Below are 72089 nucleotides of genomic sequence, written 5' to 3' on the forward strand. Positions count from 1 at the left end.
AGTAGCTTCACTGGAATCAATGGAGTCAATATGGGAGAAGAATCAGGCCCTGGATCCCACTCTGAAACTCAGCAGCCCAAGTCCCCAAAGATACTTAGGCACCTAAACCACAGACTGAAGTACTCAGGTTTAGATGCCTAAGCCCAAGTTTTGGATCTACTGCAAAATACACAACTCCGACCGAATCCTGTAGGCACCTAAACTCACTTGGTGGCTAAGTTTTCAAAGTAAAAGTTCCGTAGGCACCAATGTTTTTGCCTCTGAGCATGCATTCTGCTGCCTCCCTCTAGGCTTCTGGTTGCCTAAGCCCCAGAGCAATTCACAAACCAGGGAAGACAGGGGTTTGGCTGCCTAAATTGCATGCAGAGCCCAATCTGGTAGACATGCTCAGAAGGTACCTACTAGATCGGGTCCATTCAATATCTGGCTGGAGGAGGAGAAAAGAGGTGCTCATCTTATAACTTTGAGCCCAATAGTTATAGAATTTGCCTAGGATGTGGGATACCCAAGTTCAACACCCTCCTTTCTGCCAGAGAGGAAGAAGAGATTTGAACAGGGGTCTTCCACCTCCAAAAAGGGTGCTCTGATCACTGAACCATGGGATATTCCAATGTGGGGTGCCCTCAATCTCTCCAGCTGGAGCTGTTGCACTTTGGAAAAATAATGAAAGAGTGATTGGAACAGGGGAGTGGATGCTGGGTCTCCCACCTCCACGTGGGTGCCCTAACAACTGGACTACAGAGTCATTTTCACTCACCCTCTGGCCCAAGGACTGTTTAAGTATTTATCCACAATGGAACAGACACTGGGCCAGATCTCCCATATCCAGACAAATGTTCTGATTTCTGATCTCTGGGCTAAACGTGGTAGGTTGGGCACCAAAAACACCAGTACCACCTCCTCATCTTGTGGCCGTTTTTTGTGGAGCAAGGGAGTAGCCTAACTCAATCCCTCAAGAAGCAGCTTAGGCACCTAAGCCATCTGACTCCAGGTGACTGGTTCCCATTCATAGATCTCTAAGCAGGCACTTCCCTGCAGACCAGATTTAGACACCTATCTCTGTCAGAGGGGTGGGGCTTAGCACCATTGGCTAGTTTAGGCATTTCCCTGTATAGTGTGCTGGCTTTTGTGGATTGCATTCTTAGGTGCCTAGCTCTACGTATTCATTTTATAGGGAGCCCAGGTGCCTAACTCAGGCTTTGTGAATCACAGTGGCTTTCCTCTGATTTTCTAGGTGCCTAAAAGTTAGGCGCCATGACACTCAGCACTGCAATACCTAAGTCCCTTTGTGGATCCCACCCAGCTACCACAATGACAAACAAGTACATTACAAATACTTAAAAAGATGGATTTGTACCCAAGTTCCCACTGGGTTACCTGAACAGAGTATATTTATGCCTGGCACCGTGCAATGATCTGTGTGGTTAATCAAGTGACTTGAAGGATTGAAATATTTAATCACTGAAGGGAGGGCACGAAGTATATCTGAGGTATCACCTTCTACCAGCAGTTCCATACAGCACCATGAAAGACAGCCATGAAGGAGGGCATATCCCATCCCATTGTGTAGTGCAGTGGCAGTTACTATAATAGGAGGGAAATAGAGGGGTTATAAAAAAAAAGGGGAGGATAGTTTTCCATCACAACCAAGGACGAAGTGAGCAAGAGTTTAGGTATTCAAATTTCTGTGAGAGAAAATTAGTAGACTTCTTCAATCTCTTCCTACTAGATTCCTGGCTTTATTGCAATAGACCAGTGCAAAGCTAAGCCACTCTGTATATGAACATAAACAAAGGCAAAGCAAGAACTTACATCATATTTTGGAGCAAATAAAGCCTGGGGGGGGGGGGGGAAATACCTCTAGCTTAAAGTATATGCTGATGTAAGAGAGAACAATGTTTCAGGGTCCCTTTGTAATAAACTCCCACGCTGTAGCCTTAAACCTTAATGGTCTGTGAAAGTTATTATTGGATGTTTTTAGCATTAAATTTCATTCTGACAGGACTTTATGATGTGTATTACAGAAGAATACTGTTAACCTAATCATTTTAATACCGAATCTTTGTAATATAATAGCTTCAAACATTTTGAGCAAGGCACAACTTGAATTTTCATAAACATAGATGGAAGAAACTTTTTAGTAATGTTACTTTCCTGTTTCTCCCCCAACCCCATCAGTTAGAATGGCTAAAATCCGGGTCATCACCAAGCTGCAAGCGAAAAGCTATTTGGGTTCTTAGGGCCTGATCCTGAAAACCTTTACTCCCTTGAGGAGCCTTTATACACTAGGAGTCCCATGGGCTGCAATGGGACTACTCATGTGAGTAAACAGGGGGCGAGGGGGATGGTTTGCAAAGTCAGGCCCTTAGATTGTAAATTCTAAGTTATTTTTATCTCCTCTTTGACTTTTACATCCAATATTTTAATATAAAATTTTATAAGAAATCCCCAAGAAAGAACAAAGTGAAGAATAACTTGAGCTCATTTATTAAGACTATGAGTACGGGTTGGCAGTTTCTGCCCTTTTATTCACAGGTGTGAAGGGCCCACAGTCAATGGAACCAGTGTAGTTCTGCTGCTAAGTGGGAAAATGGACAGGAATTGGTGCAAACTGTCAGGGAAAAAAAGGTGCAACATAGTATAGCGGCTTCCTCTTACTTTGACTGCATCTGTCCCTATCACTTTGAGAAGTCATTTATCTTGTTCTCCATATGATAGCCAGAGTGCATATCACAGCTCACACAGCCGCACTTATAATAGACCAGGTTGGACAACCCTTACGCACCCTAGTGGATGTTTAGTCACAGGAGTAATCCCATTGAAGTCAATGTAAGACCCCAATTCTGCAACAAAAAAACCATGGGCAGACTCTTGTGACTGTATGGAGGCCCTGTGACTTCAAAGGGGCTCTGTGCAGGTGCAAAGGTCCACCCACATGGCTCTCTTTGCAGCATCAGGACCCAAGTGCTCACCACCATGAGTAAAAGTTGCACAATCTAGCCTGTTCTAAGTGTTGTGTGAGCTGTGATAGGCACCCGCACTGTCACATGCAGAACAAGATAAACAATTCATCAAAGTGATAGGAACAGACCATCAGAGTAAGAGCAAGGCACTGTAGTATAACACTGAACATTAAGTCACTGATGCAATAATTACCCAGACGATTAATGTATTTAGAGGTGGATTTATTTCCAAACATTTGCTTATTTTTCTCTCTTTTAAATAAACTCTGCTGAGCTAAAAATCATATCTAAAACACATTACCTTACTCCTGCTACTAATAAGATTTAATTATTAAAACTGAAATTGAAATTTAAAGATCAACTTTTTTCACTGTTTCTGCTGCTTGGTTACTTTTTCCATTTCCCCCAGTTTAGAAGGTGAAAGTGGCCTGATTATGACCAGTATTGCTTTCTGTTTATAGAAAGTAATGCTGCTGTGTTGGGTTTCCAACGCTGTGCATGAATGTTTAAATCCATTGAAATTATATAAGAAAAGAAAAAAAATTATAATAGGTTTTGTAAACACACACAGGCACAGACAACATATACTTAAAAAACCTGAATTTGAGGCTTAAAATATTCAAGAGGGATCCTTTATGTCTGAAACAGGAGCTGGTTCTTTCAAACTGTCCCGGGGTATAGCAGTGACCTTGACAATCAGATAACCCATAGTCTACAAGAGCTGAAGTATGTCATCAAGACTGTATTTTACTGTCTGATGTTCCTTGTCTCAGTTGCTCCACCCCAGCTCATTGTTCACTCACATAAAACATACTAGACTATACAGTCAGAACCAAAGCCAATAAGAACAGGGGTGGGTTCATGTTAGAATCCTGGATAAACAAGAAAATGCATCAAAGGCTGGATTTTTGCTGAGTGATAATAATCTGGTGTGTACAATACATTAGAAGTAATGGAAACTTTCTATTAAAAACATGTATCTTTGTATTGGGCCTTATTGTGAAACCATGAGAGACAGTAAAGTGCTGAGATATCACAGTGACTAACATGATATAATTACATGGGACCAGATCTTCTCCCACTGCAGAAAACATGCAGGAAAGGATATTGGAGGCACAAAACTGCATGAAAGGCCCTTCACAGAGTTTTCCCCAAATCTTTCCATTGGGAGAGGGGAAGATCTGCCACCACTACAACCTGCATAATGGATAATAATTCCATTGACATATCCCACCCAAGTTCCACACATTCCCAGGATCTGCCCAGACCCCAGTGTATCTTCAGCAAAGCATAGCCTTTGTGAAAGGGCCACGTGTCTTCATATCAGCTCCCCTGAGCCGCACTCAGTCCTCATGGATTTGCTCCTGAAAAATCAGCCAGTTTACCACATTACAGTTTCCAGAAGAATCCCCCAGCTTTGCCAGATGGCCACCATTTCCAGAATATCATAGAGCCCCAAACAGATGGGGTGAAATCCTGACCCCTTTGAAGTCATTGACTTCAATAGGGTCAGGATTTTACCCATGGTATTTGTGCAGAACACCTTCCACGGTCTTGAGGGATGAGAGTCTGATGTTTTGAAGACCATGCTCCTTCCCATTTCCTTAGCTACTGGCCAAATTCTGGTGGCATTTGCCCCTCCTCCACATGTCTGTGTACAGCTGAGAAGATGAGGTAGCCCATCATAAGCTGAAGAAACAAGTGTATTCTACTCAACATAAATACTGTTCCTTTCCTAACAGATAAAATCAAATAAGCATTTCATATTTAGAACAAAAATATATTTTCACTGGTTTTTAATGCATGATGAGTCCTTCCAACTTGTATTTTTAAAGCTCTTTTATTTAGGTCAAGGTAAATGCTTGTCTGACTTGCATGTGTAAATATCACTCCGACTTAGGAGCCCAAGTTGATCTACATGTAGGCCCTAATTCAACAAGATGCTTAAGAACATGTGTAGTCTAACTTTAAACATATGAGTAGTCCCATTCTTAATCATCTAGAATCCAGACCCATTTCTTCCAGTGAAAATCACTGTGTTATGTTTTTGAGTCACATGTTAGAGTTGCTGAAAAAACAGAAAAAATATTCTCAATATTTCTTGTGAAAAACTTTTCCTGTTTTTCCATTGACATTTTATTTCCACTCAAATCCCCCCACTAGTTCTAGTGTATATGCAAGGCTTAAACTTGACAAAGCTTGGTTGAACTGCAATTTGGATGTAGCTCTCCCCACCCCCACCCCCACCCCCCCAAAAGTTAGACCTCTAAAGAAGTTCTGAGGAGGAACAGAAGTCTTCTCCAAAATCTGCAGCAGACAACCCTGAGTAAATGAGAAGCAAAAACTTGGTTTCATCCTCCAGTTATCCATCAGATATTTTTCTGTAAGTCTCCTGGTCTTTTCAAGACATGGAAGTGAAGCCACAGCACCCCGCATGCAAGGGATCCAGACTTGTGCATTGGCATGGACTTTATATGTATTTCTGGTTTGAAATAAATATTATGGGTTTATCTTGGTTTGTTTTCAGATTTTTAAACTCGTGGGTTTGGCAATGGTACCATTTTCCAGCTGAGAATCTGTGTCAGTTGCTCCCGTCTAACTCCACTAGGTCCATCCATGGCTAGCCTCTAAGCAGGCTGATGCACTCATGATTGAAAAATTCAGACCAGTCCAGCTTGGTTTCCCCTCTGAATCTGTTGTCTAGTATTAAAAACACACCCGCCAAATGAAATATCTGCATTATGAATGTATTTAAACAAGCTGACTGAGCCCTACAATTTTGTGAAAAACAGAAATCCCATCATGGGGGCAGCGAAAGACGCAAGCATTTATTTAAGATCTCTGTAAGCCCTAAGCTGGGAATCAAAGAATGTAAATGGACAGGAGAAGTTAGGAATCCCATTTGTGGAGCATCCCTATTTCTGAATTTACTTGCTTTTGTAAAGTCAGGAGTTCAATGTGGATATAATGGGAGCTACTTTTTATTTTATCTGATCAGAATTCCATCTGTGAGCTCCATGCACATATATTTTGTGCTTTGGAACCAAAGTATTCTTTGATGCAGCTGTTAATCAACATTGACAGTCTAACTTTATTTCAACTTGTAGAAATACTCTCACTTGCTGTGTCTATCATTAGTCCCAGTGAAAAATAGGAACCATGCTGTAGGCAGACTCTCCTTTTTTCAACAAGATATTTCCACAGTTTAAGGTTGTAAATCTGAGCAATTTAGTACACAATGTGAATGCACATAAAAATTACTCAACAAAAGAAATTTAATTAAGTTAAATAGGAAGCTATTATCATAGCTTGCATTCTCTTCTCTAGCAACTAGAACTCATGGGCATTTGATCAAGTAAGAACTCCCGATACAGGGAAAACAACCCATCTGCTAACCCAGTGCTGGAAAACTGCAGGTATCCCCCAAACAAAGCAAAAGTAAACAATTTAATCCTGAAGATGGAGCTAAAATAATAGACAGTATCTCTAGGATGTGATACTTTGAACTTACTTTTAATTAAATATGTAGACACAGAACCAAGGAAGAAGCCACCAGTTAACAAAAGGAAAGTTTAAATATTTCTAAAGTCTGCCTGGAGACTATACCTCATCTTCCAAGGTTTTCTAGCCTTCAATTCCATTACTGATCTACAGAAACCTATGGACCAGATTCTCCACTGCTTTGCACATTGTATAGTTGTTTACACCTGTGTCAACTGGATATAAAATGATACCAAATCAAAATGTTAGTGTTTTAGATCTACTTTACACTCACTTGGCATACACATAAAGGTGCCCCCACAGAGAAGGTGCAAAGCCATTGAGAATCACCCCAATATAAGTTTTTGTTTGACATTAGTCATAGGTGTCGTAAGTTATAGATCCAATTCTGCTCCTTTTAATGATGATGGTAAAACTACCATTAACTTAATGCATTTCTGCTTTACCAATAGCAAAATTTTCATTGACTTTATGGAGAGCCGTAAAATGACTATTTAGAAAGAAGAAAGCGGGGGGGAGGGGGGGGTTGACAGGTGCTTCAGAGGTCAGGTGAAAATGGTATGATTTTCCAGTGTCCTTGGATATGAGTATTTAGCCACAACCCTTTAAATAAAACACCCTGAGAAATATTATCTTCTATTATTTACAATATCCAACCTCACTGCTTGTAATGGGGCTGCATTGGTGTAAAGCCACAAATGAATTCTGTATTTACCAGCTTTTCTTTCTTTCTTTCTTTTTCTTTCTTTCTTTCTTTCTTTCTTTCTTTCTTTCTTTCTTTCTTTCTTTCTTTCTTTCTATGGTTTTATATGGTAAAGTTGTAATAGAATGTTACATGATATATGAACAGAATATTACAGGTTAAGAGAAGATTAATTCTTGCTCCTGTTTTGGTCATCTGTCATATTCTTTCAAATTAGTATGTTTAAATGGCAGTGTTCAAGAGGTTACTCAAACCAATCAAGTAGGTTTCAAATAATGGAACACCAACCCTACTGAAGTCAATAGAAAGGATCATTAAATGTGGCAGGTAAAATGCAAGATGAAACTCAGTGAGACTGAGAGGGAATCTGAAGAGCAAATAGTCAAAGATATAAAAACAAACAAGAAATTCTTTAAATACATAGGGTTCAGGAAGCCTGCCAGAGAATTAGTGGGTCCACCAGACTACCAAGGGCAGATGGTGTGATTAAAGAATGTAAGGACATTGCAGAGAAGTCAAGGGCCTGATTTTCAGAAGTACTGAGCCCTCTCAGCTGCCACTGACTGGACTGGAGTTGTAGGTGCTGAGCACCTCTGAAAATCTGGCCCTAAATCAATTCCTTGCATCACTCTTCACCACAAAGAATGCTGAGGAGATACCTACAGCAGATCTGCCATTTTCAGGTAATAAAGATGAGATATTGTCAGAGACTCAGGTGTCAGAAGATCAGGTACTGAAATAACAGGCAACAAATCCCAAACCCAGATGCTATACACCCAAAGGTTCTCTCAAAGAAGTAGACAATGGGTGGTTGAGCTGCTAACTAAAATATGCCATGTCTCATTTGCTTTTAGTCCCAGAAAGTGCAGAGATAAAAGTCTTTAAAGTCATGCCATTGTTATGTACAGAAAAGTGTTTTTGGTCACCTGTTGATGTCTGTATAGCTAACTCCATCTGAATCTTGGACATCTGCACAGGGGCAGATCCATCATTAAAGTCAAAGGGAGATATGTCAATTTACTCCAGCTGCGGATCTGGCACATGATTACTAATGCAATTGGCTTTACAAGCAAAAGGATACAATAAATAATCCCAGTAAACTATTTTTAAAATCTCTAAGATGTTCCTAAAACAGCTTTTCTGTAACATATGTGACATATACTCAATATATGATGATATGCTGTGGGATAAAGAATTTACCGGCACACAATTGGGATGACCTACATCATTCACTCCTGGCTTTGAAATTATGAGTCACACAGCCAACCTAACTTAATTCCAATAACACCTTGATTCCCTACCACTCCATCATGTATTCTGCATACAGATAGGGCTCAATTCTGTTCAGAGTGAAGTCAATGGCAAAACTCTTACTGACTTTGATGGGAGTAGAATCAGACCCTAAACATGAAAAATGAAGCATCTCCCTTCAATTTCTTTGTTATAAAAGCAATTAAAGAGCATAGGCTAAAAATAATCAATATCTAGTTCAACAAAAAATTCAAATTTGCCTTTACTATATGGTTTTTAAATCATCCTGTAACTTTACACAGAAAAAAATTGTACATTTCTGAGGTGGAAAATGTGTTATCTCTAAATTGTGCCATGTAACTGTGTTTAAATGTATTAGCATGGCTAATACGTGTGTTTTTACATAGCTCACAAATCGATGGCATCTACATTTGCCATTGCCATGTACGTGTTATCAAAATAGACTGGTAAGAAAGGATTTTCAGTAACCCACACATTGCAAAGCACAAGCTAGAATTGTAGTCTATATTTTAAAACAAATTTCAATGAAATAAAAGGTTTTCTACTTTTCTATTGCTCACAGATTTTTAGGAAATATCTCACAAAAAGTCATATCTTAACTATAAACTTTAAAGAGGGTTGTTTATATATTATTAATTGTTAATTATCATTAATTATTATTATAGTAGGCCCAGAGGCCACCATTCTAATTGTGTTAGACACTGTGCAAACACTACACAGTGAAAGAAAGTCCCTCCTTCTCCTGATGTGTCTCCCTTGGCTGTTGCTTTTCCCATCTCCATTGGTGTTTCTCATGGTTCTGTTCTTGGCCTCCCTGCTCTTCTGCAGCTATCCCGTGTCTAGTATGCCGATGATTCCAGATCTACCTGACATCTTTATATCTGCTCAGTTTCACATCTGCCACTGTCTCTCTGGCTTTCTTTCCTGGATGTCATTACCACCACTCAGTTTTGGCATCGCAAAAGCACAAGACCATCCCCAAGCACTCCCTTCTCCACCATGACAGAAAATGCACTGTCTACCACATCTCCTGAGCTCACAACTTTGGTATCACACTTGTCTTCTTTCTCTACTTACCTCCAGTTTTCGGGCTTTTGGTAAAGTCTATCAATTGTTCTTCTGCAACATTGTCAAAATGTTTCCCTTCCTCTTGATTCCTACTATCAAAGCCCTTCTCCACAATCTGGTGATAAAAACCTAGAGTATTTTAATTACCTACTCTCTGACCTACTCTCACTCCCTTGAGTTGTTTTAAATGCTGTTACTAAAAATTACCTTCCTTTTTTGCTGACCTTACTATGTAATTTCCCTACTAAAATCCCTTTCCTAAATTTGCAATTTCTTCAAACTACTCATCCTTCCTCTAAAGGCCCTATACAGCTCTGCTAAAGCCTCAGCTCTCATTTTCCTCAGTACTGGCTCTGAAACCCTACTATGTAAACCCAGATCCTTTACATGCTGATTTTTTACTCCTACAAGCACTCCACTCTTTCCCCATGCTATTCACTGTACATGGACTAACATCCCTGACCCAGTGCACCTTGTGACTTCTGTCTCTTCCTTCAGAACCTTCCTCAAGATTCACTTCTGTTGTGACACCTACAAGAAGTCATCCAACTAATAATGGTTTGACTGTGCAATAGTTCAAGGTAGCTAATTTTATTTTAAAGACTCTTTGGAGCCATTAGGAACCATTACGTTATTATACAACATCTAACCTACGTAGTTGCATAATGCTAGCCCGTGTAAAATAACCCAGGTAACCACATAATCCTAATCTATGTAATCCACATGATCTTGACATAGAAATCATAGTAATGTAGGACTGGAAGGGACCTTGATAGGTCATCTAGTCCACTCCCCTGCACTGAGGCCGGACTAGGTATGCATGGTACAAATATTTAATAATGGGTTCTTCAGTCGCAGAGAAAAGTATAACATGATCCAATGACTGGAAGGTGAAGCAAGACAAATTCAGACTGGAAATACAGTATAAATTTTTAACCGTGAGTAATTAATTGTAATTAACAATTCAAACAATTTACCAAAGATCGTGGCGCATTCTCCATCACTGACAACTTTGGAATCAATATTGGGTGTTCTTCTGAAATATATGATCTAGGAATTATTTTGAGGAAGCTCTGTGGCCTTTGTTACACAGGAGGTCAAACAGACTAGATGATCACTGTGGTCCCTTCGGGCCTTGAAACTATGAAACTAGATATGCATATTCATGAAGTGGGAAAAAAACAAGCATTCATCCTATTATCTAGACTATCCCTGACAGGTGTTTGTGTAACCTGTTCTTAATAACCTCAGTGATGGAGATTCCACAACCTTCTGAGGTAACTTGTGCCAGTGCTTAACTACCCTTACAGTTAGTTTTTGCTAATGTCTAACTTAAATCTCCCTTGCTATAATTTAAGACCATTACTTCTACTCCTGTCCTCTGTGGTTAAGCAGGACAATTTATCCCCCTCCTCTTTATACAAACTTTTAATGTACTTGAAGCCTGTTACCATGTACCCTTCAGTCTTTTCTTCTCCAGACTAAACAAATCCAATTTTTTCAATCTTTCCTCATAGGTTATGTTTTGTAGAGCTTTAATCATTTTTGTTGCTCTCCTCTGGACTTTCTCCAATTTGTGCACATCTTTCCTGAAGCGTGGTGCCCAGAACTGGACGCAGAATTTCAGCTGAGGCATCATCACTGTTGAGTAGAATGGAAGAATGACTTCTTCTCTCTTGCTTACAACACTCCTGATAATATATCCCAGAATGATGTTCGCTTTTATTTTTTTTTTGCAACAGTATAATATTGTTTGACTCTGATTTAGTTTGTGATCCACTATGACCTCCAGATCTTTTTCTGCAGTACTCCTTCCTAGGCAGTCATTTCCCATTTTGTATTTGTGCAATTGGTTATTCTTTCCTAAGTTAAGCACTTTGCATTTGTCCTTACTGAATTTCATCCTATTTATTCAGACCATTTCTCTGGTTTGTCAAGATGCAACTATGTAATCTTAGTCCATGTAATCACATGATCCTTGCCCATATACTTGCATGATTTTGTTTGTATTACCCGTTTCTTCCCTCTGTCCTTCCTCCTTTTTCTATGTCTTATTTCATATAGGTTCTGATCCTGTAAACTGAGCTGCATGAGCTGATGCAGAGCCCCATTGACTTCAAAGGTCTTCTTGCATGGATTAGTTTCCAGGACTGGGGCCACTGATTGTATGATCTTCAGGGCAGGGACTGTCTCTTACTATGTGTCTGTACAGCACATAACACAATGGGACCCCAACACTGAGAGGGGTCTTTATGTGCTACTATAAAGTAATAGAATATAATTAGAAATAGCACTGAGTTTAAAAAAGGAAAATAGTGGAAAAGTATAATAGAACAAGACTAAGCTCTCAAGTTAATTTAAAGAAAATACTTATGTTGGTTAAATACTGTAATTCTGAAAAATGTAAAAATATATTGTCCGGTTTTCTAAAATGATATATTGTCTGTGATGTAACCCTCTTATTCCTGAGTCTGACATCAGTGTATAGGTCTGTTATTTCACAGTTAATTTCTATGATATTTACATAGATTTAGTTAACTCTTCATTTGTGAGTTGAATTTCTCACCTCTAACAATGCAACTTTCAATAAATGTATATGTTTTTCATGTGTAAAAGCATTGACACTGCTACATCAATTGTGCTGCAAAAAGCAAACCGGCTAGTTATATAAAACTTTGTTCAGCGTTAACAAAGTTTCCAAAATAAATAAAACCTGCAAACAGTAAATCATGTGGCTAAGAAGATGCTGTATACTTTTCACGTTTAATGTGTCCGCCTCTTAGAAAGATTACGACATACGGTGGTGATAAGAGAAACCATGTGGGCTTGTTAACTTAGGCACAGGCAGGAATGTGAGGAATGTGCAGCGCTTCCATTTAATGATCAGAAGACAGAAGCCTCAATTAAAGCGATAGCATACTATATTTCCCCAGCCTTGGCTTCAATGCAGAACTCACCAAATATATATATCTTTGCTAGTGGGCTTTGGGGTTTTTTTTTGGGGGGGGGGGGTAACATATTTTGAACAGTATCATGGGATAGTAGAGACTGATGATTACTACCATTTTTTATTTTCTTTTAAAAGGTCTTGTTAAAAACTAAAGGAAGAAAGTAAAAGGTTACTTAATTTATACCAAAATATTCAGCGACACTACACAAACATGCAGAATCTATTAAATATGCAGTTACAAACTGTCACTTTTTATTTGTCATTACAATATCTAAGGCTACAGATTTTCATACAATAACAATAGCAATTATTTGCATTATCCTGTCCTATTGGATGCACCCTCTTCCATGAGAATACAATGTAACCAATGGCCCACATGTAAGGGGAAAAGTGTTTTTGAGGCAAGGCATAATCCAGTATTTATTACTTGGTTCAGAGTAACAGCTGTGGCAAAAAGAAAAGGAGGACTTGTTGTACCTTAGAGACTAACAAATTTATTTGAGCATGAGCTGTAGCTCACGAAAGCTTATGCTCAAATAAATGTGTTAGTCTCTAAGGTGCCACAAGTCCTCCTTTTCTTTTTATTTATTACTTGAGACCTCCAGAATATGTAAGCGTGTGCAACCACTTTGACCACGTTGTGTAACAGGAACACAGTTCAGAGAACTGCTAGCCTCCCGAGTTTTTATATTCTGCAGTTATCCCATTGCCCAGGAGGAGGGAATGATCTTTATATCATTAGAAACTGGCTTGAAGAGACACCCCCCACCCCCCAAAAAACCCACCCCTTTTCGATTCTGCAGGATAGTTAAATAAGTGAGCCTCTAACTGTAGGAAAAAAAGCACCAGACGAAGAAGGCGAATATTTCGCAAATTAAACATCCAAATCTCTTCAAAATCCTTAGATAAGTGATAGAAATGCTCATCGCTAGGAACACAATGCGATTCAACATCAAGGGCAAGACACAGCAAGCCCTTAGAAAACATGCATGTGTGTGCTGGAGAAAGAGAGGCGAGATCAGGGGTGCGTATCCTGCTACACCACGCAGTCTGGAGGTTAGATGTCTAAGACAAAAATCTCTTGCCTTCATGAGCTTTTTAAGGTACCTTTGTCTTAAAAAAAAAGGGGGGGGGCTTTGAGAGACGAAGTCGGATCTTGGAAAATATAATCATCTAAACAGCAACAATAGCCCAGTGTCTGGGCAATCCTAGAACACAGAAATCTCTCGCACTATATGGTTTATTGGTTACTGATCTGATCTAAAAAGTGCCCAGCGCCCCTTCCCCAAAGCCTGCTTCCTGTTAATCATTATATAGATATAAGTGGGGGTGGGGGGTGGAAAGTAGAACTAATTTGAGGTTGTGACTCAACCCAGGAAAGTGACTGGCTGCGGAGCAAGCGCCAGCACATTGCTGCTGCGTGAGACTGCTTGTGCTCATTCAGTTCGGGCGAGTGGCCCACAGAGGAGTTTGAGGGCGTGTGGGATCCCTGTTTGCTGCTGCCCCTGGCTGTGAGAAGCGTTGTGGGACAGAGCGCACGTGGGACTTTTACTGCACGAGGAGAACGTCGCCTCCAAAGGCAAACGTGTGATTATAGAAATGGCCCGTTCGACCCGTTAGTGCTGCTCTAGCCCGGGCCTGGTGGACCTGGGTCACTATGGGGACTCCCACTTTGCACCTCTACCCCCAATCCCGGTCCTTCCTGGGATGGAGCGTATCTATTTGTACCAGGCCCTTGCTAAAGCCTTTCCTGCCCAAGACCTCGTGTGACTTTGATCCAAAAGAAACAGGCAGCTTTGCTTTTAAACACGCTAACGACCTTCCCACACCACCTCTCCACGCACTCTCGCTCTGTCTTGTAGGCAGTGGGATGCCCCTCAGCTCGAGAGGGCTGATTGCTTTGGGCATTGGTGGAAACTGCCCGCAGAATATAAGCCTAGGGACAACACGCGCTGCGGAAGGCAAAATGCGAGACAGAATTAGGGGTGGTTGGGACTCGCAGCATGTGTTAGGCAAACTTCAGAAATCTGCGATGTGCAAAGGGAGACTGAGCGTGAAGGAAGAAGCTTTTTTTTTCTCTTTTTTTTCCCCTCCCTTTCAATGAGAGATTGAAAAAGTTTAACAATGGAAAACATTGACTGAGGAGGGGAAAAGAAACCTTTAAAGTTGCCGATCAGGTATCTGGCTCAAGGTGAGATTCCACCTACACATGTGGGAAGTGGTTTGTTTAATTTATGGCATTCTTACAAACAAAAGAAGGCTGGTTCCCTCCGTCTGGGATCGAGTGAAAAGTGCACACTCAGAAGAGACAGCAGTGAACAAGATTAGTCATGTACATGTGGGTAACTTAACCCAAATGGATGTTTTAATAGAGGTATAAAACTATCCCCTACCTGAACAATTCTAAGTCCTGCCTGCATTTGAATAATAAAGGGACAGGCACGAATATGCAATCTGTTCTGGAAATGTTGCAACGCTTTTCTTTCTCTCTGAAGGGAATTAAACTGTATTCTGAATGCTTCTTTGCAACAGCGCTAAATCTGCTGCCGATCACCCATGATAGAACAAATTGAGCTTTTAAACATCGGACTTGAAGCTCTACAATGAGCTGAGAATTCTCTCTGCTCGGCGTTAGGATGCGATTTTTAAAGTGTGCACAAGTCAATATTTTAATTCCTCATGACTCTGCTTTGATGTTTGAGAATTATGTCTGCAAAAGAGCAGTAGTCACTGGCTATCAGTGACAGCAGTAGTGGTGTGAACCTCTGCATGTAAAGTGTCATAAAATTTCCCCCCCCCCTCAGTCAATCCAAGTTTTTCACGGTTTTCTGTAGCTCTTGCACTTTTGAGCAGTCCCCTTTGTCTTGTCAGAGAGAAATCAACCAAGTTCCTAGTTCAGATCTGCCTGATCCGCCTGGTAACAGATCTATTCCCCTATTGGCTTATGCTAATTCCAGTTTCCTCTTGTATTTCAGCCCATTTTAGGGGGCGGGGGTTCCCTCCAGGAATTAGAGCCAATTTTGTTTTAAGTGGGCGATTTCGTTCATGCAATAATTTGCCACACGCAGCAGAAGCCAGTCTGTGCAGCAGTCTCAGCTGGAGGGTGGTGGTGGAAGGGGGGCTCCGGAAAAGCTGTAGCTGATACCACTCCGCCTCATAAATCAAGGGCTCTTGCCACACCGACGCGGATTTTTATGAATGAAAAAACAACTTTGCTCGCATCGTGCAAGAAAAAAAAAAAAGGAGGAAAAAAAAAAAAAAAGCAAATGCATCAGGAGAGCAAGGATTCCATAAAGCAAATATAGTGTGGGGGAGGGGGAAGGAGAATAAGTGCAGCTGATCACTGATGAAGATTTATTAGCAAAAGCGACCAAGAAACAAACAGACAAATACTAATGTGACCATGATCTGGGAGGGGGTGGGGAAGAGAAGATGCCCAGTCGCTCCCCAAAATGTAATGCCTTAGAAAATGGCACTAATGCTTGAAAGGAACAAATCAGGCATTAGAAAGAAAAAAAAAAAACCTTTGAGGTGGAGGAGGGATTTAAGTATTTGTGAAACAAAATGTAACCCTAAACTTGGCCATGGTGGCTGGACTACTAGTTTATTTAATTTAAAGGGGTGAGTGTATTGCTTGTTTGTTTAATAAAAATGGAAACATATTTGCTACTTTTCAAAAAAGAAATCTAATTTATATAAGTGGACATTTCTTCCCACATTAAAAAAAAATCCCATAAATTTTTCTGGGCAGGACCTTATACATTCACATAGGTAGACAGCGCCTAGTACAATAGGGGCTAAGATCCTGATTGGGGCCTTTATGTGTCATCATAATATAGACAAGACAAAGAAAAGACATGTCAGATGTGAAGATCACCTATCATATATATACTATACATAAATAAAACTATAGCCATGTGTCTTGTGATCTGTAGCAATATGTCCAATATATCTTATCTGTGTGTGGGAGAGGGACAAGGATGTGGCTACACAGCATTATACCATGCCCCATGCATATTTGTGGCACCCATGCAATCTAACCCAATTGGCAATGCTTTGCTAAGTACTGCAGAAGAGCTAGGTATTACTATTATTTATTATGCATTATTTATTAAGATGTGTCCACACTAGGCAGGTGGAGAACCATTTCGGCAAACAGGAGACAAAAGTGGACCCCCATGTCTACAATCCCCCCAAAACAGTCAAGAGACACAATGAAATCCTGGCTCCACTGAAGTCAATGAGAGTTTTGCCATTGACTTGGATGGGGCTAGGATTTCACTCATAGCATTCACCCATATGCAAGAAGCAGCCAAATCCCTTCAGTCCCGAATGCCTGCTCAGCTTTCTTTTCTGAAAATGTTTCAAGTTAAAGGGAAGAACTTTAACAAGTGTTTAATTAAAAAAAACTGAAAAGGTTTCTTGGGTATAAAATAGGCTAACTTTGTTGGGAAAGGTTTCAGAGTAACAGCCGTGTTAGTCTGTATTCGCAAAAAGAAAAGGAGTACTTGTGGCACCTTAGAGACTAACCAATTTATTTGAGCATAAGCTTTCGTGAGCTACAGCTCAAGTGAGCTGTAGCTCACGAAAGCTTATGCTCAAATAAACTGGTTAGTCTCTAAGGTGCCACAAGTACTCCTTTTCTTTTTGTTGGGAAACTAAAGTCACCCGTGCTGGGAGGACATTAGAAAATACTACAGCAGTGGAAAGGCTGCCGCTAACTTAAATGGGCTTTGGCTCAGGCCCTTGGTAACCCCAGTGACTATCACCACCTTCCTCCAGGTATTAACTGTGCTGGAGGAAACTGTGCTGGTCACCATTTTGCTGCACTGCTGGGATTTTTCTGGGTGGTTGTAGTGTAGTGGGGGCGGGGTGTTGATATCTGATCTATTGCCTGTTTAGGGTTAACTGTTTTCTTAGTGCAGCTTGGATGAGCTATCACCATGTTCCTCCCCACCCCGTTTGCAGAGTAAAAGCTTAAAGTTGAAAAAAAAAAACAAATATTGTAGGGGGAACTTAATTCTGTTCAAATTCAGGGATGTAGCAAAAATCTATGCTGAAAATGGGGGTGGGGAGGAGTACAAGGAATGGAAAGGGGAAAGGACATGGTCCTGTACATGCTCCAGCACGCCAAGTTGGAAGCATATTTTTAAATAATACTAGTTTCATTTAGAGCTGGGCAATAATAATAATTAATATGGTCCTGCTGCCCTCCCCCACTAAAATAATAATAAATAAGTTTCCCTGTATTTATATCCATGCCTGACTGTGTGTCGCCTAGTCCCATTCATCATTTAGCTCCCACTGCAGAACTCCCTCCATTTTAAAAATTATGCATCATACACTGAAGAGACAATTTGGGTTTCCCCCACCTCTCTGCTTCCCTTGAAGAAAGCAAGCCCTTGTCTCATTTGCATTAAACCCCTGCTTCTGTATAAGGGGAAGGACTTAAAGCTTATGGGATGGCTTTAGGGCTCTGCCCCTTGCTTTTGGCTTCTCTCTCACTCTCTTTCTCATTCTCTCTTGTGCTTTGATCTCTGCTTAACAACAGTAACGTCACAGGGACTATACAGGAGAGTTTTGTTGGAAGTTAGAAAGTTTTGCAGCCTCCAGAGGGCTGTAGCGGCAGTAGCAGCAAGCAGCATCCAAGGGACTCCTGGAAGGGGAAGAGAGAGAGAGAGAGAGAGAGAGAGAGAGCGAGCGAGCGAGAGAGAGACTGACTCAGTCCTTTAGAAAACTGACTTTAGAAGAAGGAGACAGACATGGAACATCAGCTGCTGTGTTGTGAAGTGGAAACCATCAGAAGAGCCTATCTAGATGCCAACCTACTAAATGACAGGGTTCTGCAGACAATGCTGAAGGCAGAGGAGACCTGCTCGCCCTCTGTGTCCTACTTCAAGTGCGTGCAGAAGGAAATCTTGCCATATATGAGGAAAATAGTTGCCACTTGGATGCTGGAGGTTTGTATGTTTCAGAGATTTCTTTGCAAGCTTCTGCATTAATGAATAAACCCTGAATAAACCCTGAATGACTCCCCCATTCCAACCCCAGCTCCCCCCCCCCCCCAAAAAAAACACCCCCTCCTTCAGCATAGGACATATTGCTACAGATATATATTGACAGTCAGGAGTGTGATGCCTTTTATCCCCTTATCTTTTATTTACTTCTTAACAATGAGGTGTCTTCGATAGAGGGAAAGCAAATCCCACACCCCCATCTCTAAAGAAAATAAATTCTGGGGGTCTCCCTTGAACCTTTTAGAATGAACTCAGTGCCAGAGAAAACAAAGTTTGAAAGCCCCACTTGGAAAAAGCCCCCTTAAGAGTCCTTCTCTGGGATCCCAGATGAGCACAGCAACTTCCCAGGCACCCCGACGCCCCACTCTTGTCTTAGGGCTGCAGTTAAACCTCGCCAGTTATTTTATTGGGATTTTATTTTAAATTAATATCCATGTACACGTATGCAAGTGCTGCCCGTGCCAGTATTATGCGCCATCTTTGTTCTTTTATTGCAAAGCAAAAGTGTTTATTAATAATTAGAAAATTAGCAAGACCCCAGGAGCAAGCCAAAGGGGGCCGAGGGTGCTCCAGAAACGGGGGTCCCTGCTGGGGCTGTGGACAGGAGGATCGGCTGTTGGGCTCTGTCATTTCTTGGGGAAATGCAGGGTGAAAGTTTCTTTGTTCAGAGCAGAGAGCGAGCTGTGGTCACCCCTCAAAGACATGCTTGTGCTGCAGAAACTTTCGGCAAGGTCGCATGGCAAAATCTAGTTCAAATGCCCCACTCCCCTGGCAGGACATGTGTCAGGGCATTCCCAGCTGGAGCTAGGGAGCCGGGGCTACATTTTCATGGCTTTTCCGAAGCCCTGGGCGCCTGCGATCTATTTTTAATTAATTTTTGAAAGCGCAGCACGTTGCCCTTGCTCTTCGAAATGTCGCACGTTGCTTTTCTGAAGAGGGTCAGGGGGACCTTGTGAGTTTGATTTCGGGGTATCTCCCTGGACGCCCCCAGGTGCCCCATCAGTCCGGGGATCGGTAAAGGACCCCCGCCGGGTCGTTTTCAGCCCTTTTTGGAGCTTCGGCTGATTTTTTAAATATTTTTAAATATTTTTTGAAAAGATGACGTCTGGGGAAATGGGGCTGGTGCTGCCGCTGCTCCGGACGCCACCTTTGTGTCTCGAGCAAAGCAGAGAATCGGCAGCACCCAGGCAAATAAGAACAAAACCCTGGGATCCCAGCTCTGTCCCCGCATCATTTTGCAATTTATTTGCCTTTTTCAAAGCGGCTGCCGATCTGTGAGAATCCAGATTTCCCCTTTTGGCCAGAGCTCGGCTGCGGATTTCTAACGCCACATTTCCCTACTTTCTGCGTTTGCGACTTTCTCTTTCAGTTTCTTTTAAGTCTTTTCCCCACTCTTTTGGGGGAAATTTATTTCTCCCCCCGTCACCCCTATACTCTGCCTTGCCCTTCAAGCTTTGGTTGGGGGGAGGAGGCATGACTAGATGTAACAGTTGCTATCATTATTATTCGTTTCAACGAGCTCTCTCCTTTTCCAGGTTTGCGAGGAGCAGAAATGTGAAGAGGAAGTTTTCCCCTTGGCTATGAATTATTTGGACAGATTTTTGTCGTTTGAACCCCTCAAGAAAAACCGATTGCAACTTCTGGGAGCTACCTGCATGTTTGTGGCTTCAAAAATGAAGGAAACGATTCCTCTAACCGCAGAAAAACTGAGCATTTACACCGACAACTCCATTAGACCCGACGAATTACTGGTAATTTCGTGTTTACTTCATCTGGAAAAGCACGATCAGGAGAGAGGAAAATAAATAAAAATCAACCCCGACAGAGAAAATCGCGAGGCTCCTTCTTCAGATCTGCCCAGTGTGACCCCCTACTTCACACTGAGTAATTATGCGCAATTCACCCCCTAGAATTATTGGTCGTTCACCTCCAGCTCCCAGGCTGACTCCATTACGGCACATGGGAGCAACAGATGTAACTTACACGGCTGTCTCTGCCCCCCGCCCCCTCCGCTCCAGTAAGCTGGCGTCAGGGGGTTCCACGCGCTTCTTAGCCAGCGAAAGTTGGGCTCGTGCAGACTCTCTGCGATTGCAGACTACATGATGCAGTAGATTATTCGAATGAAAAAATCCCTAAGATACTCATTATTACCTCACCCTCAGAGAAAGTACAGGACAAGGGGTAAAAAGTGGGTGGCTGGCGCCCTCTTGCGTTCCTAGTGTGCAGTTCAGCAACTTGACGGGTGAACGGAGTGCTGCATTTCAGGCCTCTGGGTGAGGACAGTCTTGCAGTAGTTTCATGCATAAAGACACCCTCACCTTGGTACGCCTCTGCTAGCAATCCTCCTTCACAGCATCACAGCACCACTGGTGAGGAAGTGTAGTGTTTTAGTCATCAGTCTCCAATCATGCAGAAGTCAGTGCGTCAAAAAGAAGCCCCCCTGCATTAAGATGCCAGAATACAGTAAAAGCCGATGAAATTCACCTTAACTGCTTCAGAAGCAATTGCTACATTTCAAAGCTGTTTATAAGCAGAGCTTCTAACTGTTTTCCTTCTTTTTCCCCTTTCCTCCTTTTTGTTTTTGTAGCAAATGGAGCTGTTTCTGGTGAATAAGCTGAAATGGAATCTGGCCGCAATGACCCCTCATGATTTCATTGAACATTTCCTTACTAAAATGCCTGTGGCGGAGGACACCAAGCAAATCATCCGTAAACATGCCCAGACTTTTGTGGCTCTGTGCGCTACAGGTATGCCCTGCACACTAAAATGGCGTGTTGTTCCCCATACCCAACATGCACACCTACCCTTATCCCCAATTCCTAAGACTTTCCGTAGAGTTACCATACTCAAGTTCGCAGAACTCAGTGCAGATAATTTAAGCACTGAGTGTTGTCCCCTGTTGTTTGCAGAAGGTGGATTACTTTTCAGAAGGTAAGTTTCTGAGAGGATGCCTCTCTTCTGAGTTTAACATGAAGTAAATATGTAAAACTCTTCATGGAAAGTGATTAAATAAACCTATCTCAAAGAATGGCTAGATCTTTCTCCAGTGTATATCTAGGCCTATGCAGGCCTGCCAAAGAATCTCTGGCCTGGAGGCAGACTCCCTCGTGGATTCATTTTAAGGCAGTTTTGAAAGAGTTAGGAGGAAGAATTTGCATGTAGTTAGTTCTGTATATGGGTGCGTTTCACTGGCATGTTTAAAATCTCCCTCATTCAAGTTTCCCCTTTTCCCATGCTGGTAGATGGTGGATTGCAGAAGGGGCACATGGCACAGACGCTTTTCTGGCACAGGGCTAAGTCTGCCGTCCACACCCAGCTGGCCACGTGCTTTGCTGGAGGCATGTGCAGGGGCGGACTGCAGAGGAGCCAGAGACACTGACTGTTCCCTGGGCCAGGTTTGCAGAGGCTTGATCTTTGGTTTCAAGGGCACTGTGTGTGTGTGTGTGTGTGTGTGTGTGTGTGCGTGCTAATTCCCGGAAACTCCACGTGCACAAATGGTGTGCAGGCGGTCATGCATTTTATCCATTGAACCATAACAAGAGTAAGATGGGGAGCAAGAGATCAGAAGAGCAACACTGCCTTTATGATCTCCTCCAGATACCACTGTTCTCATGGGAAAGAGTGGAGGGGCAGGCAGGACAAAGGTGGTTTTCAAAGGATTGATCAGTTTTTCTTAAAATCCACTTCACGTGATTCCTTTCAATGTGACATGAGAAACCCAAATGTGGCAAAAGAATAAGGAAACAAAGGCAGCCAAAGCAAATGCTCCTTTGAAGGGAAGCCTGTAGCGTCACATAAAGATGAATGTCAAGGATCATGTTGACACTAATAAAAAACTCACTGGAAATTAGTAATATACCTTTATAAATATGAATATTCATATCCAATAATAGTTAAGTGAAAGGAGAGGTCATGCCTGCATGACATTGAGTCGTTCAGTCTGAAGAAAAGGTCTCTGTTAGTTGTAGCTGGACTCCTCGTTGGTTTTTGTGGATACAGACTAATGCAGCTACCCCTCCCCCCCATCTCTCTGTACTTGAAAGCTTAGGGTGTATTTAAAGCCAAAGGGTAAATTAATCTCTGATGTACATTGGTGTTCAGTGGTGTTACACCAGGGATGGATGTGGTCAAAAGATCCAAGAAAAATAATAAGCATTAAAAAAATAAAAATAATTTATTTGTCTCACATAGTCACTCTCACTGAAGTGTCTGGCCTGGAGATATAGCCACAGAATCTCTGAAGATAAATATATACATTATTGGTAGGTTTCAGTCTTGCCTTTATCATAGGCCTAAGTACAGAATGGCAGGCAGCTCACAAGTTTGACTGACTCAGCGCATTGCTCCTAATATGTGAGTAATAGAACCTCTCCAAACAGCTTTTAAAGGATTTGAAACATTTGTGGATCAAATGTGTTTTCCTAGACAGAGATTCAAGCAGAACATTGAGATTGCAGTGAATTCGAATGTGTGATTGCCTGGTCTGAAGCCACCTAAGAGATTAGTTGTATATGGTGTTTCTTTATAGCTATCCAGTCTCCCCTTTGGATATGGGGATGTTTAATCTAGGTGGTTGTGCTGGCAGTGATAGTGATGAAAACAAGAGTAGTTCAAAGGTTGAAGCCTTGCTAGGAGTCCAGTACTTTGATCTACTGTCAGCGTTGTTATGGTTCTTTTAGAAAGCACATCCAGAGTCTATATTTAACAGTATGCTCCTCACCACATGGGTAGCTGGAAAATGGATCAGCGAATGTGACCCATGTACAGAGAATTTTACTTAGCTTTTTAAAATAGCATGGAGGTCATCAAGATTATGGGACTTACTCAGCACTCCATTGAAGTCACTGGGAATATTACCTGAGTAAGGAGTGTTGAACAGAGCTGTTTGATCAGCTTTGGATTTTTATTTCATTTTTGGATGCCAAGATTTTTTTGTCTCTCTCTTCGGATGACTCCCTTGTTGGCTAGTGATGCCCAGACAAGATAAAGAACACGTGGCGTCAGCAGCATCTGACCTTCACTTTTTGGTGTGTTATATTTTTTTCTGGCCAGCCCTAATCTAGGTGGATTGCAAACCGGTTGTACTTCCCTGAATATCTTGTGGGCCTGATCCAGCGCCCATGGAAGCCACTGGGAAATTGAGTCCAGTGGCATTGTGTGAGCACTACTTGAAATACAAGGTGAAGGCAGGAGAGAGTTTGAAGATGTGTATGTGTATTTGCTCCTGATAGAAAAGATTACATAGAAAGGTGATGTTGGGTGGAATTCCCTTTATGCTCCATCCTCAATTGCCTGCCTAATAAAAGGGGATTTGTTTTGTTTTTTAAATATATTTTCACCAGCTTTTTGCTGTGGTAGGTTAGAGAAGGAAAGAAAAAATTACTAGGGGTTGTTTGAAGTTAACACATAATTGACCTTAATAAATGGGGCTTTGGCGTGGCCAAGTAAGGCAGGGATAACTCAAAAGGAAACAGGCCTTTTTTGGCCCCAGTTAAGACTGGAGTTAAGTTAAAACTCCAGCTCTATACAAGCAAAACAATGAAAAGGAACAAATATTGGGCGCTTCAGCGTTTCATTGTGGCCCTCTGGTTATCTAAACATACCAGGCCCCTTTATGTTATTATTATTGTTCTTCTCTCCTCTCTTTCCTCCTCCCTGGTGGAGAGAGAGAGAAAAAAGACTTCCCTTTGAAACAACTTTGCTACAATTCTTCTATTCTCTGGCCTTTATAAAATTGGGAGACTCAAGGTATGTGACCAGTTGGAACCTGTTGCATCTTGCAGCAAGTGATTTATGTTCACAGTTTTGATTTGCCTCAATGAAAAGATTTTCATTCATAGCCCCCAGCTCTCCAGACGGATGGAATTGCTGCTCCATTTAAAAAGGAAAAGGGGTGACTCGCCTTGTTAGGAATTTTTTTTAAAGCGCTGCAGCGCCTAGATGCCTGCTTTGTCCTCCCTTCAGGGTGGCTGGCATTCTTCTCTCTCCTCCCCCTCCCCTCTCTCTCTCTCTCTCTCTCTCTCTCTCATTCTCCCTCTCTCTCTTTTTAACAACGCTGAAGTTGTTTATTCTTTTTGGATGAAGTCTCAGATAGGCTACTGGGGATGTGTGCTTCAATTGATGGGGCCCCCTTCCCCATTGTGGCTGTGTCAGGTCTAATTCATCTCACCGAAGCCCCCTTGTTCCTGAGCGCTCAATAGCGCAAGATGAGGCGATGGAGGCTGACAATGATGCCACACTCTTCACTTGGGGGCATCCAATTACAGGCCAGAGGGGCCCCCTGATTAATATGCTGAAATTAGTGGCCTCTGCCACAAATAATTCCTTGTTGAGTTGCAACAAAAAGACAGTCCATGCTGCTTGTCTGGAGTGGTTATGGGGACAGACATAAACTGGTCATTTAAACTGCATTATTACTTTTCCACCTTGGACATACTAAGGGTGTGACTGTGAATTCATGTTCTTGTGTACTGCCCCCTTTGAAAGAAAAAAGCAAACAGGAATCCCAAACTTACTACTGTCTGAATGGAGTCATTAAACTTACACAATTTTGGCCATTTTTTGGGATGATAATTATGCAGAAACTAATAAACACTGGAGATAATTCACTGTGACTGTGTATGTGTATACAACTAAAGTTTGGTGAATCAAAACTTCAGACCTGTTTAAACCAACAGAAGCCTCTCATTTTAAGTGTACCTAAGAAAACACACCAGTGATTTGTTTGAGTGAACAGATCAGATACTATCTCTGGGATGCATTTATTGGCAATGGTCAAACTGAATCTATTTAGAAATCTTTTGGGAAAGAGTTGGGGAGAGGTGGGGGAGGGAAGAGGTAAGTTAGACCTATTTCAGATATGTCAAGATGTGACATGAGTTTAGCTGGCAACATAGCACATAAAAAACCCTTCTGTACTTAATCACATCAATTTAATTTTGAAGGCACTTTCAATTTCATAGAGCTCTGGGTAAATTTCCCTTTGGAAGGTGGGTATGGGATGGGTCGGGGTACAGATGGAGTGGCAGAGATATAAACCCCAAACTGTACCTATAATACCTACAAGAATAGGTGTTTAGTATATACAGAGAGTCCTGATGCTTATACTGTTAAAGCCTTTATACAAAAGATATTAAATCATAAAGAGATAAATGATTTAATATTTAAACTGTTTCATAGCGCCCCCATTCCCTCCCGCTTAAGTTTTTCATGTCTTTGATTTAATTCAAGGGTTGACAGGTGGTTTATGTTTATGCAGCAAAGGAGAAGTTGTATATTTGATAATAGGGGAAGGAATGTATCTCAAGTTATCATATATAAGATATCATTTCCTTTTTCTCCCCTAAAAAGTTAGACATTTACTAGTACCACTTATTTCTTTTCCTCCTACTACTTGGTCCAGGGTTCATTTTGCCATGAATCAAAAATCAAACACATTCCTGTATAGCAGAAAGAGCCTTAGCATTAAAATGTGGATTATTCCACATTATTTGCCCTTATTAAAAAAAAAAGGGGGGGGGGGGATAACATTCTAATGGCAGAGATAGGCCCCTCAAGGAATCATGGGAGTGGCTTTGTAGAGAGACCTACAGCAATGCAGTCTGGAAGGGGGCCCAGCCTCTTGTCAGCATGGTGTCACATCAGAATGTAACTGATTGTCCGCCAATTCTTGGGACCCCCGTCACTTAGTTATGCCACATTTACATTAAATCCCTGTTGCCAGGATGGATGGCAGCCACTGACAAGAGACTAGGTTGAGACAAAGCATTTTTAAGATGAAACCTTAATTTAAATATGGAATATTCACCTACTGACAGGTTTAAGTGGTCTTAATCTCTTTTGGTTTTGCTTTTGTTTTATATTAAAGTTATACATTTCTCTCTTTCTAACATAATTGTAAAGGTTTATGTTTTAAAGGGTATATGATTCAGAGGCTGCTTACATCACATAATGCATCTGATCTTGCAAATGCTTTCAAATGTGAATAGCTTTACTCGTGTGAGTAATCACGTTGATTTAAATGGGACTACTCACAGGAGTAAAGTATATTTATAAGTGTTTGCAGGATTAGGGCCCTAATATCCTCAAAATCCTTCAAAGGAATGATTAGCCTTTCAGGCCTTTCTCTAAAAAAGGGTTTCTCACTCAGGTAAAGTTATTCATATGCATAAGTGCTTGTGGGATCGGGCCCTTTAATTGCCGATATTGTTAAATTACATTAGGAGGAGTCTTTATGTTTGCATTCCTACAGCCTCTTAAGACTTATTATCTGGCAATCAGGTCTAACTCTTAGGAGTGACACAAGCAAGCTCATCCTAAAGAAATCAATTCTCTTTTTTTCCCACTTCTCTCTTTAAACAGATGTTAAGTTTATTTCAAACCCACCTTCCATGATCGCAGCTGGGAGTGTGGTAGCAGCCGTGCAAGGCCTTCACCTGGGAGACACTAACACTTTCCTCTCCTATCAAAGTCTCACACATTTCCTATCACAAGTTATCAAATGTGACCCGGTAAGTGATTCTTTCAATCTCTCTATTTTAGAGTTTTTTGAGTGCCTCACTGTGATATATGATTTGACAGTAAACGCTGATCAAAGTACAACTTGGATGTGGTTTTTCAAGTGTATTCTCTTTTGTTCTTCCCAGTGACTATTAGTCATTGTTATATACATTAAAAATCAGAGATTACGCTACTGCAGTTCATTGATATGAATACCATGACCGGTCCTCATGTTGCTAAGACAGACATATCAACAAAGCAAAGGAAACTCTTAAATTGGTTTAGGACAATTGCTGAGGCTTTATTTGGTTTGTAGGTTATTAAACCAGCAGCCTATGTAGAACAAAAACCTTTAAAATAAGACAAGGAAATAGTTACTAAGATTGCAATAAATAGACTTCATGGTATCTCTGAGCTTATCTTTGACCATTCCTGAGACCCTTTATTGTGCCTAGTGGTGTGAAATGCCTTTTTTAAGGGGGTTCTAATGATCTAATTTGGTTTATTACGTGCTAGACCTGCACAGTAGCTGGTATTGAATTCCTTTTTGGAACAAATGTTTGTCCCACGACTTTCTGACAAGGTAGATGGTCCTCATAGGACTCTCATTTTGCCCTGCAGCTTCCAGGAGATGCACATCAGTAACTAGTGAGCAATAAACCTTTCATGAGTGAATGGGCCAGGAAGGGAGCCTACAAGGAAGACCTAAAGTCAATGATCCATGTCATAATGGTGTGTGAAGTTGGGGCAGAGTTTAGCTTTGTTTTGTAACAATGTGGAAGACCAATAAATAGATGCTTTAAAAAGGTTCTTGTGAGGTCTCCAAGCTCTGGACAATGACTCAAATAAAGACAACCCTGTGGTTTGCAATAGAATCTTTGAGATGCTGTAAAACCCTTCATTTTATGTATTCATAAACTGAAGATATATAATTATTCTAACAACCAAACAACTCACACCCAAGTTAATATAAAGGGCTGTGATATGTAGAATTTTAATGATTGTTAGCAAATTGTGAAAGCACTGTTATGATTAGTTCCCATATAAGGGAATATTTTTCTGATATTTTGTTAGAATTTAGGTGATGCCAACACAGACAAATACTTCACTGCTGCTTATTATCGGCCCATCCTAACTATTTCAAGATACTATACCACACAGTTAAGCAAATTATTTTTGCTCTTAATATTACTAGGAGCAGAATTTAGTAGTACTGATTCAGTGCTGAAATGTTATATACTCTTAAGTACTACAGATGCTTTATGTATCCCACTGCTGAAGTGGTATGTACCTGTAATACTCTGGCTTATTTGTTAGGACCATGCATGTGCTTAAGTGTATGCTTGAACTCTATCCAATTCAAGACATTTGAATCAGGAACTTAGGAAGAAGCAAGCAATCTGCTTTCAGCACCTATAGTGTATGTCTGATTTAAAAGAAAATATTATTTACATTTTTTTCATATATAACCATGAATTAGATTCTAACACATCGCAGAACTCTGTATCATGTTGTAGAACTGCAACGTGTCCTTACATGACTTGACTTGGTCAGTGTCAGAGCTCTTTGAAAAAGGAAAGTAGTTTTAATTAGAAGTAGTAGCACTTTGGGCACTGCGTTTTATTATTCATAAATAGTATGCAAGGCCACAGTCTATATGAACTGAACTTAAAAGGAAGATCTTTAAGGTGAGTGGGAGGGAAACTTTTGTGATAATTATGTTTATGTCTTAAAATAACAATAACTAGACATTAAGATTTTTACATAGTTTGCTAAATAAAATAAGAAATATCATAAAGTTATATGTAAATTTTTTAAAGGAACCTCAAAAAGGAAAGATCACCTAAATCTTTGTTGATTTCTTTCTTGGTCTTCTGTATTAACATGATTTCTGTCCCCATGTTTATAATAAAGGTGCAATATCCTCTGCCATAATTATTCTGTGAATTTGACAATTACTGGATTTTCTATAAAGAGGGATCTCTGGCCTTAGAGCTTACTACACATTTCCTATGAAACAAATTATCTTAACTGATGGATCAAACACTAATCCTGATCTTGAAAGTTTTCTTAATAACATTGTTTGGGTTGTTGATCCACAAGTGATGGCACATATTGCCATACATTTAATATCATGTGGATTCGATTGTTTCAAAGTATTTATTAGACTGATGCATTTTGACAAAATGGTTAACGCTTTTCCTGATTGTTTGCTAGCCAGAGCAGATGGTCTGTTGGATTTCAGTTTTCATACTGATAGGTTTTACCTTAGTCTCAAGAAAGTTGAGTCTAAAGTAAAATGAATATCACCTGATTGAAATTCTTTTATAGTTCATGTTTATGTTGGTAGGAGTCCAGTTTCCCATTTTGCCTTTGATCAGTGGTAATTAGAAGTCAGATAATCACAATTAGAAGTCTTGGGCTGTCTTCCATCATTCTGTTCCTGACCCCATCATCCAAATGGATTGAATTTTGCCTGACATTCATTTCCAGGCCAGAAATTTGCTAAACTAGATTAGATTGGGTTTCCATGCTGTCTGTTAATACACTGGAATTTGCTTCTCCCTGCCCACACCAGAGACACCTTCAAACATATATCTTTTATTCTTAATGAGCCAGGCAATAACAAAGGATTTCCAATAGATTTTGTTGTTGTTTGTTTCCTTTAGATCTGACCTTAAATGTTATGCTGGACTGAATTTCAATCTGATCATGTCTACTGTGTATGTTAAATAAAGGTATTTGACCACATCAGTAATCTAGTAGGCCTTTTTTTTTTCACTGAGAAGCTTAATTAATCCAGGAAGGGCTTATGACCTTGAACAAACTGTGGGCATTGAAAATTTGGGTAGTGAAGCAGAAAAGTTGTTGGGAGAAGTTATCAGACTAGCACACAAGTTTTGTATTTGCTCCCAGTATTCAGAAGCTGTGAGTAGAATGGAAAAACAAAATGTAAGTGTAACACTGGGCATCAATAATGTTATGCTAGTGATGAAAATGTACACAGTAAGTTTTTTTGTATGTAGCATTTTTGAGAAATTTAATATTCTTGCAGAGAAGCTGTTCATTTAATATCTACATGAAAAAATAATTTGAACAAAAACATAAAGCATTTCAAACATCACATTGTTCATTAAATTGCAATTTAGCAGACAGCCTGTTTACAGTAAGCTGTAAAGATTGTATGTTATTTAACAACATACAATCAGAACTCAATCCACTCCTGCAGTGTCAGAGTGAAGATTTTTTTCAGTGCCGAAAAGGAAAAGAGTAATCATTTATAGAAACTCCTCCCGAGCTGTTTACAAAATGTATTAATTGCTTGTTCAATATTATGAGTAAAACTAGTTCACATTTCAGTTTTCAGAGTCAAACATGTATGTGGGAGTGTTTCCAAAAAACAGAGCCAGCGTTGGAATTGCTCTGAAACAACTATGCCTTGGCTTTCAGTGAGAAACTTGCCACCTAGTTATGGCTGAGTCAACCTGAAAGTGCCTGAACTTTTTGGAAGCAAAAAATAAATTGTGTTTACTTATTATTTCTGTATATCTATTTACGTGTGTCATGGTATGCGTGCTATCAGGAGTTAAAATGGGTGTCCTGTGGTATCTGAAGTCAGAAATGATCTGTCATATCTTGGGGAGTCTTGTTAGAGATCTCACTGGGAAGGCCAGAGGTACGTAGGAGTCAAAGGCATGATGACTTTAGGATATGAGGCATTTCTTTTTGTCATTTAAAATACTGTGTCTCTCTGTCAAGAGGAAATATTACACTAGGGTTTAAACCAGAAAAGGTCATAGGTTATGTGTTTTCAGTGAGCTGTAACTGATGGTCTGATCTGCTTAGAGGTAGGATTAACCTCCCTCTCTCTCAGAAAGGACTTGCAGAGAATTGTTTGCTTGGGTTTCTAATCTTATTTTACCCCAAATGCCATGTGCCCTTATTGGTGGCAGAGAAGGTTCTTGTGGTAGTGGAATCAGTGAAAAGCTGGTAGATCACACAAGAAGCTTCTGAATGAAGGCAGAATTGAAACTGGGAGATAAAGAAAACAGCAGGCAGGTCACCCTCTCAGGAAAACAACATTCATTCTCAGTCATGCACATCCTAACACTTTTGACGGCAATTTATCATGGAAGACTGGGTTCACTGCAAGGGCTAACGCATGTCATAGGTTAAATCAGAAAAGGCAATACTAAAAGAAAACTTCAAAGTCCTTACTACACAAAGTTAAATATGTTGAGAAAAGCTCACGATGTTTGTTATAAGGATGTGAGTAAACAATGTGCCTGAGGAATTTTGGCAATATACTGTGTGATTGTTTTGCTTGTTTAAGGCACTCCAAGTCTGTGCCCATGCAATGGGCGTGCATGGCACTAAAAAATATCCAATCTTGCATTTGCAGGAAGACAGACTGGATGATCTAACAGCTCTTTTCCATCTCTGATTTCTGTGATTTTGTGAATAAATAGATTTTGGATGCTTGATGTGCCGATTCCTAACTGTACACTTAGATGCCTGGTGGGGTTTCTTTTACCCATATGAAGTTTGAACCTGTGAGGTGCTTAGTGGTCTTAATTCTCATTGAAGTCAATGGGAGTGGAGAGTGCTCAGCACCTTCCTGGAGACATGAGACACTCAGCACTTAGCAGGATCAAGCTCATATTGAGCCATGAGTCACAGAGAGTATTGTCTCATTCCTAGTTGGTCTCTCTCTGTGTGATGGTGAGTGCAGTGGCAAGCTAAAAGGTTGGCAACACTTTCTAAATCATTGCCATGAGGTTGCTGGCTCTTTGATGGTATGTTGTGAAAGACCTGCATTCAGCAGAAAGGCATCCATTTTGGTCTTTTGGAATGCTGCATTTTTTGTTTAGATGTTTTCCAGAGTTAGTAATCAATTAGCTAACATGATCAGGCCATTGCTGAATATAATCAGAATATTAATTACTAATACTTTGTATTTATATAGCACCTTTCATCTGAAAAGCTCGTCTCAAAAAAATGTAGCCATTCCTTAACTGAAAAGCCATTGTTTATGAAATGGCTCATATCACTTCTACTGGATTGTATAGTGCCAAGGCATTTCTGTCGTAGAAGTAGAAATTATATAGCGCTACAGTCTTGGGCCTAATTCTTGATCTCACTCCAGTTTTATGCCCAGTAATTGCACCAACTGCAAGATAGTAACTCCTGATTCACACTGCTATGAGATCAGAATGAGGCTATTAGAATTTTTCGAAAAACACGATCCATGAAACTCTTGTACTCGCGAAAGATGCAAGATTGACAGCCTTGGAGACAGAGCCTTCTGTTCATCTACAGAACACTTACAGTACAGGTAGAAGTATCATAAGCTTCAACACATTGTCCCACCAATGTGCCTTTAGGGGTGAAGGCAGCATTACCAGTGGTGACACTATAGTTTAGTCTCCATGCCCCATTCAGTCATTGGCTTCTCTTCTGAGACTAACATTGGGCCAGCTAAGGTTAACTGTGGTAGCAATTTGTTGAGATGCACACTTATCCCACTGGGAGATGAACTGAGACTACACTCTCATTTGACATAATCCTCTAAATACCAGATGGCAAAAACCTGTAGCCCAACCCCTTGAGCTGTCCAGCCTTTATATCTCTCTCGCTTCCACCCGCCTTCCCCACTTATATAAATGGTGTTACATTTTTATTTGCCTTCTGCAAAAATAGTATTTGGCACACGGTTTTATATATTTTCTAAAGGTTTGTATTCCCCCTCCCCTTTAATCTTCTCTAGGATTGTTTACGAGCTTGCCAAGAACAGATTGAATCCCTCCTCGAATCCAGTCTACGCCAGGCACAGCAACACAACATATCTTCAGAAACAAAGACTGTTGAGGATGAAGCAGACCTTTCCTGCACACCCACCGATGTGCGAGACGTGAACATTTAAGAGGACTTCTGCAAATCGGTTTGTTTGGCAATGACAGCAGACAAAGAAAGGGCATCTGAGAAGGAATCAGCATCAGGATCTCTCCCCCAGAAACCCTTTTCTCCAGGACATTTTTATACCAGAAGGGAAAGCTTCACTCTTGTTATTTTTTTCCTTGCTCTTTCTCCCTTCCATCTGTGACTTCAAACAAACAAAAAAATACCCCAAAACTGTCTTAAAAAAAAAAAAGAAAAATAATATTTGCATGACCCCAAGGGGTTTGTGCTACAAAAAATAGAGGATTTTATACAATAATAATCAACTAGTTTTTATGTTAAAGTGTTCTTGTCTGTATGTTGTAAAAATAGACATTAACACACACAATGTCTCCAGGGGAGGTATTAAATTTGATTTCTTACATATAAAACAAACAAAACCAACCAACGAACCATTTTTAAAGTAGAAGAGGGTTTTTTTTTAATAGAAAATGACATATTCTTTTTGTTTTTTTCCTATAAAAAGCATAGCTTTAACGCAGTTCTAGGCTTTTCTGTATCTTGCTTGCTTATGCATTTAGTCACTTTATAATTCATCTGTAAATGTTTATTTTATTTTCTTAGGTTTTTATCCTCTTCACCTTATAAATGGTTAACGTAACCCATAAGTTAGTGTATTTTAGTATACAGCATTATTATATGTTAATCTTTTGTACCTGTGGATTGCCTGTGCATAAGGCTTTTGTAGGGTTCCAGCTTAGCATTGTCGGGGAAGGGCCAATGTACTACTCATACGATACTCTATTATAAAGAGAAACCGAAATATTGACATAATATATTATATTTTTGTAATCTTCATATTTTTGTAGTTACCTGTGTATAAAATGCTGGTCTGACCCAACAGATATTCAGCCTCATTATGGTCAGGTTCAATCCACAGCCTAGTCTCTCTTTTTTTTTTTTTTTTTTTAAATATTCTAAAACCATTCCATTCAAAGCACTTTCAGTCCATTAGATATAGGAAATACGTTCTTTTATTGTGGGAATTTTTTTTTAAATGGAATGGTTTGGAAATATATAAGTGCTTGTGCGCAAACTTTGAATTGCAAAGCAAGTGCATTTAACTATGGTGTTAGAGGAAAGGTGATTTTTTTTCGAAGGTTGTGTTCCAGTGAGAGAAATTGCATTCACAAATTGCCAGGATATCTTCCTATCCTTTTCTATAGAAAAGTTGAAGTTTAGAAATCCTTTGGTGCCAACTCACGTTTGTAAATTAGGGGCCTTAAAGGTTCACGTATAGGACACATAGTTTAAGGATTGTCTCTAGATGTTTTACAACTGAAGGTTTTTAAACACTAAAATATATAATTTATAGTTAAGGCAAAAAGAATATTTATTGCAGAGGATGTTCATAAGGCCAGTATGATTTGTAAAATAACGCAATCGCCCCTTGATTTAAAAAAAAAAATCTTTCTACCCTTGATGTTGCAGTTTTAACACAGCTTATTAAGGAAAAAAAAAAGACACTCTTTTCAAAAACAGTGTATTTGGCCCCTTCTTAGACATTTCCAAAAACTATCTAACCATGAGAAACGCCATAGTTAAAAAAGAATAGATTTGGTGTACTTGAAAGGAGTTCTTATTCCAATATATCCCCCAGTTGTTTTTTTTTTTTTATTTAGCTACAAATAGAAAATTTGCACATCTTGGCTATGTATCTTTTTATTATTATTTTAGAAAGTAGCTGAAGGGACGTGGACATAGCTGTTGAAGTTGATGCTCGAGGAGAATGTGATGGTGAAATGTATGTGAGAAAACTGCCGCTAAGGTGTTGATTGTAAAAAAAATTTAAAAAAGAAAAGAAAGGAAAAAAAAAAGAAAAAAAAGGAGTGGATGCTCCATTTTTATTGAGCTGCTATGGATAAATTCCCAGCATGGTTTGAAAAAAAATTAACATTGCTTTCTGTATCTTTGTCATTGTGTTTTGCTGCTATTTTATGGATCAGTTTTTTTTTGTTTTTGTTTTTTGTTGTTATACAATGTCATATACTGCCATGTTATAGGTTTTAATTTTCTCATAGAAAATTATATTATTGACATCATTTTTTGTAGATTTTTTATGTGATCAATTTTTACTTAATGTGATTATTACTGCTCTATTCCAAAAAGGTTCCTGTTTCACAATACCTCATACTTCAGTTAACCATGTTTAGACCAGGTTTTAATGTTCGTACACAGTGCCTCATAGTTCTACTGCAAACTGAAATGCATTGAACGTTATTCTGAATGGGTCTCGCGATTCGCAACTAGGTTGCATTAATTTAAAAACGACAGACATTTCAGAAGATCAAGTAATGTCAGTTTTTTGTTATGCGTTTTATAAAGCTGGATTCTTTGTCTGATCTGGGGTTTATTATCATAGTAGTTTTAAGATGTGTTATTAGCCACATTGATATATGAAAGGTGCATTATAATATAACTTTTATATGCCACTTGGTGTTGTTTCCCATCAGCTGGAACTCATCATTTGGTATGATAGGTTATCTTCTGGAACTCTAAGTATTTTGTGTGTTTAATCTGTTATAATATACTAGGGTTTTTTGTTTTGTTTTTTGTTAATTATAGCGTAATGCTAATTTAAAAAAGCCTGTAAATCTCATAAATAAGCCAGCTAACAGAGTTGTATGCTGAAGAATAATCTAGCTGTTGCCTGTATGCTGCTAAACCAAAACAGAATTAGAACTCATTTTGAGGGCAAATGCAGTTAAGATCCTACATAGTGTATAAATAAAGCATTGCAATGCTACTAGCAGTCGCAGGACCCAGGAGGACTGGATACATTCTGTCCAAATTTCAGGAACATTTCTTACTGCTTACCTCATGAACACTTCTGTTTGTGGCATCTCTGTGTCTCTGAACCAAACATGATTATTGCATTAGTGGTTGTTGGTTATGTGTGTTACACTGAGTGGCAGTACATACTGCAAATTTTTTTAAATATGTATGTACTAAAAGGCCAAATCCTGATAAGCAGGTTCATGTGCCAACAGAGATGTTTTATTTGTCACATTATTATAACAATCTATAGTAAGCAAGCAATTCAGATTTGTACATTTTTTTTATATTGTACTTATTGGCATCACTGGTCTGAAATGCACATTTTCACCAACAGACCTGTAACAGACAAGTTTCCAGCAAAAGAACTAAAGTCTAGAAATAAAATTGTAAAACCCAGTGCCTGTGTGCTGTGTTTTTTATTAGCTTCATGAATGTAAAATTTGCAGTTTAACAGCACACAGCAGTTTTTAAACAACTGGATCCTGATGTAGTGGGCAAACCACATGGCATTTTCTTGTGTTGACACTCCATGCTTTAAAGTTTGCAGTGTTTAAATAATTCATTCTTCAACATCTCTAGGAAGTGATAGGTCTTTTGGCAATGGGTCAGTCAGCACAAATTCCTAGAGAGATATATATATTAAACGTCAAAGGGGTTTTTTGGGTTTTTTTTTTTGATTTAAGATTTTCTTTTATGCCTCTATCTCGACTAACCAGCTGTTTGGTAGATATTTTCAATAATAAGTAAAATGAATTAGGATTTTGATGCTACAAAATTATTTCTAGCTTTTAAGTTTACCAGAGTAATGGAAATGTCCCCTTTAGATAATGACTAGTGTATTTCAAAGACAGTAGTGTTAGATTTTTATTTCCCACCTGCCTGCATTGTGTATTACTACCATTAGTTCAAATAAAGTAGTAGGCCATAAAAGGTAAAAATACTTATTTTTGTTTACAGAGCTTAACACTAGTAAAGGGTAATACACAAAATAGGAAAAGAATTGAACTAGGCTTGAAAAAATAACAGTGGTAGATACATGCTGGATCATTTAGCAAGTTAAGTGTGTGTGTGTATATACATCCAATGTATTGTTTATATATATGAATACCAAACTAAAATTAGGTTGAATTATAAATGATCATGTCCCAATCTGAAGTCCGAAAGGAGAGTTCTTTTTATCCCAAATCTCTGTTTTGAAAATTGGGGACGTTATTTCTCACTAGGTACATCAGTCAAAGGATCCAGACTAAAAGCAGACATACATTTCCCCCCCATCCCATCATGAAAACTTCTAGAGCCTGACTCATAAGTTTCCTGGGCAACTGGCATGTGGCCAGTGTAGCACCTGCCACTTAGACTTCACAGCACACTACAGTTTTGAAGCAATAACTACACCAAAACTTTTAAGAGTTGTAAGAAAGTTGTCATCATCTAATCTGGTAGCCTGCTGCAAAATGATTTGGTCTCACTGCAGTTACCCAATGCACAGGTATCCTCATCACAAACATTGTTACAAGTGGCACTAGTTTGTTCCCTTACTGGCTCCCCTTACAGAGGAGAGACTGAATTATGTGGTCTACACTAGTACTTTCCTCTAGAAATGGTCCCTCCTTAAAAGGATTAGGGCATGCTGATGGGTTGGTGGGGGGATATTTGCATGATGGAAGAAGAGAAGACCTAAGCTAAATTCAGAATGAGTTTAAACAGGTCTAGAAGGAGTTTGAACTAACGGTGGTAAAACAGTACCTATTATTTTTCACAAGATTTTGTTTTATCCTAACTTAATTTACACCACTTACATTTTCACTACTTAGAAAGTAAGATACTAAGTATACCTTAGACTCCCTTACACACATCAGCAAGTGGGTGTAAATGGATCTAGGTGTCTAGCTGAGTGGGAAGGAGTTAATTTATAGCACCTTCTATATTGAATCTGAATTTGGTTTAATATCTGACTGTCAATCTACACTTAAATGCACAGACACTAATAAAAAGCACCTATTATTCTTAAACAACTATCAAAGTTAAACATTTTTAAAACTGCAGGACCAGATAACTTGCACCCAAGAGTATTAAAAGAATTGGCCAAGGAGCTCTCTGAACCATTAATGTTGGTTTTTAACAGATCTTGGAACACCAGGGAAGTTCCAGAGGACAGGAAAAAAACTCATGCCACAAAAGGAGTAAATGAGAGTAAATAAATAAATGGGAGTAAAAGGAGTAAATGAATAACTACAGGCTGATTAGTCTGACATCAAACTGACGCTTGGGGCACTCCGCTTTCTATCCACCTTACAGTCCATTCATCCAGCCCATACTTCTTTAACTTGCTGGCAAGAATACTGTGGGAGACCGTATCAAAAGCTTTGCTGAAGTCAAGAAACAATACATCCACTGCTTTCCCTTCATCCACAGAACCAGTAATCTCATCATAGAAGGTGATTAGATTAGTCAGGCATGACTTGAGCTTGGTGAATCCATGCTGACTGTTCCTGATCACTTTCCTCTCCTCTAAGTGCTTCAGAATTGATTCCTTGAGGATCTGCTCCATGATTTTTTAAGGGACTGAGGTGAGGCTGACTGGCCTGTAGTTCCCAGATCCTCCTTATTCCCTTTTTTAAAAATGGGTACTATGTTAGCCTTTTTCCAGTCGTCCGGGACCTCCCCTGATCACCATGAGTTTTCAAAGATAATAACGAATGGCTCTGCAATCACATCGGCCAAGTCCTTTAGCACTCTTGGATGCAGCGCATCCGGCCCCATGGACTTGTGCTCATCCAGCTTTTCTAAATAGTTCAGAACCAATTCTTTCTCCACAGAGGGCTGGTCACTTCCTCCCCAAGCTGTTCTGCCCAGTGCAGTAGTCTGGGAGCTGACCCTGTTCGTGAAGACAGAGGCAAAAAAAGCATTGAGTACATTAGCTTTTTCCACATCCTCTGTCACTAGGTTGCCTCCCCCATTCAGTAAGGGGCCCACACTTTCCTTGACTTTCTTCTTGTTGCTAACATACCTGAAAAAACCCTTCTTGTTACTCTTAACATCTCTTGTTAGCTGCAACTCCAAGTGTGCTTTGGCCTTCCTGATTTCACCCCTGCATATCTGAGCAATATTTTTATACTCCTCACTGGTCATTAGTCCAATCTTCCACTTCTTGTAAGCTTCTTTTTTGTGTTTAAGATCAGCAAGGATTTCACTGTTAAGCCAAGTTGGTCGCCTGCCATATTTACTATTTTTTCTACACATCGGGATGGTTTTTTCCTGTAACCTCAATAAGGATTCTTTAAAATACAGCCAGCTCTCCTGGACTCCTTTCCCCCTCATGTTATTCTCCCAGGGGATCCTGCCCATCAGTTCCCTGAGGTTGTCAAAGTCTGCTTTTGTGAAGTCCAGGGTCCGTATTCTGCTGCTCTTTTTTCTTCCCTGTGTCAGGATCCTGAATTCGACCATCTCATGGTCACTGCCTCCCAGGTTCCCATCCACTTTTGCTTCCCCCACTAATTCTTCCCGGTTTGTGAGCAGCAAAGCCTACAACCTCATGCACAGCAAAGCTGGGAATGAATGGAAGACCACCTTCCATACCTGCTGTGGCCACTTTGAATATTTAGTCATGCCTTTTGGGCTGACAAATGCCTTGGCAATCTTCAAGCATTTTATTTACTTTGTGTTACGAGACATATTGGATCAGTATGTGGTGATCTATATGGAGAATACATTGCTCTTTTCAGACAACCCTGACAGGCATACCATTTGTATCCGAATTGTCTGGAGAGGCTACATGGTCTCTAGCCAAGCTCAAGAAGTGTGCTTTCATGTGAAAGTCTCTATCAAAAGACAGAATTTTGCTTTTTCCTAAAAGCAGAGTATTGTAGTGAGTTTTTTATTCTTTATATTTATCTAAATCTCCTTACAGAATCAGAACATTAAAAGCATAGTGCATGGAACTCATTTGTAGATTAACCTTAAGGACCTAGGGAAGTTAGGTTAAGTACATTTCATTGTTAAAGATCCCAGAATGAATGCAACAGAAAATGATGTCCCCAGTTTATTCACAGAACTGGTTCACCATAGATAATAACATTGCAAACTTCCCTACCAATATGTAGGCTACTTCATTGAACTCGTTCTGCTTCCCTCCCAATTTTTCCCAGCAAGAACCAGCCTTTTTATGGTAGGTGCAATTTTCCCCTGAAGCTCATGATAGTTGAAAAAGCTTCCCTTTCTTATTGATTCTGTGTTCAAATCTCACCCAAAAAACCACTCTTTATTCTTTAACTTTTAACTCTTAATTTTTCTCTTTCTCAGTTACTATTTCTCTAACAATATTATTTGATTCTTGTATAGCTTGTTGTGATATAGTTTGTACAAAAGACCTTATACAAAATAAAAACGTATTATACAGATATCATGGGCCAGATCCTCAGCTGATAAAAATTGTCATATCTCCATCAACTATAACTACTGAGGATCTGGGCCAGAACTTCAATTTATATAACCTGGTGTCTTTCATCCCCATTCCCCTACCCATTTCCGCCCTCACATCAAATCCTGAATTCCACTTACGCTCTATTCTCCACGCTATTCAGCTGTTCTAGATAGGTAGTACCAGAAAGATGTATCAAGACAATACAGATTCATGATGAGTTTGACCCAAATAGAAGTCTCACAGACCACATCACACTGGAGGTTTACTTCAGGTAGCAAATATACAGTAGATGTAACTTCAAATTACTTTAAAAGTGGCACCATTGTCTATTCACATAGATCTGTTATTTGCATTGGATAATGAAGAATCCAGTTTTCCATTTTTTTTTTAGTTTTAAAAAACTGGCAACTGTTTACCATGGATGAGTTGTGGTTTGTTTGGTTTCTTGTAAAGCAGGTAAAATGGGTTTCAAAAAATTCAGTGTGTCCGCACATATATTGTAAAAAATGCCAGTTAGAGAACAATGTAGGCATGTGTTTTTAAACTACCATTCGTGCAGTCTGGTCAGGACTGTGTGACACAGTATACAGTGTTTTGTCATCCAAGGAATGTCTTTGATCAAGAGTTTATGCAAGAAGGGGGAAAAAAAAAAGCCATGAAAACCTAATCCGTTCCCACAGTCCAGTAAACGTGAGCTGGACAAACACTGGACAATAGCAGTAAAGCTTGCTGCTAGAACAATAGCTGCAACTAAAAAAATTAAAGGGCTGCTGACTCACAGTTCCTACATTCAAGAAAGATTCTGTGCAATGTTGATTATTCCCTGTGATCCTGAACATTAATTTTTTGTTATATATAGTATTTAAATAAAGCAGTAAGATATGCTGGTATTGATCCTGTTTCGTACAAAGCCTAGATGGGGAGCATGTATAGGCATAATTTAATCTTTTTCTACCTAAACATTTTGCTAAACATGTGCAACCTAATTTGAAATTATGTTACAAACAATAATTGTCACTTTGATTATCTCTAGTGTCAAACTGTACAGTAAGCCACTGTCTTAGTTGCAGAGCAAATTCTCTATGAATGAAGTGGTGCTTTCTACCTTTTCAAGACAAAAGCTACATGCTGCTTCTATAAAGTACCCAGAAATCTTGTCCACTTAATTTTGAGATGCCAAAGTGTGTGTACAAAATGCTAGCATCCATATTTGTTAATTACATGAGTACATGAAAGCTACACTTTAAAACAAACTTTGTATCATGCAGTTTTAGAATCAGTATATAATTAGTCTGGCCTAATTTTCACCTTTCACACATTTCAGCTAAGAATGCAATTCCAAGTACTACCTGTTAATGAAAAACTTCCGAAATCTGTGTCTTTTCTTCACACTTTTTTAGTTATGTCTCAGAGGAGCTTGGTGAGTTCTCTCCCTTTCCCACACTGTTGATTGATTGAACAATTGATTGAACCTCATGCTTCAAGGTTTAAACCAATCTCCAACTACTGGAGATCAGGATGAGATTGAATGTTGGGAGCAGACTACTCCACATCTGTGTACCACAAGGTTCTTACACTTTCATCTGGAACGTCTGGTACTGGCAAGTGTCAGAGACAACATATAGACTAGATGGACTAGTCTGCTCCAGTATGACAATTCCTATGTGCCCCTGTATTTTTAACTACAATTCTAAATAGTATTTATAGAACAAACATCAGCATTACACCAAAATTATCAGTGTAATCATGGTGGACATTATTTTGGGAGTAGTCACAATGATAAGGAGTCCCAACCCAGTAATGACAACCATCATTTTCATCTCCAGAAAATGCTGTTCATTCAAATCTCCACCATTCCCTTTTAAGAACACTTCAGTTTGTAAGAATTAAACAACTAGTCAAAAATTTCAACAGGGCATCTAGAATCACTGCACTACAGTACTGTATTGTATTTTGGGAAAGAACCTGTAAAAATAACTACTATTAAATCACAATTTTGAAGTACTGTATATAATAAAAGATGTAGATTTAATTATTTCTTGTGTCACAAGGCCAGTATTAGATCCTGACATTAGTAGTAATTTAATTTCAAAAGACCATGAGATAGAAGTATGATTGAACTGGCATTCTAAATTTTACTTATAAACGCAAAAGTAAGTTAGCATGATAATGCCAAGAGTTGTTAGCTTGTTTCAGATAAGACTGATTGGATTTGGACCAGCCTGACTACTATACTGTGGTACCCAGGAAGGAGGAAGCAGTTTGACTGGAATACAGAGGTTGAGGAGCTGGGCAGTGGGCTTTTGGAGAATGTTGGAAGAGTTTGGGACATGAAGCCAAGGGTAGGGTAGGGAAGACTGGCAGATGCTGAGGTGGTGGAGGAAGGGAGCTTAAATGAGAAGCCAGGAGTTGGGGGCAAAAGAGTGGATCAAAGACAGGCCAGAAGGGACAGGAGGTTCTGTAACCATTAGAATACATTCCTCTCAGAACATGGTTTGGAATCCAGGATTCCTGAGTCTCACCATTTCTCTGAATTCTGCCAATAAGGAAACCCAGTGGCAAAATATCTCCCTCGTCCCCCTCTAATAGTTGGATGACACACTACTGTATTCAGTTAGTTACTCTGGCTCTACAGGTTCCAATGCTACTGATAACCTCTGTTGGAATCAGTATGGTTCCATACGATGGGATTTTCTGGTTTTTTTCAGTTTGCCGTTTTAAAATCCTGGGAAGTTATACACAACAAACCTTCATTAAAAGAACGTTCGGCCTCCTTGTGCAGATGCATTGTAATGAAGTATTAATTTACATTAGTGCAATTTTTCCATAGAACCCCTGGCTCATTCCTATGCCAATAAGGAATGCTCAGGAGATGAATCAAGGTAGTGTACTGAACGTAGTGCCTCATCTGTTGCAGATTTTGGAAGATGTTTAGTAATCATGTAATAAAAACTATCACAATGCATATGCACAAGGGAGCTGAATTAAGGTTGCAGGGCAAGCTTAAGACTGGCATTTGCTAATTTTTGAGTTCTTGACTTTGCAACCTTAACATTGTTTGTATAGTTTTTTGATATATAATTATTTGTCTGAGGAAACTGACAATTTAGTGTGCAGGAATTTGCATGTTTTACAGCCACTGATGTCTATTTAAAGTCAGTCAACTGCATAGTAACTCTCTGCTTTGACTTGTGGAGGCCCTTCCATTTCAGAAGGACTGATTAAAATACTTGAATTTACTTTCTTTACTGCTGTATCTGGACGTGATACTTTACATTCACCTTACAATATATAAAGTTATAGTAATAAAATCATTTACAGATGTCTTGCGACTTCATGCTCTTACCTCATTTATCCTGAAGTTTGTAAACCAGGCATGAAAGGTGGGATGCACAAAGATACTTAGCCAGAGAGTTAGAAATCTATATCCTAATGGTTAGGGCATTTGCCAGAGAGGTGGGACATCCCTGTTCAGATCCCTTCTCCTCATCAGGCAGAGGGGGACTTCAACTAGGAGGGTCTCCCACATCCCAAGTGAGTACCCTAACCATGACACAAAAGGTTTTAAGGGAGCTCCTCCTTCTCCCTGGCTGTTTTGTGTAGAATGAGGTGGCATCTGATTGGGCCCCATACACAACTTAGGTGGTCAGTGCCCATCTTCCCCTGGTTTGTGAATCACAAGCAGCCTGGACTTAGACGCCAGACTGACAGAGGGCTGGGGCTTAGTACCCTTCTCAGCAACAGCTTCTATTGGCTAGCTTAGGCAGGCCTCTCCTGAAATGCTGACTTTGTAGATCCTATTCTAAGGCACCTCTCTCTTCCATTTGTTGTATAGGGAGCCTAGGTACCTAACTCAGGCTTTGTGGATCACAGTATTGTTCCTGTGATTTTCTAACCTAAATCCCCTTTGTGGATCCAGGACAAAGATCCCAAAACAGAGAGACAAATCTTGAAAAACATGAGTTCCAGGTGTCCAGCATCCCTTGCTATTTATCTCTGCCAATACCATGGTGCACATGAACAGTAAATTGACTTTTCCATTTTTTTCTTCATACCACCAAAAAAGAACTGGTTTCTGGATTTTTCATTGTGAACATAATAAAGGGATTGCAACCAACCACATTTTATAGCAGTCAAAATTAGTCACACAGCAAATGGTCTGCATCCTTTCATTCTTGAAGTCAATATGTAACAAACCCTTTGATTTGATTACTGAAAGAAAACTGATTCACAGATGCAGTTTAAGATTTTTTTTTAACTGATTTTGCAGATCTCATTGGAATGGATATAAAGATGAGATTTTATTTTCTCAAGAGTGATATTTTCCTTTCTTGATAGTGTTTCCACAGCTATTTTTGCTAATTCAATTTGTTTCTAATGCAAGGCTTCTCAAACTGTGAGTCAGGACCCCAAAGTGGGTTGTGACCCCATTTTAATGGGGTCAACAGGGCTGGTTTAGACTTGCTGGGGCTCGGGTTTCATCCCAATCCTCACAGCCCTGGGCAGCAGGGCTCAGGTTATAGGCCCCCTGTCTTGGGCTGAAGCCCTTTGGCTTGAAGCCCTTTAACTTGGGCTTTGACCCCTTCCCGTCTGGGGGGTGGGGATCAGGCTTTGGCCCCTCCAACCCAGGGCAGTGGGACCCGGGTGGACTCAGGCTTCAGTCCCCCCTCCTGGGGTTGTGTGCTAATTTTTGTTGTCAGAAGGGGGTCATGGTGCAATGAAGTTTCAGAACCCCTGCTCTAATGTATATTAAAGCTGAATAAATATAAGGTTAAAATGAAGCATTTTTCATGAGTTTGCATGCCAAGGCTGGATGTGGTTGCCAAAAGGCTGTTCGAAACTAAATTACGGAGGGATACCCTCAAACTGCAGTTTACTACTCATCGCTGACACACCTCCTTGTGGCTTATTTAGGGATTTGCTCTCAACCAGTCTGACACCCCCTTCTTTTGCCTCTAGCCCTTGGTCTCCCTCAGTCTTTTTGGAGTGAAGTTACATCCTCTCCAGGACCCAAGCTGCTCCCTCTTTGTGGCATGGCCCTCTGGCCAGCTCACTATAGTTTTCCCCTTCTGGTACATCGAAGTTCCTCTGGACGAATAGTCTCAGGCAGTCTTCCAATCCACCGCCCTGACTATGCCATTTCCACAGTGGCTGGGAGGGGAACACAAGCCCACTCTCTACTCCAGGTTCCAGCCCAGAGTCCCTATGCCCCAACAACCACTCTCTACACACACTCACACCCTGTCACTGCTTCCCTGGGCTCCTTTACTTCTTCTCTAGCTCTGCCGCCCCCCTCCCTGCCCTTACCAGTGGAGCTTCCTCTGCTCCCTATGACTATCCCCCCCGACCCCCACCCCAAAAGAAATTCTTGCCAGAATCTGTATTCCCAGGCCAAATCCCAGGGTTTACCCCCCCTAGAACCACTCCGTCTCTTGCCAAATCTCCTCCTCTAGGGAGTGACTGCAGAGTTCCTTTCTACCAGCCTCTTCTGCTCTTACCTTGCTGGCTTGATACAAGCTTACCTGCCCCTACCCAGCTGGGGTTCATCATCAATTAGTCTATCAGTTCCTGGCTCTCTTCCAGCAGCTTGTCACGAGCTAAACTGACCCTTTTTACCTACTCAGAGATTGTGTGGGGTGGTCCCACAGCACACTGTTTTATAGGAATAGACCATTTTAGGATGGTATCTTGCTTCCAAATTTTTTCAATGAAAGATGCCACAGGGCAACCATCCAAATACCCATGGAAAAAGCTTTTAAATAATCTTAATTGCTGAACATGTTTAACATGCAGATGCTTTTTATTGATATTAACTGACCCTCAATGTATTGTAGGATAGCTCTTGCAATGTTTTCCATTTATCTGAAGAAATATTTGTTTTGAAACATTTACTTACATTCATAAACAAGATTACTTAGACATACAATTCTTTCTGATGTGTTATAGTTATCTATTTTAGAATGTTTTCCATTTTCTTTATGGCATTAATTAAATCAATGCAAACTGTAGTAGTATAAACTAATACTTTAAGAAAACTATTTCAAAAGAATGTAAATTTTTACACCATAATCAAAAATATTTAAAGATGAGTCACATGTACACATTTAGAAGAGGATCTTATTTTTGAGCTGATATAATAGCTTCTTCCAGTAGGTGGCTCTAAAGCAGGTACTTTTATGCTTTGCCATGTAAACATATATTCAAAAATGTCAAAATATGATTGTTTTTACACAAAGCCTCTGGTTAGTGGCATATGCGTCAAACAAAAATTTAAAGATCTGGTATATATCACTTTTTAGAATTCTCCTTCTAAAATTGTAATTTCCCCTCTTCATATCTCAAATGTGAAAGCAGGATGAACACACACGTTAAAAGCAATGTTGTAATCCTCTTTATTTACTTTGTGTATTATGATGAATTTTGGTATAGTTGTATTTAGAAAAAATTAAAAAATTAACATAAAGGAATGTTGCTCAATGACATAATTGAAGCAGCTCCACAGATATACATGCATTTCACTATAGTGAAATGCCTTCTAGAAGTGATCACCTTACATTCTACTTGTAAAAAGTTACATAAATATTCTAGCACCAAAATACAAAATATCTTTTGAACAAAATAATTTGTTTCTCTTAAACTAACATAGTGGAGTATTCACTTACATATTCTGTCAGCATCCATTTTCTAAATTCAATTGAAAAATACATTTCCCATCTTGGAAACAATTTACCACTCAATTATTGCAGCATTTTTGGTCCCATAATGTGAGAGACAAAAGTGGGTGAAGTGGTCCAATAAAAGATATTACCTCACACACCTCACCATTAATTAGTTATTCTAAGTGGCACTGGTAGATCTCATTCTTTTAAATATGTTCAGCACTTTCAGCTGCCAATATATTTTTTCAGCACTGGATCAGACATCAGGTGTCTCAGCTCACGGAAATAATACAGAAAAACCAACAACAGAGCAGCAATATTCTGTTTGGAGCTGTAGCTGCTTTCAGAACCATGTCTGTAATACACCTCCTCTTCACTGTTATCCCATCCTCCGCTTCACCCTTTCACCCTCAAAAATAACATAGCTCTTTATTGTAAGCTCCTCAGGACAAGGAAAATATCTTACTACCTAGTTGTGTAAATGTATACATTTATGTAAATTCATAGTGATCTATACATGGTTTGAAAGATTCATCCTTTGGATAATAAATAAGGGAGAAACATCATAAAACAAACCATCATAGAAGCAACTGATTTTTCCCGTAGAAATTAAAGACAGACTATCAATATGGGATTAGTGTTGAATGAATATGGAGGTTGTGCATTTTTGTTTTTTAAAATAGGACATGCACTGGTGTTGCAATGAACAAATAAAACTGGGACACAGCAAACATTAAAGGGGTGCCTTTCCACTGCTGCTTAGCTCTTCTACCCTCCCTTTCGGAAAACAAAAACCTGTTTATATTCTGACTATCTGCCTTTATTATAGTTAATCACTCCCCCAGATAGCTGTTCCTTAACATTTCTTCTTTGTTTATCTTCATCTGTTATGCTCAAAAAGTAAGTGCAGATCTTTCAGGATTGATTCTAAAATCAGACTGAATATTTAGCAATGAGCAAACCTAAAACGAAAAAAGAACACATACAGGTGTTTTAAAGTGTGTGTGTATTTCAGGTAAATTTGTAACAAGATATTCTCCCCATTTTTACTCTTTTCTCCTCTCCCTTCCACAGCTCTCTCTCAAGTCAGTATTAAATGCCTTTTTCCTTTAGGATGAGTTTATTGCATTTTCTATGGACTGGAGAATTGCACCTTAGTTTCCCCCCCACGCTAATTAAATAAACATTACAATTGTAACTGGTACAAGTAGCCCAAAAAGATTACATAACAATAATTACTCTGAACTGCATAACTGCAGCTTTATATTACTGCCACATTAGACTGCAGTCTTTTCAGAAATTGCTATTACCTTCTAAAATGACAACTAAGTACTACAAACCTGTTTAAATTTTCCTCTGATTTTTTCCAGATCTTCGTGAAGTTTGTCATAAATGGGGTCTTCAAAAGGGTATTTCTGAATCATTCCTATTAATGATTCCAGAGCCTTTATTTTTTTTTTACTGCAAAAAATGAAAATACAGATTTTCTTATGGTGGTTCTGTTCAGCAGCAATAAGATTTTTTTCAGTTGCCACATGAAGACGACACTGAGTATTTAATATTAGTGTTACACTTCAAAATACATGACCCAATCCTGCCACCGTTTTCTCACGCAATGCTCCCCATTTCAGTCAATGAACTACCGATGTCAATCATATGCATTATTAGTTTTTCAATACACACACTGTGTGTACTTTGTGTTAAACGCCTTGTACATATCTTGACAGAGATTTTTCCTTAGACTCATTAGGAAATATTTATAATATATTTTCAGACCAGTGGCTGGAGGGAACTATGAAAATGCAACGTATTATTAAACATATTGGTAACCAAGAATAGTAATAATGCTGAAAAATGCTGATATATGTAAGACACATTGCCAAAATATATTTCAAAGTTGTGTGCGTGTGGTGGTGGCTCTTTAAGGTACCTTTACTACAACCTGACACTAGAAAATTTATAGTAACCTACAGATATACACATGGCAGAGTTTAAAAAAAAAAATCTACTTCCCACTTGGCAGAACAGGCACTAAGAAATTCAGACTCTTGGCATCAAAAAGATTTTGCAAGACATACTTGTGTTGCCGTAAGGAAAAAATAAAAGTAATTAAGCCATTCTCCAGGTAGGGTAAGCAGAGATTGCAGGCATTCTGGCACTACTTCTGGATCATTCATGAAACAGTAGTGATGCCTTTACATCTCACTGGCTTGAGAAAATGATTCCTGACAGCTAAAGCTCACATCTAAAATGGAATTAGGAGCCTATAGTCACAGTTATTACTGACTGTGAGTTCTAAAACACACGAAGTGCAATACAGTTGTGGCATTCACATTAGACTAACATGCACTGCGTATGTCAGGTGAACAAGACAGCTGCAGTTGGACATCTGTGCAAACCAAAACTAATTAGGAGAAGCTGGTCAGGGTTTTAGATTGACTGGGTAGGTATCCACCCAGGTCTTCAAATGTTCTGGTATTGAAAGAAATATTACTCAGTATCTTTTTATACATTTTATTAAAATACTTAAAAAAAAAACCCACCAAAGCTAAGTTACCATTACTATTAAACTACACTATCGAATCAAGAAAACAAATTAGTCACAAGACTGTCATGGATAAATAAATAATTGATATTAAATATTTGATAAATAATCAAATTAATACTAAATAATTCTTAAATTCCAAGGAGGTGTTTAAAGAAGTAGCTGTCTTTTTGGTTATGAGTCTCACCTAAAGAATTTTACTAAATTCAACCATTCCTGTTATAGATTTGATTAAGTATCTTAATACTGAAACCAAATAATCATCTAATTTCTGGAACACAGCCTCAGAACAAGTTATAAAGTTTCCTTCCCAGATTTCAATTCTTATGTGGCGTCTAACCACTTCCTCCTCCCTTCCCCGTCACCGCCCACCAAGGATCTAATAACAGAGACTTTAACAGGACACTCTTGATCAGCAGACGCTTAACAACTCTTATTTACCAGATATTATAGATGACACTCAAGTCTCTCAGGACTTTTAGACCGACACAGAACACAGTTTAATGAGTAATTTTTTAGACAATATATAAGGCTGCTTAAACCTGGGGAACTTTTCTTTCAGGCACCTTCGCTGTGTGGACTTTATGGGTGGTCTCATACAAATGTGAATGCACACAGCCACACATTTACTTCCACATCCAGAAAATAAAAAGCTAGGGTGTCTCCCAGTGAATAAAAATAAAAGAAACAGAAAAGATAGATAAGAGAGGGGATGCACACTCTTCAGCTCTTAGTCTTCTTGTCTCTTCTAAAATAGGCTCTGGAACAGCAGTAAAGGAGATAGTGATGTTCTGCTGGCAGAGAGCTTCTCACTAGTGGGTCTCCTTCTGGTACAGGGAGAGACTAGTCAAAAGCTGGAGCAGTCTGGTTGTGGATGTTGTGACCTCCTCTCCCTAAGGTGATCAGTCTGGGAGATTCCGGAAGGTCAGTCTTTCCGCAGATGGCTTGTTGACCTGAAAGCTTCTCAGACTTCCATTTCATAAAATCATAGAAGATTAGGGTTGGAAGAGACCTCAGGAGGTCATCTAGTCCAATCCCCTCCTCAAACCAGGACCAACACCAACTAAATCATCCCAGCCATGGTTTTGTCAAGCCAGGCCTTAAAAACCTCTAAGCATAGAGATTCTACCACCTCCCTAGGTAACCCATTCCAGTGCTTCACCACCCTCCTAGTGAAATAGTGTTTCCTAATATCCAACCTAGACCTCTCCCGCTGCAACTTGAGATCATTCCTTCTTGTTCTGTCATCATTAAGACCAGCCTAGCTCCATACTCTTTGGAACCCCCCTTCAGGCAGTTGAAGGCTGCTATCAAATCCCCCCTCACTCTTCTGTTCTGCAGACTAAATAAGCCCAGTTCTCTCAGCCTCTCCTTGTAAGTCATGTGCCCCAGCCCCCTAATTATTTTCATTGCCCTCCAATCATAGAATCATATAATATCAGGGTTGGAAGGGACCTTAGGAGGTCATCTAGTCTAACCCCCTGCTCAAAGCAGGAGGAATCCCCAATTTTTGCCCCCGTTCCCTAAATGGCCCCCTCAAGGACTAAACTCACAACCCTGGGTTTAACAGGCCCATGCACAAACCACTGAGCTATTTCCCCCCCCACCCCCAAAAAATTTGCCTGGCAGAGAAGACGGAGAAGAGAAAAGTTTCCAAACCAATTTTGATTGTATTGGTTTGGAAACTTTGCTTTGTTTTGCCTTGCAATGCCTTCCTCCAAGGTCTTCAGACAAATCAGGTGCAAGACCTAACTTGGAACCATGAAACTTGGCCCAATCAGGTTCAAATTAGGTCACCCTTAGCAAGCATCACTTTGGAAAAGTCCTATAAAAAATATTCAGTGTTTTGTATTACACAGAGAGACTAAGTCTGTAACCACTCTTCCCAACTCCCCCCTGCACTCTCCCCCCCCCCCCAAAATAAATAAATATAAACAATCCAAATACACAAGACCACTCTAGAGGAAGCTAGCACAGTCTTATCTAAGAGCAAGGTCTTAAGATGACATTATGTCACCATTTTACAAAAAGTTCATTTTAAAAATCCTATTAAAAACAGCACCCTTGAATCAGCCTGTTTAGCAAACATTTAGCAAAATTACAAATAAGTTCAAACTTATTATCACTTTCAACATCTCCATTTCTTCAACAAGGCAATTACAATACCTTCCTGTTCTGAAACTGGTATATAGCTCAAACAACTTTATCTTCTGGAATCTTCATCTTGATGGAGAAAAGTTACTTTAAAACTTACCAAGAGAAAACCCATTTGAAATATTACATTTTAAGTTCTATCTAAGGTCTGTATTTCCATATAAACTATTCCCCTCACGCATACTTAAGGTAAAAATCAGTTATGATCACAGCTGATACCCAATTTAATGTCAGCCCTGATCAAGAATTACACCTAGTATTTGAACAAATGTTGAATGTTACAGCTTACTGAGCTAACTGGGTAACATAGGATGGACTGTGGAAAATCCATATTCCTGTTGTGTTCACTTCATTAGCTGCCTACAGGAATGTGACCTGAATTTAAAATTCTCTCTAAGAGCTGGTCTACACCAAAAACTTATTACAATGTAGCTACGCCAACTTAACCCCAGGTGTAGACTATGCCAGATCAAAAGAAGAAGAATTCTGCTGAACTACCTACTGCCTCTCAGGGAGATGGAGAACCTCTCCAGTGCTGTAAACATAGCCCAAGGCTCTTCATTGAGGGATTCCTAAATATCCCTTTAAACCATCCCACTCTCTTAGGTCTAAAGTATAGGTTTTCTGGAATATGAAAATTGTCTGTATTTTGGCACCTGTTGCTCCAGGACTGAAATACTCCTTCCCCACCACACATACTTTATGACAAGACGACAACAGAAGTAGCTTCTTTTAAAGCAAGTTTAAAAACATTTATATTTAAAAAAGCTTTTGAAGCAACACTGATTTTATTTATGATTTTACATAGGTTTTAATTGTTTATATCTTGTATATTTGTAGTACTTAATTTGTTTTTAGTTGTTATATTGCAAAGTGTCTGTGGTACATTGTTAGACAGGCATTACGTGAATAAAATTATATACAAGACTTGTGATGAAAGACACTATATAAATGGAAATTTATAAAAATTTAGCAGGCCTATCAATCCTGTCATATTAAGAGGACCTGAATATCTAAGACAGCTGGCTAAATATACGTAGATGTATAGAACTTACATGGTTCATGGATGGCACAATTAGCAGATCCAAATCACGGACCTCACCAGATTCATCATGTACTAAAACAGAGATGGGCAAACTACGGCCCGTGGGACCGTCCTGCCCAACCCCTGAGCTCCCCGCCGTGGAGGCTAGCCCCCAGCCCCTCCTCTGCTGTTCCCCCTCCCCCGCAGCCGCATGGGCAGCACTCTCAGCAGCAGGGCTGCACGCTTGTGCAGGGCAGCGTGTCTGGCTTTGGCCGGGCGGTGCAGCTCCAGACATGCTGCTCTGAGCGGCATGGTAAGAGGGCTGGGGAGTTGGATATGGGGCAGGGGATCCTGGGGGGCAGGGAGCAGAGGTTCGGGGGGGAGGAGGGGGGCAAACAGTCAGGGGACAGGGAGTGATTGGATAGAGCAGAGGTTCGGGGGGGAGGAGCAGGAAGTCCTGGGAGGGGGTGGTCAGGGGACAAGGAGTGGGTGGGGGGTGGGGTGGATGGGTCGGGAGTTCTGAGGGGCCAGGCCGTTTGGGGAGGCACAGCCTTCCCTACCCGGCCCTCCATACAGTTTTGCACCCCGATGTGGCCCTCGGGCCAAAAAGTTTGCCCACCCCTGTACTAAAAGGACGCTCTGGGTGCGCCAACACAACAGACTCCTTTCCTTAGAACCAAGATTTCAGCTCTGTATTCCTCCTGCCACTGAAATTATGAATGCTGCAGAAGAACCGGCAATAGTAAACACAGGCAGGAAGGGATTCTGCCATTCCTCTTTGGCCCCACATAGATGATAGCAATGGCATGGTGTAGGAGCGCAGTAAGATATCCTACTTGGACCCCCATCATAACTTCAGTGTAGGGAGTGTGCCATGGCTGAAGGCTATGGACCTAAGAGATGCTGCATAGACTTTGACCCTCAATCTTTAGCAGTAAGAACTTGGTATGTTCTCAACTAGTAGTTTCACTCAAAGGATAATATCTACATTTATACCAATAATTTATATTTTTCTCAGCATCATAGCTCTGAAGAGGGCATCCTTGCATGTATGTTACTCTCATGGTTTCTACTTTACTTCATTTCAAAAACACTCTACCTGTGGTTGGCCAGTTTGATTCTTGTAATGCAAAGGAAAAAAAAACAAACTATCGGTTGTTCCTCCTGTATATTTCTTAAAAAAATAATGGGCATTACCAGGGCTCCTATAAAAATATTTTAGCCTTTCCTTAGAGAAAAGAAACTATGAAATTCAGGGCAATATTAACAATACATAATACTATATTTTTAAACCATACCTGGGCTTTTCCTCTGCAGATCTGTGAAGCAAACGCTGCCATGTCAACGCAAACCCAAGATAGTATCCAATCTGTGAATTTATAAGAATTCAATTAAAAAAAAATCAAATCAATCAAAAAAAAATCAAAAAATTATCCTTTATCTGTATTCATTTAAACAATAATTTTAAAAATATACATTCTAGTTGATAACTAGCACATGACAAACTAAAATCAAAACATCTTGTTATGCTACTTCTAAAATCTGTTTCGCATCAGAGTGTGCTGAACCTCTTCAATTTAAACTGCGATGGAAAATGCAGTTTTGTAAAACACCCCACCATATTTCATCTGCTTTGATCCCTCAGAAATTTGTGCATCTGTTACTACACTTCTGATTCATAATTACAAATCCAGCTGCATGGGTGAGGGAGAGAAGAGGGGGCAGGGAATGGCATTGAACTTAAGAAACCTAGGAGATGCACGCATTTTCAAACATGATTTAGGAGCCTAAGTCCCACTGACTTTCAATGAAACTTAGCGTCTTAAGTGCCTAAGCCACTTGGGTGTTTTTGAAAATTTTACTCCCTATAAATACCTGAGAGAGAAATTTGGCAGGATATCTGTATCTAGCACCTTTTAAAATGGTTGAGCAAGGTCAGAGAGCTTTCGCATGGCCACAATTGTCTTGACTACCACTCCTTTGGTAGTCCTTTTCCATCCTTTGTGGTCCTCTGAGGGAAGCCCATAACATGAAATCAGAAAGCTCTGCAGCCAACACTGAAAGATCAGATTCTTAGCATAATTAACTGTTTATTATATTGAAAAGAGATGACTGCCAATTTCAGTTTCATAACAGTCCTCATTCTAATGCCCAGTTTTCTGTCACTCAATTTTCTGAAACCCTGATCTTCGGAGCTGAATTATTCCTGAAAGTGAATTTGAGCAAAAATGGTTAAGGCTTTCTTTTAATTATATATATATATATATATATATATATATATATATATAATGTGAGTTATATATAATATATAATAATTATATATAACTCACATTATAAAATAATTACTGTCCCACGTCCCAGTCTTGCACAGAAATCCACCTGATCTCAATGAGACTGTGCAAGCAGTTTAGGATCTTAAACTGCAAAGACAAGGTAGACTGTACAGTAGTCTGGTTAAATTAGCATTACAGTAAAAATTGTGCTAAAAGTGAAAAAGAAGTAGAAAGGGCTGTTGTTCACTTTTTTTAAGATATGCAGGTGGGAACCTAGATCCTGAACAGCTCCTGGGACACACAGGAGTGGGTTTCTCGTCTTCTCTTCTCTATTAAGATGCACAGAATATGATGCCAAGGTGGCATCTAGCCAAACTGCTCCAGATTATGGAAGTTACAGCCTCTTATTGCCAATATGTACAAGCCAGAAGAGCTTTAATGTTTTTCCCCCCCTCTTTTTCTTGTAAAAAAAACAAACAAAAAATCAATACAAAAATATACTGAGAATGTTGAAACTTCATGTTTAGGCATTCATGTGACAAAATACCTCCTTTAAATGAGTTTCACTGACATTGCCTAAAATACAGAGTGGTGCATAGTGGAACAAGACACGACACATGCGTATCTAGGGTTGAAGGAAAAAATGTGAAATTATCTTATTATGTAATTAAAGACTGCACAACGCACATATATGTGCATAACCTCAACTGTGGCATCTCATGAATTTCAAGTTCTTAATATAGCTTTTTGTAAGGGATTAAATGGAGGATTCAGAACAGTTTACAAATCAGTTTTTTGTGTGTTCCTGGAATGAAGGCCATGGAGCAATAAAAACAATACAAGGCTTAGGTCACCCATCATGCTTTGCTCAGGCACTACTTCAATACATCATCATCTAATCTCAGCAACACATTGATTTTTAGGAAGTTTTGACATTTACCTCAGACCCAATCTTGGCACCATGTAGTGCTCCATACCTGCTTCCCTCAATAACGCCAGCATGACTTCCTTCAGCATAACCTTCTTGATACCCTTCACCATGAAATCTGTAAAGAGAAATAGATATAAAAATTAATCCTAATAAAATCATATCAGCAAAGGCATAATGCAGAAATACTAGGCCATAAAAATACGGAATATTTTATTATTTTTACTGAAATATTGCCTTTGTAATTCCAACAGATTTCAAAGCAATTTCAGACAGAGTATTCGTGAGACAAAGAGTAACAATTACACCACTCTGTGTGCTATATAATGGTATTAGAGAGACAATGTGGGTGAGGTAATATTTATTGGACCAAGTTGTTGTTTAATATATTAGATTAAAGAATAATGTAATTTAAAGACGACAAAAGTTCTGTTAGATCATCCAGCTCTGGCTCAAATGCTTGTTTCTATATATATTAGAATATAATATAATATAATAATATATATTATTTATATAATAAAATATATTACCTCACCCACCTTTTCTCTCTCATATCCTGGGATTGACACAGCTACCACTACACAGCATACAGTAGTATTCTGCAATATTTGAGGTCTTGGTAACACAGAAAGGCTAGGGAAGGGAAAGGGAAATCTAAAGGGGAAACTCTCAGAAATTAGTGTTAAACGAAAGAATTCAGATATGTAATACAGATGATGGTAGATATCTTGCCTGCAATGATGGAGGCCAAAGTTGAAATCCCAATCAGTGCAGCACACTCTCCTTCCAGCCTGCATTTGCAAAAAAACTAACACAGAATCTAATTTCTATGATTCTTTAGCCTAATATATTAAACAACTCCCCTGCTTTGGTAAGGTAGGTGAGGAAGGGAGAGATTTTGCTACTTTAGGTATTTAGAACATTTTCCCCTCACTGGACCTTCGGATCACACACGACAGGACAACACAGTAAGACAAGTGCCTTCCTTCCCAACGGGGAGAGCACTGGGAAATCTCGGCACAACCGGGGGCAGTCCCCCCGCACGCAGGCCCCGCTCTTCTCAGCTGTGCTGAACACGGTTTGTCAGAGGCCCGCAGCAGCTTTAAACGCCACGGGCCGGCGGCTCTCACGCACCTCCCCAGCCCCGGGCTCCGCAGCCTTCCAGGCCTGTGTTATCTGTCCACCTTGCCACAGAACCGCCCGCAGCCCGACCTCAGCAGCGGGAGGGGAGGGGGAGTCGGCCCGCCAGGGGCTGAGGTTGCGGCCGAACGTTACCGTCACGACACCCGACTTCCGGCCAGCTTCGCGTCACGCTGAGACTCCCGAACGGGGCGCGGAGCGGAGGGGGGCCTGTAACCGCCCCGGGATAAGTTCGTTCCCCTCCGGGGTAGTTCGTTTTTCCCTCCCCCCCGGTCCCGTTAGAGGGGGAGACACCGGGCGGAGCCCCGGGCAGGACTCCCCTCTGCCTGCCCCACCTCTCCTCCGCCATCACGATAGCGTCGAACATATCCGAAGCGCTGGCAGCCGCCGCCATCGCGCGACGAATCTCCCCGAACGCCCGGCCGGGCGCGCAGGCTCCGCTCAGGGCATGCTGGGAAGGGACGGCGAGCCGGAGGAGTCAGCGCCGAGGAGCTTCTAGTGCGCAGGCTCGATGGGGGGGGGGGGGGGACAAGGAAAGAGCGTCCCGCGCTGGCCTGTCCCCATCCAACCCGCCGAGGCTAGTGGGCCTGGCTTCCTCTCGCTGTGCCCCGCCCCGGGGAGCCCCCGCAGGCCGCCTCCCATGTAAACAGCCCCCTCCGTCGCCCGCGCTGACCGCCGCCCTGCTTCTTCCCCTGTAGGGGCCCCAAGCCCTTCGAGATCCCCGCTCCGCCGGGGCAGCGCAGCCCCACCCCTCGGCCCGGTCACTGGCTGCGCGGCCTGTCCCTGGCGCGGCAGCTCCCGTGGTTCGGGCCCCGGGCTGGGACCCAGGAGATCCGAGTTGCACAGTCTTTGCTCTGGGGCAGGTTCCCGCAGTGATCGCGGGCGAGCCTCCTGATCGCCTCGTGCTTCCCTTCCCATGTCTGCTGCTTGGATGTTTCAGCCCGAGCCCGAGCCCTCGGCCTGGTTGGTAGGGCTGTGCTAGCCGGGAGCGTCTCCCTCTGTGCGTGTGTAGTACCCTGGGGTTCCTTGGCGCCTCTGGGCACCGCTGTAATACAAATACATACGAGTACAGCTTATCCCGACTGCTGGAGCTCCCTTCCTTGTCTCTGTGCCTGCACAAAGAGAACAGAAACAATTCCGTCTTCTGAGGATTATTCTGTTGTGTGACGCATCCAGCTTCTTTGCCTGCTCTCCCCCCCACCCCACTGCACAGCCTTGGCTTTAAGGGAAAAGCGATGTGGTAGAAAACACTGTTCTGGCAATTCACATTTGATTAGATGCCTCTTAGGGACCATTATCAGGTGGCATACCTTAGAGCAGCCTCCCCTGTGCCCAGTGCAGAAATGGCCAACTAATCAGGGTGCTTGATGGCAAATGCAATTAAATGCAATTAGTTTAAAATTTAATGGCAAATGTAATTATCCTTGCGAGTCAAAACACATCATCACTAATATTAATTTTAAGTTAACAGAGTTGGCACATAATCATCTTGTCTATTGTGTTAAATGTCTTATTGCATGCCTAAGCAAAAGATACATTTTATCTTTCCTGTATATTGGAAGTGAGTTTGTTTGAATTTGGCTGTTATCACTGCAGTATTTGCATTTAACTATTGTTACTCCACTGACTATTGTTACTCAGTTTATTTTGTAATTTTAAGAAATTAACAAGACAACCACCTCTACTTTGACAAATGGAACTCCAATTGCTGCAGAGGCAGGAAAATGTAGCTTAGCTGACAAGAGATAAAAGATGGGGACAAGTGAATGAATAGTCATTGAAGAAGTTCACCTGGTACAGCAATCAGTGGACACTGGGTGGCACAATAAACACAGAAAATATCTATCTGGACATTTCTTTTCTGTTCTCTGTTGTCAGTTTTGTGACTAACCACTAGAGGGTGCTCGGGTGCTTTCCATTTATATCAATAAAAATATAAAGCAATAGCACAAATTAATGAAGAAAAGATTAAAAAGACAAAAAACAATAAACACAATAATAGCTTTTCATGTTTAGATTATAAAAAGGGGCCATATATTCAGGGTGTTAGTTAACCCTAGGCTGTTTTCTTTATATTTTATCTATTTTTTGTTTTGTATAAACTGCATCCAGATATTAAAAATCAACCAAAAATATTCAGATTTCCAGTTGTGAGAAATTTTTGTAATGAAACCGCAAAGCAGTCATTACAAATCTGAAATTTAGTCCAGATGGGTTTAGATTAGCATTTGGTGTTTTGTTGCATGTTTTTAACCAAAACTCTGATATCTTGCATCAATAGGCAATAGTTTGATTACAATTTTGAACTGTTTAAAAAATTGCTATCACAATAAAAAAAAAATCAGATAAAAATGGTCATGAACGTTGTTTTCTTGTTTTTTTAGGAAGGAGATGAGTTATGGATATATGGTTACGTGAGAGGTCATCTAAATTTTGTGTTCTAAAGTAAAGTTGACAGTATTTCTGAGCGAACGTGAGTTTATTTATAGTTGCCAGTTGAATACATACAAGACTCACAGAAACCAACACATAATAAAAGATTTACCTGAAGAACCCCTACAAACCAAGTCTTCATCCCTGTAGTCAGATTCACATGGGCAGATCTTTGTGCCTACATGAAGACAGCTTGAATGTGACACCACCTTGGTGTAAGGATCTTCCCATGTAGATTAATTTGCAGGATTGGACCTGATTAGGGGCTCCTGGCTGCCCAATAGCACCCTCTGCTAGTCAGGCATTACATTACCACCACTCCCTGCCTCAGTTTCCTTTCCCAGGATAGAATTCCTTAGCTCTCCACACACTGCTCTGTGCTGGAAACAACTTAACCCGTTCCAGGGTAGCAAAAGACCAATTAAAAAGTCCCAATAAACAAAGTTCTTCTACCCTTGAGGGGCTTGTCTTCAACCCATTCTCTAGGCCCTGTTCCCAGCCCCTTCCTGAGCTACTTTGGGACAGAGCACAAGCTGGTTCCCTTGGCATACCAGTCTCAGGGTCTTCCATCAAAACCTACCCACTCCCTGTGGTTCTACTCTCAGACTGAGTTCTCTCAGCCCTCGTGCAAGGCCCAACTGTCCATTAAACTATCATCTGACTCGCCTTAATCCCACCCCCTCAATCTCTGAGGCAGCTAATTAGTTATTCCACAGGTGGGCTGGCCCCTTAATGGGGCTGGTCAACCTGTCACAGCCCTCCCGCCGAAAAAAAAATAGCTTAGTTTTGCATAATTATATCTGTGAGTTAACTGGACAGTTTCACAGTTGATCTTGCATTTTTGGCTTTTTACACTGATGTAATGCTGTGTTGAATCATGCCACTAGTGTTCTTTTAATGACCATATATAGGCTTATGCTTTATCTCATTTTTGACACGAAAAATTCTATAATTTTTTTATTTTTAATGTGTAAAGCTAGACCAAGATGCATCAGGAATGTAATATTCTTTATAACAAACTCAGAGTACTGCTTTCATCTCCTTTCAGCTTTACTACTGTAACTCCTCCTTTATGACTCTCTCAAGTTTGGTTTGTCAGAAAATGGAAGCTGCAATCCATTTCCTTGCATGAAGTTGGTAGAACCTCACATCCATTATCAGAAATCTTCATTGGCAGGCTGCCCATATTGGAGTCCAAAATAACATTTCCATCTTCTCTATCTACCATGGAATTACTGTCTTCCACTTCATATCTCTCTGATTTCACCTATTTCTGTTCTGCAACCTGTTCCCTAATACTTTGCAAACACAAGATTTCTTCCTACACGTTCCATGTGGTATTATTAATTTTCCATTACTAAGGCTCCATTTTCCCTGTCCATTAGCTAGCTGGGATGCAGAGAGTGGTGTTAATATCACCCCTTCAGCAGAAGAATTTTATTTGTTGGTTGCCCTGCACAGTGAAAATAATTCCATGCTCATAATTCATGTAAACAGAATTTGATAATAGTTGAACTTGATAGGCTATCAGGTCTCTTCCAACCCAGACTTTTGTGATGGTCCTTTTGATGATCAAACAAAAAATAATACAAAAAGACTAATCAAACATCTAGCAGCTCCCATCTCAAGCTAGGTGATAAACCATAAATATTGAGCAAGGAACACTGAAAATTAATCTTTATCTAAAACGTATATAATATATAAAGCTACTGAAAAAATGAGAGCTGATCTGTTGGCTATGGTGAGATCTAGTGGTTGTATTAAAAAGAATCAGAAGAATCTCTTGGAGGTAGCATCAGACATGATTAAAGACATGGAAGCATTCAGAGGAGTCTTGTACATTCTGAAATTTAAAAGAATAGATTTCTTTAGGGCTAAATAACCCTCAGCCCATAAGCAAATCTTTGAGATCAGGAAAGGGGAGAAGTCAAAATAAGCCTCATCTTGCCATACTCCCCTGTTCAAAGACTAGGGACAATTGCTGTCCCTTCACTCTGAAGCTCAGAATCTGCTCCCTCTGTCTGTCCCCAAGTGTGCATAGCATCCCAAAATGGGCAGGGAAGAGGTGAGACAATGGCACCACTCGACCAGTCAGCTGAACAGGTCCCCTGGACAAGTACATTGCACCACTCAAAGGAAAGGATGTACAACCTCCGGACCACAATCTCTCAGCTCTGCAAGGGGTGAAGCACCCCAGCTCTCCTCCAGTACAGGCCTTTGTGTAAATCAGCCAGTCTGGCTCCTGGTCATTAAAAGAGAATCAGAGCAGTGACATTATACAGGTGTACACAATTACGAGTAAAGGATCTCAGTCAGGTGCTGCTGTTTACTGTTTTCCATATGACAGGAGGCCACTCAAGGAAGTTAAGATAATACATTTAATATAGATAAAAGGTAATGATTTTTTACACAACAAAAATTGTACAATTCACTGTCAGAGGCAACAGCTGAACCTCCTCAATGGTTTTGATTCACAGCAGTGTTAGATATTTAAAGAATAGAAAAGCAGCTTTGTTACTCTACCCAGTATGAAAATAGGCGCCAACTTCCTGTGTTCTTGGAGGTGGCTTGACCCCAGCTCTGCCCCAGGCCCCGCCCACACTCCTCCCCTTCCCCCAAGCCCTCACCCCGCCACTTCCCACCCCTGCTCCACCCCAGGTCCTGCCCCCACTCCACCCCTTTCCTTAAGCCCCCATCTCCAGAGCACCCATGGAGTTGGTGCCTATGCCTATGAGTTATAAAGGACTAGAACACCATTGTGCTAGGCACTGTACATACATAGAACAAAAGATGGGCCCTGCCCCAATACTAGAGTGAGAAACACCGTAAGGAAAGGCTCTTTATTTTTTCTGACATGGCTGAATGTTTTGTTAGTAGGTAACAAAATAATCAATGATGCAGTTAGCTATGTTCTTAAACTCTCACAAGGATATTGTCTTATATATACTAAAAGTAGGCAACCTTATTTATCATGTAATGTAGCTCAACCTGAAATTTGAATGATGCCATTAATTACAGTAGTTCACCTGTTCTCCTGAGTTTATTTCATAGTAAATATTACAAAACATAAAATACATTAAACTTTGTTTTAAAATTGATAGTATATCAGGCTGGTCTAATGGGCCAGATTTACACTGGTGTAAACCCTGAGTAACGCAGTTGACATCAATGGCTATGTCTACACTGAACACCAGTGTCAGCGGCATGTAGGCTATGTGTAGCTACACACTGCAGTGAAAAGCAAGCTGCATCCACACTCAGGTATGTAGCTACACATCAGTGAAAAGTTCTGGTGGGAGAGACAGCATGGAAAAGCTTCAGCCCTGTTGCTGGACCTTTCCTGCCTGCCAGAGCCTCTCTCTGCTGCCAAAGTCTTTCCCTAAGGTGAGAAAAGGCTCTGGTAGGGGGGAGGGCAGGAAAAAGCTCGAGAAGCAGGGACCTGGAAGAACATTTCCCTTCTGCCTTCCTACTGCCAGAGTCTTTCGCTGCATTAGGGAAAGGCTCCAGCAATGGGGGAGGTAGTGGGACACTCTATTGCTAAAAACAGCAGTATAGACAGGAGAGGCTCTCCTCCGGCGTGTAAAGAACCATGTGGGATATATGTAGGCTAACCAGATAGCAAGTGTCAAAAATCAGGACAAGCGGTGGGGGTAATAGGTGCCTATGTGAGAAAAAGACCCAAAAATCAGGCCTGACCCTATAAAATCAGGACATCTGGTCACCCTAGATATATGCCTGGATAGATACCTACAAGCTTCAGGCATGTCTTTGCTCTACTCATCTACTCAGTGCCTCACCATCTATACTGCTATTTATACCCACACTAGGAGGGCTAGCTGTGTATGTACGCTACACAATGCCATAAGAAGTGTGCAGTGTACCACCTAATGTGGTTACTTTGAATTTACACTGGTATGAGTGAGATCAGAATCAGATTCAGGAAGTGACAGTCTCAAGCCCTGCTCCAGAAAAGATATGCACATATGCTTACCTTGATTCACAGACTCACTGTGAGCAGCTTCATTGCTTTCAGTGAAAAGGCTGAACTGTTTTAGCTGAATGTTTCCAAAAAAATCCAGACTGAGGCATGTAGGCGCGTCCAGCCGGGGGTCGTCACTCTCCGGGGCAGCAGGGAACCAGACCGCCTCGCTACTTCTGTCAGGTGTGTTGGGGAATTAGTCTGCCTGAGCAAAGAGTTCAACAGCAAGGCCCAGGCCCTGGGTCAGGGCGGGGCAACAAACAGTCAGTAGCTCAGGGCCCTCAGGCAGGGGCTGAGCAGAGTTCAATAGCAAACCCAGGCTCCTGGCTCCAAGCGGCCTGGGAGGGGGAGACTGCCACCCACAAGATGGGTGACAGGGGGGACATAGGCCCACCCACTGCACTGTGTCCCAGCCCAGGGCCCTAGCAGCGGCACAAGACTTGCTGCTGTGTCAGTGTGGTTCCTGGCCGCAACACCCTGACATTGGCTCTGGCAGTGTTGCAGCCTGACTAGGATCGGCTGCCCCCGGGCTACTTCCTACCTCCTCCTCCAGAGGTACCTGGGTCCGGCCGGCATCCTCGAAGAGGTCACACACCATGGGCTCCTCGGGGTAACTGGCACTCGGTTGGCTTGGCAGCTCCTTGGGGTAACTGGCGAACGGCAAGCTTGGCAGCGTCTCTGGGCTCGGGCTAGCATCAGGCATTGGCTGGTGTGGCCAGTCCTCGGGTCAGCCACCGATCACCATGGTCTCCTGACTGGGAGCTCTGCCACATGTGTCTGGCCTCTCCAGTGGCTGTCTTTCAACTGAGCTCTGGGGTCAGGCTTTTATACTTCCAGTCCTGCGCCTTGACCTCTGAGGGGCGGGCGCAAGGTTCACTGGCTCCGCCCACTTTGGCATCCAGAGAGGCTCATCCCCCTCCGGGGCGGCAGGGAACCAGACCGCCTCGCTACAAGGCAGAAACCTGTTATGAAAAATTTCAGTCTCAACAGTTAAAGTTTGTCAAAGTTATAAGAGGCAGAAAACAGAGTCACATAATAGAAAGTGTTTGGTATGCTCAATGAGAGGTGTAGTTACCAGCACCATCTACAATTATGAAATGAGCAGAAAAGAGTAAGTGATTTGATTGGCTAATGAAGTTCTAACCTGTATAGTTATGGGTCAATAGCTGAAAGAGGTCAGAACAACTTAGACATGAATATTGGGGATATCATTGCATTGTTGGAAAATCTTGACTAATCCTAAAAAAGCTAATAGCACATTCGAAAGTATCTATGCAGATCCATCTATGCAGATCCATCCAGATCTATGCAGATCCAAATCTAAGATCTTTCTTAGATTTATGTGAACAAAAGAAGTTTCATCAATTTGCATGTTTTTAAGACTATCAGCACAGTCACCTGATAGTCAAAATCAATACAATGGAATAAAGCAGTTTGAATAAATGTTCATCAATAGTCTTGCCGTAGGTAAATCAGCAACATCTTACTCTCTTATGAAATTTTATAAGACTTACATTTTTTTTTCTGACTGGAAATGTGGTAATTCTCAGAATCTCCAATCAAAAATTATAGTTCTACAGTGTTTTATTTTTATAAGATTCTTCTGCATTTAATGCTGGAATTTTTGTGTGTGTGCGGGTATAATAAAGCATTTCTGAGTGACTCTCTAAAAGATACCAAGTGACTCAGCTTTCTTTTTGGTTGTCCTAAATAAATAAATAGCTGAGATTTTCAAAGCTGCTTTAGGAATTTGGGTGCTCAGTTCCCAAATGGGAATTTGATGTCCAGAAACCTAAGGCATTTTTGAAAATCTCAGTCTATGTAATTAATTCAAATAAATCTAGTCTTTTGGCTTGGTTCTTCTCCCCTGGAAGTAAATGACAAAACTTCCTCTGATCTCAAGGGTAGTTAGGTTGGTTCTATACATCAAAACTTACTGAATAGTTTCTCTACAGTTCAAGACTACAAAATATTAGCAATAATTTTGGCTTTAGCACATTATTCCTTAGCTTAAAGAAGAGGTCCCAACCTGATGGGATTCATGAAAAAACTACACAATGGATTAAATTTATCCCTAATGCAAACAAGTGCATCTCCTATTGACTTTGGACTCTCATTGACTTCAAAGGGAAGTGCATTTGTTTTCTTCAGGCTTGAATTTGCCCAAAGTGAAAGCATTTTTGATGAAAAAATGGATTTAGACCTTCCCACCATGCCTTCTCCCTAGATGCACAGAACACTTGTGGCAAAGTATACAGTATCTCAAAAGAGTTTGCAAATATGTGGTCTTGGTATTGTTATCTCAAACATCCATCACTCTAATATGGTATTTGCTCGAAGGGCATTGTTCATCCTTCATGTTCTCCAAAGACATCAGACAGAAATGTCCACTGTCTCCCTTTCAATAGTTTACTCATAGTTTGAACAACGATTGTAGCTTCTAACTGGGATTTCACACTCATACATCGGACACCAATCCTTTAAAATATTTGAGGGCTGTAAAATGTAATTATAAATCTAAAGCGAGTGCAAACAATTTACCGTATTTAGCAAACTATAGTAAGCCTTTGACTTATACAGTGCAATTCATGATGGTTGTGTTGTTTATATTCCCACCATCAATGCAAGACAATATTGTTTAAATGTTTTGCATGCCAAGTTCCTGACCTAGTCAGGTGTCTAATAGTAAGAAAAAACATTTTCCTGTCATCATTCCACCTTAGGTCATTTTATTGTCATAATCTCATAAGTGAAGCATCCAGGCCTAGTCAGTGCTTGGATGGGAAACCTCCAGCAAAAAATTAAGTGCTACAGAAAGTGGTGTTGGTGATTCAGTTTCTGGCATTCTTCTCTATGAGTAAATACTGACCATGCTGTTACAATAAGAGATGTTGTACTGCTGGTGTGAGATGTAAAACCAAAGCTGTCAGCACATGGAGTCAGTAAGATCTCAGAATACTTTTCACAAATGTAAGGATGCTAACCTCTGTGCGCTAGCCAAATATCATCTGAGTAGTTACATTCTGTCTACCTGAAATTCCATGTGTAGTTTTAATTAATGTATCCAATTCAGTCAGATCTCAAATGTTGTTTATAGCCTCAGTTCTTGCAGCCAAGGATTGACCTATCTGATCCCATCACCCACACGTTTATTCTCAAAGTTACGGTCCTAATCAGACCTCCTTTTATTCACGCTGTAGCCCATGAGATCTTTCCTCACATTAAATGTGCTCTTGGATCCATTTTTTGAACCCCTCTCTGAAGGGTCACTATATTTCTTGACAATTGTCAGCTTTCTAATAGCTGTAACACCTCTCCTAAACTGTTGCGTAGGGCTGGTCAAAAATTTTCCATCAAAATTGTTTTTTGATAAAAATTTGGGGTTTTGACTAAACAATTTTTTTGTGAAGTCTCTGCTTTCCACAGAAAATTTTGAATTTTTGTTGAGAAACTGACCACTCAAAATCCCCCCCAAATTGTGCTAAATTAAACATGAAAAGCTGGATGATATCTTCCATGAGGCACTATGGCCAGGGGACTACGGTGGCTCAGCAAGAGAGGAGACCGTGGGGCACCATGGAGTTGTAGTTCACCCCAGAAACTCAGTTCATAGAGGAGAGTGAGGACCTGAGGAATCTGAGCTACAATTCATATGAGCTACTGTGACAGCTTTTCCAAATTGAAATGTTCAGTTTTTAATTTCTTGCTGGAAAGTTAAAAATTTCTCCAGAAAAATAACCCCTTTTCTGCCTCGCTCTATTGTTGGGTAGTGTTGTAGTTTTCCTATAAAAGGCAGAACACTCCTCCCCAGAGGTGCCTGCATTTCACAGGCTGATGAAGTATTCTTTATATGTTAATACATAAATCTATTTGTAAAGTTTATAGAATGGTTTGGGGGTCTTTGGATGAAAATCACTACATACATTTTATTCACTGTCATTTCATGTCTCTTTTAAGGGCACAGATGCTACAGTGCACAGACTAGAATAGCCTTCATCCATGCTGGGAGTTTTGTCGAACGACAGCCATCAGTGGCCAGAAACCAAAGCAGCTGCATCTGTGCAACTCCTTTGTGCATACCTGCTATTTGAACCTGTGCAGTTTACCCCTGCATGAAACCAAGTGGTTCAAATCACAGCTTATACCAGTTTTGCCTGTCTACAATAAGGATTTCCAGCAGGGCAATTGCTCCAGTATGTGGCTGCTGGAAGAAAGGCAAATTATCAGTGTACACAGGTCCCTAAATTATTTATGGAAAGCTACTGCACACTTTTCAACAGTTTAGAAAGGATTTAAGGACACTACTGCAAAATTAAAGCAGACAGAGCTTTATAAAATGCCCCTGAATCCATGCTCATGGGCATTTTTCTTTCTTTTCCTCATAAAAGGAATACAGAGTTTAAATTAGAGCTTCAGTAAGATGTTTTGCCAGAGAACCAGAACTTGGGGCCTGACCCACTGAAGTCAATGGGAATTATGGGGATAGAGAGAGCTCAGTGTATCCCAGGGTCAGCCACTTAGTGAACAATCTCCTGGACTTTTTCCACAAGTACAGAATTTCCCCTCGTTTTAAAATTGTATCTGACCTGCCTTGCTTCTGTAAACTGTGTTAATCAGATTACATTTAATGTGCAACAGAGACATTGTTGACATCCTGAAAGCAGCACTCTAATCCTGCCTGAACAGATTCCATTTCTAGCTCTGTCACTCACTGCATGAGTTTGGCCAAGTTGCTTCGTTTCTCTGTGCCTCAGTTTCTTCATCTACAAAATGGGGATAATAACACTTACCTACCTTACAAGGCTGCAGTGAAACTTAATCCAATACCATTTGTAAAGCTCTTTGAAGTCTTTGAGTAAAAGGTGCCACATAATTATTGAAACAGAGTCAATTAGATTTTATGTTGGAGATGATTTTTTTAATTACAAATTTACACACTAAATTACTGACATCACAGAAAATTAAAAAAAAAGTAATATTTTCCTTATGATTTCATGATTACAAAATTTCACAAAATTTGTTAGAACTAAAAAAACCTTCATGAGTACATAAATATAATTTTGAGTATAAATAACAGTAACAAAATAAACAGATGTATGTATTCAATAAATTAATTATAAATATTGCATTGGTAATGAAGTGCTAGGTCAAGAAAATACTAACATTTCTGGTACAGTTTTCTGTATAGAAATACCTATTATAAATGAAACTTTGGAAATGGGTAATTTTCCTGGACCCCTTGTCTCACATTCCTTTTGTTGTTATTCTCTTGCTCGAATGCTAACATAGGAGAACAGGACTGAAAGTATCATATATACATTATGGGCCATATACTACTGAGAATCACTCCACCTCATATCAAAGGCAGTATTTGCCCAATTCTGCAACACTGAAGTCAATGGGTACAGGATCAGGCTTATATGGCCTCGAAAGAACTGCTGATGCTTTAAAGAAAAACATAAAAACATACTTGGAAGCCATTTGACCTATACAACATTTATTTTCTGTCTTTTCCTTCAATTGCTATGGATATTTACATATAACAGGACCTTTATGACCTGAAAGTTAATCTGTTTCTACTGCTTGTTCCCTACCTGATGAACATAATTATGGATTCTGTACAATCCTCAATCCATACATAGAATTCCCACTAACATTAATGAGAATTCTACCTCAGACCAAGGATATTAATACAGGTCCGAAAGAATTCATCAGCAAACATAGGTGAGCCCATAAAGAATCAAAGATCCAGTTTTCCAGCGTGAGCCCTTAGCAATAATCAAAGAAGGGAAGAAAATGCGTAATATACAAGCAGAATTATTTCTCAATGCAATGTTTAAAATGGAAAGTTGTCCCAGAGTATCAGCAGCAGTTTTTTAAGAGATAGTTTTAACCCTAGTTCCCAGGGTAATGTTTGTTAGGTTTTGTAATCATGTTTTATTACAAATGTTTGTCTTTGAAAAGCTATGAACTGAAGAGGTCATTAACCTCCCTGTGAATGAAAAGCTTTTGCTGCATTTGCTCCTATCAGCACGAATCCGAGGTGAGCATAAGTAGTAATAAAGTGGTAGAGAAAAATGTTAGTGATCTTATCACCCCAGCCATCACCAGACGGAAGGAATTTCTGCATGTTGTGTATTTTTGTCAGAGGTGAACCAGTTAAGTAGCTATTTAGATTTTTCCCCCCCTAAATGGGATGTGAAAACATGAATAGGTGGTTCTTAGAATGTAGCCTTAGAATGGTGCTACTACCTTACAAGTTTAGGACATTGCAAGAACAATGCTAGCACCATACCTTAAAAGTTTACATATTCTACATATTACTACTGGAAAAGCTAAATAATATCCTGGTTCTGGTAATGTTTCTTAAAAGCCATATTTAAAGTCAGGAGCATTAGTTATTTCTGAAAGCTGGGGCTCTTCACTGGAGATATTTTAGAGGTGATTCCAAAGGGGTCCATGCTGTCAGTTTCAAGAGGCGAAGAGAATAGATCTGATTCAAAAGTATGACTGTAATCACCATATTCCACAAAATCCATTGACTCTACAGGCACGGTGTTGATCATAGGTAAGAAGTGAGACAATGGAAGAAAGTCTTTCCCTTTGAATTGTTGTCTTTGTTTGGCACTACTTAAAGACACAGAGACTCCATATTTCTTTGATTTATATACATTGTAGCCATCTGGGCGTATCTCCTCTTCAAAGGAGCAATCTTCTGTAGAATACCTGAGCTGAACAGTAAGGAGTGAAGACAGTTACAGATATGTCTATGACACTTATCAGATATGATATAAATCTTGTATGTGCTTGACCCTGCTCTCCTTGATATGAGAGAGATTCAAGCCCTCCATATTATACACAGAATTCATAACAATCTATGAGGTCATTAAAAAGTCAACATAGGCCTGATCCACACTCCCTTGAAGTCACTGGGAGTTTTTCCATTATCCTCAGTGATCTTTATTCCATCTATTACCACACAGCTGCTACAGACTGCCCTATTATGATTTTAGGGGAAAACTTTGGGAATCTCTGGTAGATATCTCAGTTTTATAAATTTTGATGAATGCTGATGTTTTAATTACAACCACGATAGCTAAGGGCCCAATCCAGCAGTCCTAATGCATACAAAACTCAATTTGAATCCCACAGGAGATTTGCCTGTGTAAGGGCTGCAAGGATCAGGTCTGCAGAAAGGCATTTTTATAATAGACTGGTGTTAAAATAAAGAAAATTAATAAATAAAAAACAACAATAAAAAAGGGCAAACTGCAAGTTTTTTCTTGTCATTTTATTAAAGTTTCTAAAAATGTATTAGTACAGTATCTTTCTCTCATCAGGCATTAAATGTATCAAACAGTTCTACTGTGACACCAATAAAGATTCTATATAGGATAATATATTTTATAACCTGCCTAGCAATTTGTAGAATTAATCTTAGACATAGTTTATATGTAGATATGGTATGTTGAGATTTTGTGTTATCTCAGACTTTTCCAGATCCTTTAAGTAATCACTATTTTCCTTACAACTCTGGTATTATTTCTGGCTCAGTCATTTGAGGTGACTGAACTCTGGGCCAATAAAGGAGAATTGCTGGTTATGTCTAGGTCTTTGATGATAAAAAAAACAAACAAACAAAGTGTTCCCCAATGAACTCTCTACCTGTCAAAATATAACCCAGAGCACATTTGACTTCTTTTTTTTTCAGTTGTAAAAAAATCAAACTTTGTCAAATACCATCAACAATGTAGAATAGACTGTTGTGTGTGCTATGGTCACCTTTTAAAAGTACTTTTAATGTTGAAGGAATAAATTTTTTAAAAAAAACTTGCTTTTCTCACCGATTAAGACTTGCAATATTTATCAGTCTGGACATCACACATTTTGAATGAATGTATATCAGGGCCAGATTGTGAACACTTTACTTCTACAGGTGACCACACAAGTAGTCTCACTGAAGTTAATAGAACTAATCATGGGGTAAGGTACTACTAGTCAATGCCTGAATTAAGGTATCACCTTGTAACCCACAGTAGATCCTGCTTTTATACCTTCCGGTCCACCCCAGCACACCTCCCAACTCATGCTGAGTAGTACATTTCCCCATTCACTTTCAGAGTAAGGTACTAACCAAAATGAGTAAGGGGAAGAGTACAAATATCCCGTTGGGTCCTGCACAGGCTACTAGGATGGTGGGTCTAGGTGCAGAGGAGTCAGAAGACATTATGCATCACTCTGGAGTAGGTGGGTTAGGAGTGGCCAGCACATTTTAACCAGTGTGGGAGTCCATAATTTGCTGTTGGCATAGGCCAGTAGTAAATGACTTCCTCTTCCATCCCTCAATATACACATACACACACAAGGCATATGGAGCAGAGTGGAAACAGGGAAAGGATAGTGCATCTCAGAAGACAAATTTTCTCTGTGGGCCAAATTCTGCTCACCTTACTTATGTGAGTATTATTAGTGAAGTCAATGGGACTTCTCATGAGAGTAAGACATACAGGATTTGGTCCAGTACATATACAGGAGTTTGAATGGCTGTATGCTAATAACTGTCAAACATGTACCTATTCACAATATTAATTAATATAATGAAGTATTGCTATACTTCAATGAACAGTTACAAATTAAGGGCTGTTCATTTTTTTCCTCAAAGATTATTACAATAATGCACAGTGCAACTACTAAGAGCCTGCAGCTAGGGAAATCTCCCACTGACTTCAGTGAAAGGAGGATCCTATCTATAGTTATCAGTCACTGAGTATTTCAGTTTGGACATGCAATAAAAACTTCAAATTGACACTTTCCATATATGG

At 40.2% G+C, this 72089-nt stretch overlaps 3 protein-coding genes across 4 annotated transcripts in view; 1 reads left to right on the forward strand and 2 right to left on the reverse strand.

Moving 5' to 3' along the window:
• Window positions 1-17962: 17962 nt before the first annotated feature.
• Window positions 17963-34560, forward strand: CCND1 (cyclin D1). Its single transcript, XM_074955218.1, has 5 exons — window positions 17963-18417; window positions 20010-20225; window positions 21062-21221; window positions 26836-26984; window positions 32741-34560. The coding sequence occupies exons 1-5, from the start codon at window positions 18220-18222 to the stop codon at window positions 32894-32896; spliced, it is 879 nt and encodes a 292-aa protein (XP_074811319.1). The 5' UTR covers window positions 17963-18219; the 3' UTR covers window positions 32897-34560.
• Window positions 34561-45953: 11393 nt separating this feature from the next.
• On the reverse strand, window positions 45954-57348 carry LTO1 (LTO1 maturation factor of ABCE1). 2 transcript variants are annotated; one of them, XM_074956979.1, is made up of 5 exons: window positions 56448-56911; window positions 55728-55833; window positions 53813-53883; window positions 48132-48252; window positions 45954-47753 (listed from the first exon to the last, which is right to left on the reverse strand). In XM_074956979.1, the coding sequence occupies exons 1-5, from the start codon at window positions 56510-56512 to the stop codon at window positions 47685-47687; spliced, it is 432 nt and encodes a 143-aa protein (XP_074813080.1). In that variant the 5' UTR covers window positions 56513-56911; the 3' UTR covers window positions 45954-47684. The 2 variants fall into 2 exon arrangements, with proteins under 2 accessions (XP_074813080.1, XP_074813081.1); XM_074956980.1 differs by lacking the exon at window positions 56448-56911 and adding an exon at window positions 57191-57348 and having other exon boundaries at window positions 45955-47753.
• Window positions 57349-68324: 10976 nt separating this feature from the next.
• The window catches only part of FGF19 (fibroblast growth factor 19), a 6145-nt gene continuing 2380 nt past the window's right edge, over window positions 68325-72089 (reverse strand). Inside the window, exon 3 of the mRNA XM_074956981.1 lies at window positions 68325-69998. Within this exon, the coding sequence (XP_074813082.1) occupies window positions 69666-69998 (333 nt within the window). The 3' untranslated portion in view covers window positions 68325-69665. The remainder of the gene's footprint in view (window positions 69999-72089) is intronic.

Source organism: Natator depressus, chromosome 6, assembly GCF_965152275.1.
Source record: "Natator depressus isolate rNatDep1 chromosome 6, rNatDep2.hap1, whole genome shotgun sequence".
Lineage (NCBI taxonomy): Eukaryota > Metazoa > Chordata > Testudines > Cheloniidae > Natator > Natator depressus.

Bases quoted from the DNA above. Each gene is read 5' to 3' on its own strand.
- LTO1 (XM_074956979.1), bottom strand. From the start codon at position 56,512: ATGCAGGCTGGAAGGAGAGTGTGCTGCACTGATTGGGATTTCAACTTT. The intron at 55,834-56,447 runs GCAAGATATCTA...TTCTCTTTACAG, and splicing joins TTTGGCCTCCATCATTGCAG to ATTTCATGGTGAAGGGTATC. The intron at 53,884-55,727 runs GTAAATGTCAAA...ATAAATTCACAG, and splicing joins GTGCCAAGATTGGGTCTGAG to ATTGGATACTATCTTGGGTT.
- CCND1 (XM_074955218.1), top strand. From the start codon at position 18,220: ATGGAACATCAGCTGCTGTGTTGTGAAGTGGAAACCATCAGAAGAGCC. The intron at 20,226-21,061 runs GTAATTTCGTGT...TTGTTTTTGTAG, and splicing joins TTAGACCCGACGAATTACTG to CAAATGGAGCTGTTTCTGGT. The intron at 21,222-26,835 runs GTATGCCCTGCA...CTCTTTAAACAG, and splicing joins TGTGGCTCTGTGCGCTACAG to ATGTTAAGTTTATTTCAAAC.